The sequence below is a fragment of the Euprymna scolopes genome, chromosome 16 (genome assembly GCF_053919585.1).
Source record: "Euprymna scolopes isolate OS-2025 chromosome 16, ASM5391958v1, whole genome shotgun sequence".
NCBI lineage: Eukaryota > Metazoa > Mollusca > Cephalopoda > Sepiida > Sepiolidae > Euprymna > Euprymna scolopes.
The window spans coordinates 148,192,503-148,264,591 of record NC_136497.1 but is presented as its reverse complement, the minus strand read 5'-3'; the positions used below and the strand labels follow the sequence as shown (position 1 = coordinate 148,264,591).

The 72,089-nt window shown below is 35.0% G+C and overlaps 1 protein-coding gene across 3 annotated transcripts; it reads left to right on the top strand.

The window, feature by feature from the left end:
- Positions 1-26,839: 26,839 nt before the first annotated feature.
- LOC145296157 (uncharacterized) lies at positions 26,840-46,397 on the top strand. Of its 3 annotated transcripts, XM_080142362.1 has the most exons (4): positions 26,841-27,078; positions 28,809-28,883; positions 39,998-40,151; positions 44,343-46,397. In XM_080142362.1, exon 4 carries the CDS (start codon positions 44,370-44,372, stop codon positions 46,245-46,247), a length of 1,878 nt encoding a protein of 625 aa, XP_079998488.1. In that variant the 5' UTR covers positions 26,841-27,078; positions 28,809-28,883; positions 39,998-40,151; positions 44,343-44,369; the 3' UTR covers positions 46,248-46,397. The 3 variants fall into 3 exon arrangements, with proteins under 3 accessions (XP_079998490.1, XP_079998488.1, XP_079998489.1); XM_080142364.1 differs by lacking the exon at positions 39,998-40,151 and having other exon boundaries at positions 26,840-27,078; XM_080142363.1 differs by lacking the exon at positions 28,809-28,883.
- The last annotated feature ends 25,692 nt before the right edge of the window (positions 46,398-72,089 follow it).

Genomic DNA, 72,089 nt, shown 5'->3' with positions numbered 1-72,089 from the left:
TTTTGTATAATAAAATATAAAATTAAATATAAAAAGACGTTAAACGTTAAAATCGTGTAAACTACACAAGTGTCGAACTTTGAAAAGAAATTCGACGTGTTTATGAACTGTGCATACTAACACCGTTCATTTGAACACTTGTGCAGTTTACACAACTGAAATAAATGCGTCGTCTACTTTGAAATGAGAAGAAATACCTTATTTTGTTTGACATCAGAGAAGTAGACAGAGGAGCGGCATCTCGAACTCATCTCGCTGCCAGGGTCCAAACTGAATTTCCAGCCCGTTTTAGGGCTCCTTTTATATTTCACCATCGGCGTGAAAACCGTTAACTTTTTCCGGGAAAAATCGAACAGTTCACAGTAGACGTTACAACCTTTTTACCTTTTATGGAGTTTGTGTTACCTAGCTGCCTTTTCATTGGTTCATTTAAACTTATTTAGTTTGAAGAGTGAATGTGGCGTGATATGCGCGCACGCACGCACGCACACACAGAGTAATACTTTGTGTGTGTTGGTGTCTTTATGCGAGTGTGTGTGTGTGTATGTGTTTATGTGAGTGTGTGTGCTGAGTTAAATTTGTTTAGTTTGAAGAGTGAACGTGGGCGTGTGTGTGTGTGTGTGTTTATGCAAGTGTGTGTGTATGTGGGTGTGTGCGTCGTTGAGAGAGAGAGAGAGAGGGGGGGGAGAGAGAGAGGGGGAGAGAGAGAGAGGTTAGCACCCGGAAATTTAAAAAGTTATAAAAAGTTAAAAAAATAATATATATATGTATATATATACATATATATATATATATATATATATATATATATATATATATATATATCAAGAAATTTAGCGGGAATCTGCAGCCACGTGGAAAGAAATATTTCGACCCATACATTTTGGACAAAATCAAACTGTAGTATCTGTTTTTTCTTTAATTAAAACTTAAAATATCACTTAAATAAACCACTCTACAGATTGATGTGATATTTGGAATATGCTGTAACATTGATAAAGACGAACTAAGGAACAGTTACGTCATAGACACAAGGAAATATACGTATAATTATAATAGGAAAAAAACAAAAACGTTCAAAAGTATATGCATCCTATGCAGTTATGCTACCGTGCCGAAATAAAAACGGTATTATTTAGAAATCTATTCTTTGTATTCTAACATTGTAATCAAGTTGTCGTGAAACTTGAATTTCAAATGAAAAAACGAAAAAAAAACAAAACAAAAAAGGAAATGCAAACACAAAAACACGGTAACATAAATGCATAATTACTAATTATTTCTTTCTGGCTAAACGTAGTAACCGTTTCTTTTTTCTGTATTTGTATAAAAATTAGTACATTTTTTTTATTAGATAGTTGTTTTATCAAATTGAAATCCATGTTATTAGGTTGAAATGGGCGCTTCTACACTATTGGGACGAGATTTCAGAATTGTAGGAATGCGAGTTAATGCGACAGTTGATGTTGAATTCGAAAGTGATTTTGGAGCCTTTAAACTGTCATTAATAATAATAAAACAGATACTACACTTTGAATTATTTGCTAATAATTAAAAAATATATTTTCGTTAACAGATATTACACATTGATCATTTTTTTTATTTGATTTGATGTTTTTTTATTTTTATTTATCTTATTTTTATTTATTTTTATTTAACATTTGATGGTTTTTATTAAATAGTCAGATGCAAGTACGGAATAGTTACAAAACGCCATCCTCCCTCCATTTTAAGAACGACTTTCGGAATGCCCCTCCCCCAATCTCTCCATGTTAAGAACGGCTTTCTAGATTGGGAGGTGTTTTTTTTTTTCAGAAAGCCGTTCTTATCATGGAGAGATTGGAGGTGTTAATACTACGCTGGGGCAGCTTGTAAAATAAAAAAAATATCAAAGAAAACTTCTGCAAGATTTTTGAATAAAATTTCTTTTGCTCTGATAAGAGTTTCATAGAATAAAAAGTTCAGACACAACTTTGTCGAGCCATTTATTTAACTTCTGTTTGACCCCGGCACGTGCAGTGCAGAGAACACGACCCTTTCTCCCCTTCCCCCACTTTCTCTCTTCTTCAGCTTGGTGACAAGAAGCGATGCGTATGTGTGCGTGCGTGTGTGTGTGCATGCGTGTGTGTGTGTGTGTATGTGTGTACGTGCGTGCGTATGTGTGTTGTCGGTTTCAACAAAATTTAAAAAAATAAAAACTTTTTTCCCCGACCGGTCGGGATTAGGGTTGTGAGGTGTGGTTAGAGTTTATGAAAATAAATGTTAGCAATAAAAACTTTATAAAACCAAGTTAGAAAAAAGAAAACAATTTACTTCCCCACCAAATTATCGTATTATTGGAGCACCCGATTCTTCTTCTTTTTTAGGCGATGTAATAAACCATATATTTGAGTAGGGTTGCCTCCTCTCTTTATTTTGGTTTGTATATTTTTCATGTTGCAAAAATGCTCCCGGGAGATCTTTTAAGGATTCTATAGGTTTGATTTTTTTTACACTTTTTATTATCTTCGAAAAATGTAAAAAAATGTAAACAGGCAGTTTACGATTTGAAAGGCATCATTAAAATGATAGTTCTTTCAACTTTATATTTTTATTTCGTCGTCTTCAAGTCCAATGTAAATAAGTTCTTGATGAGCCGTTCCTCTTAAATAATCCAATTTACCAAATTTACACTTCTAACGATTACTATGATATTGTCCATTGACTACTGTACACACTCTAACCATTATCCTCGAGTGACCTCTGGGGCTTGATAAGTAGTGATTCCTATATAAAATAAAAAATATATTTCACTACTTTGATGGTGAATCTATAGTCAGTCTGTGCTGATTTTCCTTGCGATATTCGTTTTCAGCATACCTGACCACACTGAAGGTTGCCCCCATTCATATGCCGCCTGTTTAAACATGGTCGCCAGTGATTTACATTTCAAAATACACGCATTAATAAAACTATCTCGAAACTTATTCTCTGTGCTAATTTTCCTTGTGATATTCGTTTTCAGCATACCTGAACAAACTGAGGGTTGGCACCTTTCATATGCCGCCTGTTCAAACATGCTCGCCGGTGATTTACATTTCAAAATACACGCATTAATAAAACTAGCTCCAAAACTAGCAGTCTGTCTGTCTCTGCTAATTTTCTTTGCGATATTCGTTTTCAGCATACCTGAAAAACTGATGGTTGCCCCCGTTCATATGTCGCCTGTTCAAACATGGTCGCCAAGGATTTACATTTCGGAGTACACGCATTAATAAAACTAGCTCCAAAACTATTTGTCTCTGCTAATTTTCCTTGCGATATTCGTTTTCAGCATACCTGAACAAACTGAACGGTACGAGTTTTCTGGGTACGGTTTTTCCGGAGACGAGTTTTCCCGGGACAAGTTTTCCGGGCACTGGTATACGTGCTATGGGTTCATCAGAGCACATCCCATTAAAGTACTTGTAAACAGGGATGCAACACTGAGGCGATGGGACAGACTTTGGAGATTGACCTATAGCATAGCACGGGGCCTATTAGATTAGATACTCTTTTTGTTTTTGTTTTTGTGCTCAACGATAAAAACCGACTTCTTCATTTGTGTTTGCTTCTCATTTTCGCTTTTGCTCTGATAAGAGTTTCGCTAATGTGAAAAAGAAAACATGTTCGAACGTTTGCTGACATTTATTGGATGTGTTGCTACCAGTATTTTGCTTAATTTTCGAGATTGGAGCGATTATCGAGTCTCACAAGATGTCTGTAAAATGTCAGACACTTCTTTATTGTTCTAACTTAAAACTGTGCGCTACTTTTGTTTGTGTTAAATAAACGTTTTCAAATAAGTTAAAACAACAAAAATGTGATCTAGGTAGGCAGAAGGGTAACTTATCTTGCCTTTGGTAACATTCATTTTCTTATATATTTATTTATTCACTACTTTTTCGTTTTCCTTTTATTGAATGCTAAATATTCGCCGTGGAATTTCCACGGGTCACGATTATTTCGTTTTATTAATCTTAAGTTTCAAAGAATAAAAAGTTCAGACACAACTTTGTCGAGCCATTTATTTAACTTCTGTTTGACCCCGGCACGTGCAGTGCAGAGAACACGACCCTTTCTCCCCTTCCCCCACTTTCTCTCTTCTTCAGCTTGGTGACAAGAAGCGATGTTTATGTGTGCGTGCGTGTGTGTGTGCATGCGTGTGTGTGTGTGTGTGTGTGTGTGTGTGTGTGTGTGTGTGTGTGTGTGTGTGTGTGTGTGTGTGTGTGTGTGTGTACGTGCGTGCGTATGTGTGTTGTCGGTTTCAACAAAATTTAAAAAAATAAAAACTTTTTTCCCCGACCGGTCGGGATTAGGGTTGTGAGGTGTGGTTAGAGTTTATGAAAATAAATGTTAGCAATAAAAACTTTTTAAAACAAAGTTAGAAAAAAGAAAACAATTTACTTCCCCACCAAATTATCGTATTATTGGAGCCCCCGATTCTTCTTTTTTTTAGACGATGTAATAAACCATATATTTGAGTAGGGTTGCCTCCTCTCTTTATTTTGGTTTGTATATTTTTCATGTTGCAAAAATGCTCCCGGGAGATCTTTTTAGGATACTATGGGTTTGCTTTTTTTTCCACTTTTTATTATCTTCGAAAAATGTAAACAGGCAGTTTACGATTTGAAAGGCATCATTAAAATGATAGTTCTTTCAACTTTATATTTTTATTTCGTCGTCTTCAAGTCCAATGTAAATAAGTTCTTGATGAGCCGTTCCTCTTAAATAATCCAATTTACCAAATGTACACTTCTAACGATTACTATGATATTGTTCATTGACTACTGTACACACTTTACTCCTTATCCTCGAGTGGCCTCTGGGACTTGATAAGTAGTGATTCCTATGTAAAATAAAAAAAATATTTCACTACTTTGATGGTGAATCTATAGTCAGTCTGTGCTGATTTTCCTTGCGATATTCGTTTTCAGCATACCTGAACACACTGAGGGTTGCCCCCTTTCATATGCCGCCTGGTTAAACATGGTCGCCAGTGATTTACATTTCAAAATACACGCATTAATAAAACTATCTCGAAACTTATTCTCTGTGCTAATTTTCCTTGTGATATTCGTTTTCAGCATACCTGAACAAACTGAGGGTTGGCACCTTTCATATGCCGCCTGTTACAAACATGCTCGCCAGTGATTTACATTTCAAAATACACGCATTAATAAAACTAGCTCCAAAACTAGTAGTCTGTCTGTCTCTGCTAATTTTCTTTGCGATATTCGTTTTCAGCATACCTGAAAAACTGATGGTTGCCCCCGTTCATATGTCGCCTGTTCAAACATGGTCGCCAAGGATTTACATTTCAAAATACACGCATTAATAAAACTAGCTCCCAAAATAAACTCTGTCTGTCTGTGCTAATTTTCCTTGCGATATTCGTTTTCAGCATACCTGAACAAACTGAGGGTTTGCCCCTTTCATATGCCGCCTGTTCAAACATGGTCGCCAGTGATTTACATTTCGGAATACACGCATTAATAAAACTAGCTCCAAAACTATTTGTCTCTGCTAATTTTCCTTGCGATATTCGTTTTCAGCATACCTGAACAAACTGAACGGTACGAGTTTTCTGAGTACGGTTTTTCCGGAGACGAGTTTTCCCGGGACAAGTTTTCCGGGCACTGGTATACGTGCTATGGGTTCATCAGAGCACATCCCATTAAAGTACTTGTAAACAGGGATGCAACACTGAGGCGATGGGACAGACTTTGGAGATTGACCTATAGCACAGCACGGGGCCTATTAGATTAGATACTCTTTTTGTTTTTGTGCTCAACGATAAAAACCGACTTCTTCATTTGTGTTTGCTTCTCATTTTCGCTTTTGCTCTGATAAGAGTTTCGCTAATGTGAAAAAGAAAACATGTTCGAACGTTTGCTGACATTTATTGGATGTGTTGCTACCAGTATTTTGCTTAATTTTCTATGATATGAAAGAAAACTTCTGCGATATTTTTGGTAAAATTTCCAAGTTTAATTCAATTTTTATCCTATCTTTTGCTTATTAAATTATTGGATGAAAGTACAGAATAGTTAACATGCTCCTCTCTACATTAAGAATGGCTTTCTTAACTTTTAAGGTAACGATTTCTTAAAAAATTACAATTTACTAAAAAAAAAAATGGTTATTTTTACTACCTAAAAACAACCCCAACTCGAAAGAGGGAGGCAGTGGGGAAGGGGGGGGGCGAAGGGAAGGAGAAATTTGCACGTTGAAATGAAATCCATTTCGTTAACTTTCAAATTCGCTTGATACCTGAGTCCCACCCCTCCCCACCTCATGACAGTTTTTAACGTAAAGTTGATTTGACCCCGGCACGAGTGCAGACACGTGCAGAGAGAGAGAGAGAGAGAGAGAGAGAGAGAGAGAGAGAGAGAGTGTGTGTGTGTGTGTGTGTGTGTGTGTGTGCGCTTCTGTCTCCGTCTCTTCTCCCTTTCTCTCTCTCTCTTTCCCTCTCTCTCTCTCTCTCTTTATCTATCTATCTATCTATCTATCTATATATATATATATATATATATATATATATATATATATATATATATATATATATATATATATATATAAACTTAGTAGCAGGGGCACGGAGAAGCCAGAGAGAGAGAGAGAGAGAGAAAGAGAGAGGGGAAAGAGAGAGAGAGAGAGAGAGAGAGAGAGAGAGAGAGAGAGAGAGGGTAACAGCATACGGTATGTGGTCTTTGGTCAGAGTCTATTCCTGATATTAAACTTCGTCAGTAAATATAACTTTGGGCGAGTGTTTCAATTTCCCAAGTTTTTTTTATTTATTAAAGTGCGGCAGTGCGGCACAGTAAAAACAAAAAGGTTATTTTTACGACATACCCCAGCGTAGTATAAACACCCCAACCTCCCGATTTTAAGAACGATTTTCGGAATGAACCCCTTCCCCCCGATTTCTCCATGTTAAGAACGGCTTTCTAGGTTGTTTTTGTTTTTCAGAAAGCCGTTCTTATCATGGAGAGGTTAGAGGTGATAATACTACGCTGGGGCAACTTGTAAAAAATATCAAAGAAAACTTCTGCGATATTTTTGGGTAAAATTTTGAAGTTAAATTCAATTTTTATCCTATCTTTTGTCTATTAAATTATTGGATGAAAGTACAGAATAGTTAACATTCCCCTCTCTACATTAAGAATGGCTGTCTTAACTTTTAAGGTAATGATTTCTTTAAAAATTGCAATTAAAAAAAAAACGGTTACTTTTACGACCTACCCCAGCGTAGTATAAACACCCAGTCTCTCCTTAAAAAAATATATGCATCCTATGCAGTTATGCTACCGTGCCGAAATAAAAACATTATTACTTAGAAATCTATTCTTTGTACTGTCATCTAACAATGTAATCAAGATGTTGTGAAACTTGAATTGAACGAGGAATAAGTCCGAGTGAAACTCGAGTATCGCTTTTAGATAAACTCGACATCAGGTCAAATTTATTTAGTTTTGATTTAGCTTGGTCACATAATGCCAAACGAACATTTCGTCGATTTCAACAAAATTTTAAAAAAATAAAAACTTTTTCCCGACCGGTCGGGATTAGGGTTGTGAGGTGTGGTTAGAGTTTATGAAAATAAATGTTAGCAATAAAAACTTTTTAAAACCAAGTTAGAAAAAAGAAAACAATTTGCTTCCCCCACCAAATTATCATATTATTGGAGCGTCTAAATTAAGATTCTTCTTTTTTTTTTTAGGCGATGTAATAAACCATATTTTAGAGTAGGGTGCCTCCTGTCTTTACTTTGGTTTGTATATTTTTCATGTAGCAAAAATGCTTCCGGGAGATCTTTTTAGGATTCTAAAGGTTTGCCTTTTTTTACACTTTTTATTATCTTCGAAAAATGTACACAAATGTAAACAAGCAGTTTACGATTTGAAAGGAATCGTTAAAATGATATTTTTCGCGAGTTCTTTCAACTGTATAGTTTTTATTTCGTCGTCTTCAAGTCCAATGTAAACAAGTTCTTGATGAGCCGTTCATCTTAAGTAATCCAATTTACCAAATTTACACTTCTAACGATTACTATGATATTGTCCATTGACTACTGTACACTCTTTAACCCCTCGAGTGGTCTCTGGGCCTTGATAGGCAGTGATTCCTTTGTAAAATAAAATAAAAACATTTCAATACTTTGATGGTGAATCTATAGTCAGACTATGCTAATTTTCCTTGCGATATTCGTTTTCAACATACCTGAACAAACTGAGGGTTTGCCCCTTTCATATGCCGCCTGTTCAAACATGGTCGCCAGTGATTTACATTTCAAAATATACGCATTAGTATCTCGAAATATACGCATTAGTATCTCGAAAACTATTTGTCTGTGCCTTGCGATATTCGTTTTCAGCATACCCGAACGATTTTAAAATGGACAGTCCAAATGTTAACGAACCACACACACACAAAAATACACACACACACGTAAACTCAGTGAAAGTGTCTACTGTCGATAAGGTAGTTGTAAATTAGATTACTGGCTCTTATGAGTTTTAGTCTAACCATCCTTTACAACTGTGATACAGTAGAACAGTCCGTCTCTGGACAATTAGCAGTGTATCGCATAACTCAATGACAGTGTCGAATGTTGACTAGCTAGTTGTAAGTTAGGTTACTGGCTCTGATGAGTTACACTCTAACCACCCTTAATAACTGTGATACAGCGGAACAGTCCGTTTTTGGACAAGTGGCGGTGATCGCATAACTCATTGAAAGTGCCGAATGTCTATTAGCTAGTTGAAACTTAGATTACTGGCTTTAATGAGTTTCAGTCTAACCACACTTAATAACTTTGATACAGCGGAAGAGTCCGTCTGTTTCGCATAACTCATTGACAGTGTCGGGTGTCGATTAGCTAGTTGTAACTTCGTAGCCGAATGCCCCTTTAAGAAGAGACTTGAAGATAATAATTATTGTTATTTGTATTGTTATTCTTATCATCCAGCCATGGACGTGCAGAAATCCATTTCCAACTCAACTGTGTTAAAAAAACTTACTTCGAGACAAGAACGCCGACACTCGACTTCGCACCGATACGCGAATGACGATTCATAGAAATTAAAGCTGTTGATTCTATGTATTGAATGTTACAACTTTGCCCCCACTCCTACACACACCCAGACACAGCGACGAACGAACTCGGCGACGCTTTCGATTGTAAATGTAAGAGCGTTGTCGGCGGCGACAACCGGAAATGGCAAATCCTGTGTCAGTCAGATTTGTTTATTTCACGCCAATTTGAACTGCGAAATAATTCGTTTTAACTAATGAGACCTGTGGAAATTCTAAGGTTAATCCTTCGGAGTTAAGACAACAAAGCGTAAAAGTTAAAAAAAAAAAAATACAAAACAATATATAATATATAAATGTTACCAAAAGGCAAGATAAGTTACTCTTCTACCTACCTGAACAAGTGTTTTAAGTTCTGCTGCGATATTCGTTTTCAGCATACCTGAACAAACTGAGGGTTGGCCCCTTTCATACGCCGCCCGTTCAAACTGTTCAAACATGGTCGCCAGTGATTTACATTTCAAAATACACACATTAATAAAACTAGCTCCAAAACTATTTGTCTCTGCTAATTTTTATTGCGATATTCGTTTTCAGCATACCTGAACAAACTGAACGGTACGAGTTTTCCGGGTACGGTTTTTCCGGAGACGAGTTTTCCCGGGACAAGTTTTCCGGGCACTGGTATAAGTGCTATGGGTTCATCAGAGCACATCCCATTAAGGTACTTGTAAACAGGGATGCAACACTGAGGCGAGGGGACAGACTTTGGAGATTGACCTATAGCACAGCACGGGGCCTATTAGATAAGATACTCTTTCTGTTTTTGTTTTTGTGCTCAACGATAAAAACCGACTTCTTCATTTGTGTTTGCTTCTCATTTTGAATTTAGGAAAACTCGTCTCCGGAAAACTCGTCTCGGGAAAACTCGTCTCGGGAAAACTCGTCTCCGGAAAACTCGTCTCGGGAAAACTCATCCCCATTCGCTAGGTAGGAAAACTGGTCCCGTATTGAATAAATATCGATTGAAAACACATTTTATGATCGTTCTTGAAGGAGATATTGCTTTTTAAAATAGACTATAGCCCCCCCCCATAATATTTTTAAAAAATATTTTTATTTGTTTAATGTTTTTTTTTTTTTTTTTTTTCTACCTAACTGGCTAAGTTCTTAGTGGTTTCACTTATTTTAAAGCGTTTATTATGTTCATACAAAGTTAATTAAATAAATTTTTGGTTCTTATTTTAACGATGTTTTTTGGAGTCATAAAAACAATAATAAAAAAACAAAACAAAAAAATTAAAAACTGGGAGCGTTACTTTTTTGTTTTGGTTTTTTAATTATGATAGTTTTTTGTTGTTATGTTTTCGTTTTCTCTCATACCAAATGCAATGCACTCATGCGTTATTTAAAATTATAATTCTATCAATTATCAACATTTATTGTCGTCCTGTCAAATTCTGCAAAAATTAACTAATAAATCAAAAGCGAAATATTTTTTTGGCGCGAGAGATGCCATGTGCTAACAATCTCTCGTTAACTCATTTTTAATTTTTTTAATTTTTACTTCAAAATTCTAAAATCAATCATTCAGAGAAAAAGTAATCACTAAATAAATTTATTAATCAATTTTATTGAAAACTCCGCTATCGTTTATCAAGAATCTTTTTAATTTCATTTTTTGTTGGTTGTTTTTCCGAGGGAGATATAACCCCCCCCTCTCTAAATTATATTTAAAAAAATATTAAAATTTTGGTTTGTATTCTGTACACATAGATTCGAAAAATAATAAACTAGACAAAATGCTGTTAGAAATTCGCTCAATATATATTACCGTGACATAGGTTGACATATATTCGGTGTTTTTTTTAAATAGTATTTTGTCTAGTTTATTATTTATAACACCTATTCCCGAACTTACTGTGTTTAAGAGAGAGTCGGCCGCTATTTTGAATTGTCCAATACATCGGTAAACACTGTATGTTTTTCGAGCTGAATAAACATGTTACATGGAATAAAAACACGAAAAATATATCCAGTTTGGTAGGAAAGTAACTTATTTTGCCTTTGATAACATTTATTTGTTATATATTTGTTTTTTGACAATTTTTTCGAATCTATGTGTACAGTAATACAAACCCAAATCGATTTTACCCTTTTATAACAACAGTAAATAAGTAAATTCTTTTTATATTAATATAAAAAAATATGCGGTCTCGTTTATGAACATAATAAACGCTTTAAAATAAGTGAAACCACTAAGAACTTAGCCAGTTAGGTAGAAAACGGACACTTAGAAAATCGATTTTATTTAAAAAAAAAAAAAAAAAAAATTAAACAAGTAAAAATATTTTTTTGTTCAATATTATGCGGGGGGCTATAGTCTATTTTTAAAAAATAACAATTTCTCCTTCAAGAACGATCATAAAATGTGTTTTCAATCGATATTAATTCAATAAGGGACCAGTTTTCCTACCTAGCGAAAGGGGACGAGTTTTCCCGAGACGAGTTTTCCGGAGACGAGTTTTCCCGAGACGAGTTTTCCGGAGACGAGTTTTCCCGGGACGAGTTTTCCGGGCACCTCTCATTTTCGCTTTTGCTCTGATAAGAGTTTCGCTAATGTGAAAAAACAAAACATGTTCGAACGTTTGCTGACATTTATTGGATGTGTTGCTACCAGTATTTTGCTTAATTTTCGAGTTTGGAGCGATTATCGAGTCTCACAAGATGTCTGTAAAATGTCAGACACTTCTTTATTGTTTTAACTTAAAACTGTGCGCCATTTTTGTTTGTGTTAATTAAACGTTTTCAAATAAGTTAAAACAACAAAAATGTGATCTAGGTAGGCAGAAGCGTAACTTATCTTGCCTTTGGTTACATTCATTTTCTTATATATTTATTTGTTCACTACTTTTTCGTTTTCCTTTTATTGAATGCTAAATATTCGCCGTGGAATTTCCACGGGTCACGATTATTTCGTTTTATTAATCTTAAGTTTCATAGAATAAAACGTTCAGACACAACTTCGTCGAGCCATTTATTTAACTTCTGTTTGACCCCGGCACGTGCAGTGCAGAGAACCCGACCCTTTCTCCCCTTCCCCCACTTTCTCTCTTCTTCAGCTTGGTGACAAGAAGCGATGCTTATGTGTGCGTGCGTGCGTGTGTGTGTGTGTACGTGCGTGCGTGTGTGTGTGTGTGTGTATGTGTGTACGTGCGTGCGTATGTGTGTTGTCGGTTTCAACAAAATTTTAAAAAATAAAAACTTTTTTCCCCGACCGGTCGGGATTAGGGTTGTGAGGTGTGGTTAGAGTTTATGAAAATAAATGTTAGCAATAAAAACTTTTTAAAACCAAGTTAGAAAAAAGAAAACAATTTACTTCCCCACCAAATTATCGTATTATTGGAGCACCCGATTCTTCTTTTTTTTATGCGATGTAATAAACCATATTTTTGAGTAGGGTTGCCTCCTCTCTTTATTTTGGTTTGTATATTTTTCATGTTGCAAAAATGCTCCCGGGAGATCTTTTTAGGATTCTATAGGTTTGCTTTTTTTTCCACTTTTTATTATCTTCGAAAAATGTAAACAGGCAGTTTACGATTTGAAATGCATCATTAAAATGATAGTTCTTTCAACTTTATATTTTTATTTCGTCGTCTTCAAGTCCAATGTAAATAAGTTCTTGATGAGCCGTTCCTCTTAAATAATCCAATTTACCAAATTTACACTTCTAACGATTACTATGATATTGTCCATTGACTACTGTACACACTTTACTCCTTATCCTCGAGTGGCCTCTGGGGCTTGATAAGTAGTGATTCCTATATAAAATAAAAAAATATTTCACTACTTTGATGGTGAATCTATAGTCAGTCTGTGCTGATTTTCCTTGCGATATTCGTTTTCAGCATACCTGAACACACTGAGGGTTGCCCCCTTTCATATGCCGCCTGTTTAAACATGGTCGCCAGTGATTTACATTTCAAAATACACGCATTAATAAAACTAGCTCCAAAACTAGTAGTCTGTCTGTCTGTGCTAATTTTCCTTGTGATATTCGTTTTCAGCATACCTGAACAAACTGAGGGTTGGCCCCTTTCATACGCCGCCTGTTAAAACTGTCCAAACATGGTCGCCAGTGATTTACAATTCAAAATACACGCATTAATAAAACTTGCTCGAAAACTACTTGTCTCAGCTAATTTTCCTTGCGATATTCGTTTTCAGCATACCTGGACAAACTGAGGGTTGGCCCCTTTCATACGCCGCCTGTTAAAACTGTCCAAACATGGTCGCCAGTGATTTACATTTCAAAATACACGCATTAATAAAACTTGCTTTAAAGCTATTCGTCTCAGCTAATTTTCCTTGCGATATTCGTTTTCAGCATACCTGAACAAACTGAGGGTTGTCCCCTTTCATATGCTGCCTGTTCAAACATGGTCGCCAGTGATTTACATTTCAAAATACACGCATTAATAAAACTAGCTCCAAAACTATTTGTCTCTTGTCTCTGAACGTTCTGGACTAATTCGTTTGGCTATCCGTATAGAACATCACCAACATGACCTCCCACAACACAAAGGTCAGCCTAGTCGCCGCAATCTCCCAAGTATTAACTGAGCTTTCACCACCGCTTGTTTAAAAAGCATGCTCTCACTTTTGAGCCCGTATCGAGGCGGTGATTGAGGCTGAAGGTGGCTACATTGGATGCAAACTCTACGACATAGTCAAGTTACCTGAATTCATTTTTTTTTTCAGTAAACCTTTTAAAATAAGCTGTAGTGTTGTTTCTTTGTGGCGTGTATTTGGTTTCAAAGGGTTCAATTCAACACGTATCGTATTTAATTTATTTATATATATATATATATATATATATATATATATATATAATGACTGGGTCTTAAGGAAAACAAACGTTGAAACTTGTTTGTAATAATGAAAATGATGTTATCTTCCATCTTATTCAAGAGAAACAGAGAGAGACTACGCTATACTTCTTTCTTCTTCTGACTCACCCACAGGAAAAACAGAGGATGCCTTTAACGAAGTATAAAGAAAGACGGCAGTGGTGCAACTTCGTCGGATAAAGTATAAGTGGTGAACTGCGTTGTCCGCTGAAATATTTTCTCTGTAAAGAAGCAAAGGCTTTCTATAGCAACATCAAACAAGCATATAGAACAAGAATCTTCATCTATATTTCCTTTAAAATCTAAAGATGGCTCTGTTTTTGCCAAGGCTACAGATAAGGAAGAATATTGTTTTTGCTAATACATCCTTTATATATGTCCATAATGTGAAATGTCTGACCCACTCTTTATATATGTCCATAATGTGGAATGGCTGACCCACTCAAATAAGACAGATGATGAGGGAAGGTTCTGTTCTGATTTTGCGATTGCCTATGACCTCACTCAGATTGTTCACGCACCCACCCGTGTGCCTGATACTACTGGTCAGTATGCAAGCCTTCTAGACCTTTTTCTCACAACTTCCCCTGAGCTATGTTCATGTTCCGTTCTATCTCCCCTGGGATCCTTCGACCACTACGTTGTATCAGTTAAGATAAAAATGAAATGTAATAAATTTTTAAACGTACCGTACTATATATCGATACTCTATGGCTGACTTGGATAGCTTTCGTACATTCATATGTGATCTACCTCTGCATTCCATGTTTAAAAAGGAGATGTCCTTCATAATATCAGACCTGACGGAATGGTTAATTATAGGTATAGACCGATTCATACCATCTAAAAACTTCCAACAAAAACCTAATAGCCAGCTATGGTTCTCTCCAGAATGTGCTGCTGCCATTGCGCATAGAAATCACTTTTTCCATTGCTACCAACGTAATAGATGTACTAAAGCTGCCTTCAGGACTACCAGCAACCACTGTAAAAGAATAATAAAAAATGCAAAAGAAAGCTATATACTCAGTCCGTTAAATCCAAAGTAGCTGAGCAGCGGCTTGGTTCCCACCAGTTTTGGCAAATTGCAAACAGGATCCTGAACAGAAGCGTGCGTTCCATCCCAACCATCATCAATGGACCTGAGGTCATCTCGTCAGCATCAGACAAGGCCAAACTATTTGCCAAGAACTTTGCAGCTAATTCTAACCTATGTGACGAAGACCATCAACTCTCCGTATTTCCTCCTATAACACATCACACGCTATGCAACATACAAATATCTGTGCGTGGGGTTGCCAAGCTAATCAAGAACCTTGATTCCAGTAAAGCAACTGGCCCAGACGGCATTCTAATTATAGTGTTGAAAAAGCTTCAACCAGAACGTACCCCCCATACTTACAAAACTGTTTAAGCTTTACCTTAAGGAGAAATGCTTTCCAACACCTTGGAATACCTCGTCAGTATGCCCTGTATTTAAGAATTCAGGTGATAAGTCATCTCCCTCTCAGTACAGACCAATAAGTCTCCTGTGTGTCATGAGTAAGCTGCTGGAATCCATATTAAATAAAGAAGTGGTCAACCACCTCAGCAGAAATAACTTTCTTAGTGACATGCAATATGGTTCCCGTTCTGCTAGATCTACAGCAGATGTGCTAACGGTTATATCTCATAGGATTAGTGAATCTCTTGAAAAGGCTTCCTTTCTAGGGGCATTGCTCTTGACATATCAAAGGCCTTTGATAGAGTATGGCATAAGGGCGTACTTCACAATATTTCCAGCTACGGTATTACTGGAAAGGTTTTCTCAATCATTAAATCATTTCTCTCTGATAGGCTAATAAGAGTAGTGGTTGATGGGCAGAAATCAGAGGCCCACAGTATTAATGCTGGAGTCCCCCAGGGGTCCATCCTAGGCCAAACTCTCTTCCTGATCTACATCAATGATCTCCCAAAACACATACTTAAATCATTCGTAGTCATCTATGCTGATGGCACGACCATCTATGGCAACACATCAAAGGCCGTAAATGACAAAGTTCTCTCTGATTCTCTCTCTTCTGATCTTGAGCGCGTGGTACAATGGGGGAAGAGGTGGCTGGTCACTTTTAATGCATCCAAAACCGAGCTTCTATCTTTGCATCATCAACGCTCTGATCCTCATCTAGCATCAATTGAAATGGATGGCTCTCGTCTTGGGGAGGCTTCATGTTTTGACAAGCTTCTGGGGTTGACCTTTACTCCTGATCTGAAATGGAACACGTACATCAAATTTGTTGCCAGGGACGCTGGGAAAATGGTGGGATCCTTCTACCGCTCCAGAAGATATCTCACTACTGATGCAATTCTCTATCCGTATAAAAGCCAAGTACATCCAAAGATTGAGTACTGCTGCCACATTTGGGCAGGAGCTGCTAAAAACAGCATATCCTGCCTTGGCAGAGTACAAAATAGACTTCGTGGTTTAGTGGGGGATGCCTTTTCTCTTCCCTGCAACCTCTCTCCCACAGAAGAGACGTTGCGAGCCTGTCTTTGTTTTATCGTTATTTCCATGGCAGGTGCTCGTCTGAACTCCAATCCTTCGTCCCCCTCTCGCCAAGCTTTCACGAGAAATACCCGTCTGGCTGAAACTACTGTCAATAATTTCCCCCACTCTTTATCTGTGCCTAAATCCAAACGTAGATTCCATGAGCAAAGCTTCTTTCGTAGAACTGCACGCCAGTGGAACTCTCTGCCGCTTGCCTGTTTCCCACCTGACTACAACTTGGACGTCTTCAAGTCCAACATAAACGAACTCCTGACAAACCGCCCCCTTAAGTAAGATACTCTTTCAAATCCCCGAATACTAATGATTACTACAATACTATCTCACTGATTACTGTACGCGCAATAACCCGTATCCCTGAGTGGTCTTCAGGCCTTGATAAATGGTTACCCCCATGTAAAAAAAAAAAATTAAACAGTAATTTCAATATTATTGAAGAAATGGTGGTTATCTACATCCTTAATGAGAAGTTAATACTTGAAAAGCACCAGGTTTTAATGGGACACCAATAAAGCGGTTGCATTTTGTCAGTGAAAATATTTATAAAGCAATGCCTCGTCTAAATCTTGCCGATAGTAATTTAACTTAATGCTAAGACAAAGAGAAAGAATATAAGTTAAAATATGGTGATTGAAGGTAAGATGCTGACAAATATTCAGTTTTATCAACTGCGTGTGCCTATACTCTGTGTATCGCTTTATTGCAGATCAATATTTTTTTAATTTGGAAATGGCTATGACACGCAGAGAATTTAAATTTGCTTTAACACTGAAAGAGCATAACAAGGTGCCCTATTTCCCGTATTCTTGTTGAATTTGAACAAATACTTTGAAAGTTCTGCTAATTTTTTCTATTTTCTGGTAATTTTAACTGTGTATCACTTTATTTCAACTGTCTAAAAGTGTATATTTTCGTTAATAAAACAATATTTTAACTTTATATTTCTACTATATGAAATAAAGGAGATATTTAGTAACAATATAAACCAAAAACAAGAACGAATTTAAATCACTCTGAATGCCTCTTGTCAACTGATGATGTCAATCGGCGGATTTGAGATTATGTGATGCTGTAGGAAACTTCCAAAATCTTCCTACAAAGTTCACCCTTTCGGCGAAAACTAAACACTTCCTTCGTAAACTTTCATATTTATTCGTTACCAGAGCTGCTAAATCCGGTTTATATTTGGGGAACAAGGTGGCCATGTCATCAAATTTTCGCCACTAAGGCCTTTTTTTTTTTTTTTTACAAGGGTGTCACCACTTATCAAGGCCGAGAGGCCACTCGAGGATAAGGGTTAATAGGTATACATTAGTCATTGTGATTTTAGTATAGTAAACAGTGGGAATTTTGAAACTTGGATAACTTAGGGGGACGATTCAATTAGAACTTGTTCACATTGGACTTTTTCTTTTTTTTTCCATAGGTATAAACTCATTATCAAGGCCAAGAGGCCACTCAAGGATAAGGGTTAAAGAGTGTACAGTAGAAATTGGACAATATGATAATCATTAGTAATGAAAATTTGGTAAATTTGATAACTTATATGGAACGGCTCATCAAGAACTTATTTACGTTAGACTTGAAGACAACCATATTGTAGTCAGCCGGAAAGCAGGAAAACGGAAGACAATTCCACAGGCGTGCAGTTCTAATAAAAAAGCTTTGTTCATGGAATCTACGTTTAGGTTTAGGCACAGATAAAAAGGCCTAAGGAGTTATGGTAAGATGTTGTAACCTTGACTGAGTGCGATGGCGCATTGTCGTGTATAAAATGTAATTTCCGGTGACGCACCAATGGAAGGTCCTCAAGCCATGGTGATAAATGCTCATTAAAAAATAAAATATGAGACTTGATTGACACTCGAAATGGTCTAATTACTTCGTCGCAGATTATTCCAGCCCTGCAATATGGCTAAAATTCAGTCTGGGTTTACAAATAGTCTTAACATACTTTTCTCCGCTCTCCAATTAAAAATGTAAAGATGGCAAGGTATCGTTGTACCAATTTTTTATGGAACTGATGTTTTCGACGCCAGCTGTTGTGATAAATCCCGAGTATTCTTGGAAAATTTGGATGTCCTCTCCCTTTTGTGGAAACGTTGGGGAAGTTGCATATGAAGGCCCGATTAAACCACAACAACCTTGACACTTCAAAAGCATGTGGACCCGATCTCATCCCAGCTGTGCTATTAAAAAAAGTACTCAGCCGAAGTAGCTCCAGTTCTCTCTAAACTCAACAACAAATTCCTAAATGAATCTTGCTTTCCGGGCTGTTAGAAAACTGCTTCTGTGGTGCCAGTATTTAAGAATTCTGGCGAAAGAACTGACCCATCAAATTATCGCTCCATTAGCCTCCTCCCACTTTTCGCCAAAATATTTAAGACCATAATTAACCATGCTCTAGTCTATCACCTTACAGATGCTAAACTTCTGACTGACCAACAGTATGAATTTAGACAAGGCCGTTCCACAGCAGACATCCTCACTGTAATCTCTGAACGTATATACCATTCACTAGACTAAGCGGGGGAAGGCAGAGCGGAAACTCTTGATATATCTAAGGCTTTTGAGAGGGTATGGCATGAGGGTCTCTTCAGGAAAATTAGATCGTACGGTATCACTGGTAGAATACTTAACATAGTTCAATCCTTCTTAGATAAGAGAAAAATCCAGGTTGTCCTCGACGGTCGAACATCTAAACAGTGTAATATAAATGCGGGAGTGCCTCAGGGGTCTATCCTTGGACCTCTATTGTTCCTGATGTTTATAAATAACCTCCCCGACAAAATTGCCTCTGGGATGGGTATGTATGCTGATGACGCCACACTCTATAACAGGCATGACAGGAAAACAAATGAACACATATCTAACGAAATGGCAAAAACACTAGAGGATGACCTCCAATCTGTAGTGGAATGGGGACAAAAATGGATGGTCACATTCAATGCTGCCAAGACTGAACTAGTTTACTTCAATAATTACAAGAAACCTTCTCTGCCACCAATAGCAATGGCCAATGACTCTTTCTCTGAGAGTACATCTTTCAAACTCCTTGGCCTAACGTTCACTGGAAACATAAGTTGGAACAATTACATTGAAAGCATTGACAGGGCCGCTGCGAAGAAGGTAGGGTCTCTCTACCGTGCTAGAAAACTACTAACACTCGAAAGTATCCTGTACCTCTATAAGTCCAATATTCGCCCATGTATGGAGTATTACTATCACATTTGGGCTGGTGCATCTGCTACTAGTCTCTCGCTCCTAGACAAGGCTCAAAAGAGAGTCGCAAATCTGATAGGCCCTGAACTGGAATCTAGACTTCAGCCTCTGTCCTATCGACGAAATATTGCATCCCTCTGCTTATTCTATAAGTATTATAATGGTGAATGCTCTGACGAACTGCATACACTTGTGCCCCCACGACGTAGACACCCTCGACAAACACGACAGGAAGCTAAATCCCACCCCCACGCAGTAGAGATCCCTAGATGTAAAAGATATTTCTACTTCAGTAATTTCTTCCCCAGAACCGTTAGACTCTGGAATTCAATTCCAGATCCCTGCTTCCCCAACTGTACTGACATGCAGAAGTTCAAATGTAACGTGAACCGACATCTTGCCCAAATCTCTGCATAGTACCCCAGTAGTTGCTGCCTCTGATAGTAGCCCCCTACACCAAAGTGGCAATTTGCCTTGTTTGGGGTGAAAATATAATAAAAAAAACTTTGCTGATATATTGTTCGAACCAATATTAGTAGACAATGGAGTCAAGCAAGGTGGCATATCAGTAACCACGCTTTTTAAAAAAATTACTTTACTACAATTCTTTTTTATACTTTTAAAGACATTGATGTCGGGGTTTCCTTGCGTTTTCAAGGTTCTATCAGACTATTCAATCGTCGACGTTTGAGTGAAAATTAAAAAACTTTCCTATCATACGTGAGTTGCTGTCTGAAGAAGACGCAGATCTTGTGGCACACTCGTAGGGGAGGAGATGCAGCCTCGGGTTATATGGATAAATTTTCGAAAGCTCGTGTGCAATACGGGCGGAAGTTGAAGGTTTATGATACTTTTAAATATTTTGGTATTTTGCTGAGTAGATATCGAACGTTAGATTCTGAAATAACTCACAGATTAGTTCTGCTTTCGGAAGGTTTGAGAAACGTGTCCAGTCGATTGGGGATATTAAGAAAACCAAAGAAGCATGTGTCTTGCCTTGTCTACTGGATGCATCAGAAACATCGACTATATATCAAAAGCATTTTAAAGTTCTAGAAAAGAGTCATCCAAAGTGCATACGTAAATACCGAACATAAGTTAGAAGCCCTTTACACCTGAGACTGTCATCCTTAAGCATTCCAACAATTAAAATCAATCATTAAAGATCAAATTCGTTGAACTGGGCACTTAGTGAGCATGAGAGATGGAATAATATAAAAACAGCTGCATTATGGTGAGCTTTCCATCGAAAAGAGACATTGGTACACACTTTAAACAAGGTTTAAGAGTGCACAGAGTAATACCCTGACGTTGATGGGCATTTAATGTGAATAGCTGAAAAATTCAAACTTTTGATTGATACAAGTGGTGCTAAGTAACAATTGAAATATGCAGAAAGTTTGATAAGAAGCATGTTAAGAATGCGCTCTCACAAAGCAAGATGAATCTGCAGTTCCTGCTGACTTTCAACAAGAACTGAATGTGCAAATTTTGGCAGATTTAATCTGTTTAAAGCTGGCATTGTGGCGCACGTGAAGTCACACCAGCTAAGACTCGACCAATACTTTTATGAGAATATGCTGCCGCCCAGATCGCACAGGTATTGTGGTGCTATTTGATTGGTCTGTAAATGTGACGTATAGACAGTAAAAGGAACATATAGTCTCTCTATAAGCACTACCAAATACTGGCAAGTTCCCCAACCACATCTGGAAAAGATTATGCAAGAATATAATTGGACTGAAGAGTCATCTACGTGCACATGGGCACCCAACATCAACCTGAGGAGATGGCAAGCTTCTGTCAAGGATTGGTAATCATATATACAGGGTAGAACGATAAAGTTGTCGCCCTAAATACAACAATACAGCGTTATCGACAAAAAAATCAATTCAGGTAATTTGATTATGTAGTAGAGCTAACATCAATTCAATGTAACCGCCGTGTCGATACGGGTCCGGAACTGGAAGCAACCTTTTCCATATAGCGCCAGTGGAAGCTTGGCGAATACGCAGCGGATGGCGGCGATCAAGCTGGTTTTGGTGTTGCGGGAGGTTATGTTGGTGATGTTCTCCACATATGACCAAATGAAGTATTTCAGCGGGATCAGGTCTGGGAAAGAGGTGGGAGCAGGAACAAAAGGATACAAAGTTGTAGCACAAAGTCCTACTTCCACACACAGGGTTTGCCAGCGGCAACTTCATGGCACCGGGGGATCACCAGACTTTTAGCACATCCAGGTACACTTTGGTGTTGACTTTTAAGCCGACTTCAAAAATGTGAGGTGGCTTGATGTTGCCCTCATTTTAAATAACAGTAAAGTTTGTTTTCAACATCCTGTGTACGTCCCTTTTATTAGTGGCAATCCAGCGATGCATTTTGAGGGTGCTCGCAATTGTCATGTTTTATCGTGCCACCCTGTATATATGCGTGTATGTATATACCAAATGATTTTGAAGAGTTCGGATTAATATTTATTTATTCGTTGTATCTAGCGGTTGTATTTTGAAATGTTTGAACTGTGCGTAGGCAACGCGAGAATAACGTCAAGGATGAGAGTTCATATAGAAACGTTGTTTTAATTTGACGTTATTATCGCGTTGCCTACGCACAGTTCAAACATTTCAAAATACAACTACTAGAAACAAGGCGCGGCTCTTTATAAACAGACATCTTTCTCCAAATTTATAACATGGCAAGGAAGAAGAAAAAAACAACAGAAACAAAACAACATACTGAAGATGGAGTATACCTCTGAAATATATTTGTGATAAAATTCAAACTAATAAAATATTTGTTTATTTCCCTAATATTACGTTGTGATTTTGGCTTTCAAGCGCACTTGAGGTCCTGGATATGACCTTAAACTATATCCAGTGGTGAGGCCCCAGCTTGTGGGCTTTGGGGAGTGTGGAGCCACCCTTTAATTGTCATTGTACCCAGGTTCACTCTGACCCGGAGTGGTAGTACCTGTTAGGGTCCCAACTATGGGTTAAATAGAAACCGACGTGAAAACAACAAATATATTCTATTAAAAAAAATTTCTTCATAATCTTTGGATTCGGCATTAAATAACCTGAAAAGGGTTGAGATGCCGTAAAACAAAAACAACCAACCAACCAAGCGCACTTGATGCGTATTTTATTTTATTCAAATTAAAACAACGTCTCTATATGAACTCTCATCCTTGATATATATATGTGTGTGTGTGTGTGTGTGTGTGTGTGCGTGTGTATATATATTAATATATATATATATATATATATATATATATATATATATATAAATTTAAAGGAGATTAGAATAATACTCTAAAGAGCTAAGTGTATTTTAATGTAATAGTGCAATTACTAGTTTAATTAAAATACAGGAAATGCTCGTTGTAATTTATATATATAATAAGCTCGATAGTTAAATGTCCTAGAGCTAATTCAATATTAAGTAATATGATTTATAATTTTAAAATTAAAAAAAATTTTTTTTAATTTAAAAATCAAATTTTAATTAAATTAAAAATCAGTTTCATAAGAAGGAACAACAACAAAGTCAATTATCCGTACGATCGTTTCGGAAATCCGTGCTTTTTATTTGTGGTATACATGAAGTCACGTAGCACAATTATACATAGTTTTTTTGGTAAGCACAGTCTCCTCATCAGCAAATTTAGGAGGATTTCTATTGAATTTAAAAGACACCAAAAATAAACCAATTCAAATTTATTTTTGGTGTCTTTTAAATTCAATAGAAATCCTCCTGACTTCATGTATACCACAAATAAAAAGCACGGATTTCCGAAACGATCGTACAGATAATTGACTTTGTTGTTGTTCCTTCTTATGAAACTGATTTTTAATTTAATTAAAATTTGATTTTTAAATTCAAAAATTTTTTTCAAATTTTTAAATTATAAATCACATTACTTAATATATATATATATATATATATATATATATATATATATATATATATATATATATATATGTATATATATATATATATACATATATGAAGCACTTGTCTGTTTTACTGTTACCATTGTGAGACAAAATTGAATCATGACTCAGATATGGCGCACTTTACACAAATGTATGTGTATGTTTCAATAACAGAATTATTTGGATGCTCCCTCAGCCTACGAAGGGAGTTCGCGCCTAAATGCGTCGAATTTGTATACGCAATGACGCGATCAATTATGATTGGACATGTCAACGCTTCCTCGCACGCATCACGACTTAAGCATTCCGCTACACATATTTTCGTATACTTGTGAACAATGTGTGCTGTTGTTTTCTTTTTTATGTTTCTGTTTTGTTTCCATGAATAGAAGCTTTGGCGTTCAACGTGGGCACAGGAAATCGGTAGAAGGTCACGTGGAAGATGAAAATCGGAGTAAGAGGCAAGAAACAAATGACATGTGCGCAAAGATGCATTTATGCGATAATATTGATCGATTGTGGAAAGTGTAATTTGTTTACACCATTGTCGTGATATCTTTCTCTCTCACGTTACACTTCCCTCACTCTCTCTCTCTTTCTCTCTCTCTCTCTCTCTCTCTCTCTCTCTATCTCTCTATCTCTATCTCTCTATCTCTCTCTCTCTTTCTCAATATATATCAGTAAAACTCCTTTAATTTGAACTTCCTCTAAAGTTGGACTTCCTCTCATTTGGACTTCCTCTCATTTGAACTTCTTCTAAACCCGGACTTTCTCTAATCACAAAGAAGCTACACAACCAAGAAATTATAGATTTTCGTGATCGCTCCCATTCTCTTGACCTTAATTTAAATAATTAAGAATACTCTGATGAAGCAGTATCATGGGATGATGCAGAAAAGTCTATGGAGACGGTTATAAAATTTCTAGAAAAAAGTCCTTATTTAAGTGACAACTATGTTTTGCAAGCAATGACACTCCGAAGAGATATAATCATAAAGAAGCTACAGAACCAAGAAATTGTAGATTTTCGCGATCGCTTACGTAATACAATGGCAGCGCCGGAGAGCTCAATCGATGAAAATAGAAACTGCAATGAGACTCATTCAATTAATAAATTAAAAAAAAACTGTATTTTACATAAATATATGATTTCTGTAGATGATAACTTAGGTAATAAATACCTAACAAGTAAGAGTAGATTTAATTTATTTTCAATGTTTTTTTTTTCCTGGTAATAATATTTAACAATTCCTACTTGCAATATATCATAAACTCAACTTAATATATACTTAAAGTATCATATAGCAATGAATTTGATTCACTATTTCTTAATTCTTAGAAAATTAAAGTAAACTGTAGCACATTTTTTATCACGAAACTTGAACAGCATCCTCTAATTTAAATGAAGCAGATGTTCAAATTATAGGAGTTATGATGTATGTTTAAGTAGCAGTTTTAGTCAGTTAAAGTTGTTTTAAAGCTTCACCGTTCACTCATTTTTCGACCAAATTTCAAAAATTAATAAGAGTGTATAGATCACCTTCTCAGCTATATTGTGAAAAAAGAATTTTCGATTTTCGTTCAGTAAAACAAAAGTTATGATGAATTTACTGGTGTTCAAAATCGTAAAAAACCGTAAGGACGTGTGCGAGGTTTTTATGACTAGTTTCCATAGCAACCACGTCGCTAAAGCGAATACTGTTGCTACTAATTCACCACTCTGGCAACAAGAGAAGTAGCAAGTGAAACAGAGAGAATGAAAAATCAAAGGGAGATGATTGGGGGGATTTTATTGAAAGCAGACGAGTGCCGTATATTTTTATTGCATATGTGCATGTTATGTTTATGGGGGCAAAAAAATAAGGCTGCAATTAAACAAAGAACAAGTGCATTTACTGGAAGCCTGAATGATCATGGATTAAAAGTCAAATATGAACAATTAAAATTATAGAAGAATAAAAGGCCAATCAAATGAGGTATAGTTTATTTAAACAGTTACATTAAATTTAGCTAAAATTTGCAGTGCAGATTTCTTTTCCGCCTGTATATATATATATATATATATATATATATATATATATATATATATATATATATATATATATATATATATATATATATCTGTGAATCCATTAGCATGAAACGTACCATTCGGCAAAAGCAAACCGTGGCAAGAATATAGTTAAAATTAACATTAATTTTTAGTATTTTTTTTAATTAATATAAGAAATATCTATTTTTCACTAGTGTATTTTATTGTAAAATCGATCTTGACTTTATAGCAGGTGCTTATACACTTTTTTTAATTGATTCTGTATTTAGGTGTTCCAAACGATATAACCAATAGAAATATTGAGGTTTTTTATTTATTTATTAATTTATTTATTTATTTATTTATTTTGCAGCGGTTTAAACTGATACGAAATTGCAAATTAACAAATAAAACAACATAGTTTTGTGATGAGTTTTAATAAGTGATTTAATTGCGGGATTTTATTTCAAAACATACTCAATTCAGTTTAATAATGGGAACCCTTTAAATAACTCGCCTATTGCGATTAATGCTCAAATCCGTATTAAAAAGAAAAACATTACATCAACAAAAGTCAAGTACGTGTATTTTTTATACAATTAGCTCTTTCTCACTTTTTATTAAATTCGTTCATACAATTTTCCCTTTCCTTCTTGTTTCAATGTTTAATTAATGGTATTTTTACAGAATCAATTCGCACTTTAATTCGGACCATTTCTTTGTTTTTATTCTTCGGCCATCTTCAAAGATGCTCCCTTTTTCACTGCCTCCCTTCGACTAAAAGCGCGTTTTTATCTACATTGTGGGGTACGCGTTCAAACTGTCAAACTATAAAAATCATTATGATTTATTTTTTCGATTTTCTTATAAAAATAACATAAAGACAACAATAAGATATGAGTTTTAATCGTATAAATATGAGTAGATAAAAATATATAAACATTTAAAAAATTATTTTAGTCCTTTTTAATTAATAGAATTTTAAAAAAACATATCTTTTGCTTATTATGATCTAGGAAGTTAAAAAGATTTCACAGAAAAACTCAGTTTCATTATCTATTTATAAATCATCCAATCAAATTGCTTCGAAATTATGTGACGTCACACGTGTTTACCTGACCTGTTTTTACTTGTATTTTTTTTTTCAGCAATTCAACCTGTCAAACTTGTACCTATTTGCATTGCCTCCCCACGGGACAGAGTTAGACACCAGGGTCGTTTTTTAATGTGGAGAAAAGGAACAAAAAATAAAATTTGTCTCAGTCGTGAAAGATTTCTCTTCCACTAACAGAGAACAAGAAATTGAATTTTAGCATCTGAAGAACAGATACTACACTTTGATCTTGAACCAAAGGCATAATCCATTTAAGACGACAACCCGTAAGTAAAACCTTATTTCAAAACATCACATGCATTTTTAGGATTGTATTTTTTTATTAATAAATTAATATCGATTTTTTTTTTTCACGAGTGTATTTTTTTTTTATTTGTAAAAGTGATCCGGACTTTATAGCCGGTGCATATTAAAAATTTAAAAAAAAATGTTTGTTTCTGTATTTGAAACGATATCACCGATACTAATCCGGAGTTTTTATTTTTATTTTTTTGTTTGTTTGTTTTGTTTTGTTTTTTTTTTAGCTGCTGTTTATCCTCAAATTGATGGGAACTTCTGCCAATTATTAAAAAACAGTTTGACTGTTTTATGATTTTGGAGAAGTGATTTAAATTCGGCATTTTATTTCGAAATAAAACATTTAATTGTTTATTTACCAGTATAGTTTATGAAATGAATTCCCTCTTTAATTCGGTATTTACATTTTTTTTTTTTTTGTTTTTCCTCCGATCTCTTTCAGACAAAACGGTGCAGTTTCATCTACGTCGTAAGGTTTGTGTTCGAACCTGACAATAAAAGAAAAATACGTAAAAGAAAATCGTTGCGACGCGTTGCTTAAATAACTCTACCTTCCCATGAGGTATCGCTAATTACCCCCTTTTTTTTTGCTCAGCATACACCTCCAAACACCCGGGCAACGCCGGGCACCCATGCTAGTATATATATATATATATATATATATATATATATATATATATATATATATATATATATATATATATAACTACTTCATTTACTCACACAAATTTAATATACGAAAGTATAGATTTATGCGTAAACTTTAAGTATTTACTTCAAAAGTGCTCAATACGTAGGTAGAGCTAGTTAGTAATTTATAAAATATATATGGCGATTAAGCTACACTGAATATTCTGCGTTTCATCCACTGTAGGATTCGTGAGGCTTATGCGAATATTCAGTTTAGCTTAATCGTCATATATATTTTATATATATATATATATATATATATATATATATATATATATATGGGATGGGGCGTCTGCTACTAATTTCTCCCTCCTGGATAGGATTCAAAAGAGAATCGCCAACCTGATAGCTCCTGAACTGTCATCTAAGCTTAAGCTATTGTTGTCATATTTGTGTGGTGTATCTGCTACTAGTCTCTCACTCCTACATAAGGTTCAAAAGAGAGTCGCCAACCTAATAGGCCCTGAACTGTCATCTAAGCATCAGCCTCTGTCCCATCTACGAAATGTTTCATCCCTCTGCTTGTTCTACAAGTATTTTAATGGCGAATGCTCTGAGTAACTACAAGCACTGGTACTCCCTCGACGTAAATACCTCCGTCAAACCCGACAAGCAGTTAAATCACACCCCTACACAGTAGAGATCCCTAGGTGTAAGAAAACCTTCTCCTCCAATAGTTTCTTCCCCGGAATTGCTTTCCCAATGTACTGACATTCAGAAGTTCAAATGTAGTTTGTGAACATGCAGGTCATCTCCCTTCATAATGTCCCTACAATTTATAGTAGCCCCCTACATCAAAGTGGCACTGTGACTTGTTTGGGGTGAAAGTTAAAAAAACAAAAACAAAACTTGATTTAAATGAACGAAAACATGTATTTTCCACTTATTGGTTTCAAATAAGTTAAAGATTTCACGGAAAGCCCCAGTACTATTTATAAATCAACCAATCAAATTGCTTCAAAATTGTCTGACGTCACACCTTTTTTCACTAACTTTGTTTCACTTTTAGCAACTTTTCCAGCAATTCAACAACTCAAACGTTTTTCTTCTTGAAGTTAAAAAAAACATTTACAAAAGATAAATTGTAAGTAAAATCTTATTTCCAAATATTACATTATTTTTTAAATTATATTTTTTTCACAATAGAAACAATATTGATTCATCTTTTTGTATCTTTTGTTTTAATATGGAAAGAAAAAAATACGGTTCAAAATTGAGGTCATTTCGTTTTTTGTCGATATATTTACTTTTTTTTTTAGTTTTTGGTTTGTTTGTTTTTTTTTACATTTTCTTTCATTTTATTTTTCCAAAAGGAAAGGAGGACGATTATAATAAAAGAAATTAACCCCCTTTTTTACGATAATATTTTATTGTAAAATGGTTCCAGACTTAAATATATATATATATATATATATATATATATATATATATATATATATATATATATATATTATACACCATTGTTTAAATGCTATTTGTTTTTACTTTCTTTCCAACTCAATAGTCACCGTTTAAAATGACGACTTAAAAAGTTTTGGGGAATGCTGAAAACGAATATCACATTTAAATTTTGAGGCAGATCAGCAGTTTTTTAGATATTAAGATTATATACAATGTAATCCATTGTGTTTTCACTGGTGGCCATGTGTCTTCCCAACTGAACTAGTACTAATGTGTGCATGCGTGTTATGAAACACCTCCCCCTCCCTATGTTAAGAATGGCGAATGTCACTTACATTTATTAAGTCCTACATCGGATAAAATGTCAATATATCTAGAAAACTGCCCCGAATTTGAATGTGATATTCGTTTTCAGCATACTTGAAAATCCATAAAAGTCGCCAATTAAAGGTGAGTGTTAAGTTGGAAAGAAAGTAAAAAATAACCTTTGGAATTCACTTTACTTGAATCTTTTGTTTTTTTTTTCATCTGGATAAAATATAAGATGAAATTCCTAAGTTTGTTTAGGTCCTTATATGCACTTATGTTACCGTACTAATTTTCAGGTTAAATTTAAGTTTATGATATGTTTCTATTTTATTAAATTGCTAGGTGAAAGTACAGAATAATTACAAAACGCCCTCCGTGTTAAGAATGTTTTTTTAAATAATAACTTGGGGGGGGGATCGTCAGGGGTGGGGTAGTTACAAATCGGTTTCAATTCCAAACTTCTGCTAAAGAATAAAAATAAGGACGTCGTGGTTTAAATTATTTTTTAGAAGTCATTTAATTTCGGAATTTGTTTCTCTCTCTCTCTCTCTCTCTCTCTCTCTCTCACTCTCTCTCTCTCTCTCCCTCCGTATATATATATATATATATATATATATATATATATATATATATATAAGACGAAATAAAGACGAAACGTTGATGAACACATAATACGATTTGTTCCTTTTTATTTCTCTATTTTGTGGGAATACTATTATTTTCATCATATATATATATAGTCACCGCGTATATATACTTTCACTTAAATTGTTGTATATGGACCATTTCGATTAATACCCAATATATATATATATATATATATATATATATATATATATATATATATATATATATATAAATTAAAATACTTCAGCAAAGGTCAAGTACGTGTCGCTATTTCAAGCAATTCGTTCATACACAGATATTTTCTTCCTTCCTTTTTTTTTATCTTTAGCGTTTAATAGGAATATTTTTATAGTATACTCCTGTCTCTTGTTTGGATCGTTTACGTTTTTTTTTTGTTTTCCATTCACCTTTTTCTGATATTTTCTTTGTCATTCCCCCCCCCCTCCCCCGTAAAAGTAATCTGGTTTTCATGTACATCGTAAGGTCTGAGTTCGAGTCGGACAACCAGTAAAAAAAATTGCTGCGATTTATTTTTTTGTTTTCCTTTTTTTAGTTTGATAAAATTTACATGATTAAACCAATACAGAAGCTACCTTAAAAACTTGTTTTCAAGGAGTTTTCAAGTGTGCTGAAAACGAATATCGCATTTAAAATTAGGGCTGGCAACTAATTTTCAGGATATTGCAAAAATACTAGTAGTGATATAATGTAGCGACCATATTTGTTTATGATATCGCCACTTGGACGTAAGGGGCTACTATTTGGGGCTTTGTCTAGGAAAGATTTAACAAGATATTTGTTTATGTTACATTTAAACTTCTGCATATCAGTACATCCACGGAAGCAGGAAGCAAGGAGGGAATTCCAAAGTCTAGCTGTTCGAGGGAAGAAACTATTAGAATAGAAAGCTTTCTGGCATTTAAGGACATAACATAAAGAAGCTGACATGTGAACGAGTCGCGCATGCGCAGTCGTGAAACAGTGAAAAACAGATAAATGTCTGATGATACGCAAGTACCAATTTTTCAATCTGGACCTTTCGTAGCCCTTTTTCCCGTCCCCCCGATGAAAACGGATTAGAAAGCTTTCCACATATCTGAACACCCTATATACCAAATTTAAAGTATGTAGATAAAAATTCGTGGAGTATATAGGTTGAGAGGTGTCCTCATATATACACACACGCATTCTCATATTTATAGATTATAAAACTGTATTTTCCGTGAAATCTTTTCAATTTACAAGAAGATAATAAGCGAAAGTGTTTTTTTTCTAAGAGAAATAAGTATTTTTATGTTTAACTTATCTTACAATTAAAACAAAGGTTATATTGTTATTTTCGATGAGTCTTTGTCGTATACATGTAATCGATACGAGGTCATTATATATATATATATATATATATATATATATATTTACTATAATAATTAAATACCTACAGACACTAGTGTTTCATCCTTTCGGGAATCTTCAGTGCAGGGTGTCACGATTGACACCAGTCTACAGATTCGAACTCGGCAACACGAGCCATCCCTGGCTCGATTAGCAAAGACCGTATCCGTTCGGCTACCGTTAACCGTGTGAAATAACGTTGAATTTAAACATTTTAATTTTAAATGTTCTTTACGTCAGGCAGACAGTGATCAAATCGTTATACGATGATCCATGCATAAGAGCTAAATTCACCGATTTAATTCAACTGAAGTGTTCAACGATAAGAAACGAGTTTCTTAAAGGGGCTGTTATGATTATTTTTTTACTATAAAAATAATAATAATAATAATAATATATATATATATATTATACATATATATATATATATATATTACTATAATATATATATATATTTTTACTATAATATGCATATATATTACTATAATAATAATATAATATATATTATAATAATAATATGTATATATATTTTTATTATTATAATATGTACATATATATATATATATATATATATATATATATTACTCATGTTCACGAGTTCTGGATATGACCTTAAACTATATCCGATGGTGAGGTCCCAGCTTGTGGGCTTTGGGGAGTGTGTAGCCACCTCTTAATTGCCATTGCTCCCAGGTCCACTCTGATCCGGAGTGGTAGTATCTATTAGGGTCCCAACTATGGATTAAATAGAAACTGATTTGAAAAAAGAAAACAAATATATTCTATTAAAAAATTTTTCTTCCAGATCACTGGATTCATCATTAAATAACCTGAAAAGGGTTGATATGCCGTAAAACAAAAACAACCAACCACAACAACAATCACCCCTTAAAAAACATATCGCCACTTGGACATAAGCGGCTACTATTTGGGGCCATGTTTAGGAAAGATTAACAAAATATTTGTTTACGTTACATTTAAACTTCTGCATAGCAGTACAGCCACGGAAGCAGGCAGCAGGAAGGGAATTCCAAAATCTAGCTGTTCGAGGGAAGAAATTATCAGAATACAAAGCTTTCTGAAATTTAGGGACATCAACAGTGAAGGGGTGAGATTTTGTTGCTAGTTATGTGTCTTAGCTTTCAGTCAACAATTTTCCTGGAGATGTCATCTGTTTTCATCAGTGCCATCTTTTGTATCATGTCAATATCCTATTTGATTAGAATTGCTTATAGTCTTTTCTATTGTTTTAGAAATTGTTTCGAATACTTGTTGACATGATTATAGTTTGCTATATGTTCCATATATTCTTAAGCTTTCTGTAATTGCTGTGTGTGTTTTTTCATGTCACACAGGGATGACACAGTCTACTATTTTGTAAGCTTTTGAGTTGTTGACTATAAAACCAAATGAGAAAATATTTAGCTGCTATGTAATTTCTTAATTAAATTGATATGTGGTAATGCTTAATTGAATAACTTTTACTATTTCTAGGAATTATTAAAAAGGGGAACAACTCTGTCTAAGCTGTTTATACTTGAATAATTTTGCGACATGATTAATACAATTTGACTGCTGTATAATGGAGTAATTAAACGACAAATAAATCTAATTAATCTATTATGGGATTTCTATCCGTCTTGTTTTCCTTGGGTTCGTGTGATGTTCTTTCTGTTTTATTCTTTTTCAACTTACCTGTGATTGGTCAGCATCACCTGGTTATGTGAGTTAGACTCAACGATTATCCTGAAGAATTCAGTTGTTTTCATTAGTGTATGGTGTCAGTCTTTCCTTTGATCAGAATTTCTTCTAGTTTTGGGGGGGGTTTCATAGTTTTTGAAACTCACAGTATTAATGCGGGTGTCCCTCAGGGGTCCATCCTGGGCCCAACTCTTTTCCTGATCTACATTAATGATCTTCCAAATCACATCCTTACATCATTTGTAGACATTTATGCTGACGACACTACCATTTATGGTAGCACATCTAAGATAGTAAACGACCAAGTTCTCTCCAATTCGCTCTCCTCTGATCTTGAGCACGTAGTACAATGGGGAAAGGAGTAGCTGGTTACTTTTAATGCATCTAAAACCAAGCTTCTCTTTTTACATCATCAACATTCTGATCCACATCTGGCATCAATTAAAATGAATGGCTCTCGTCTTCAGGAGGCCTCAAGTTTTCTGGGCTTGACCATTACTCCTGATCTTAAATGGAACACGTACATCAAATCTGTTGCCAAGGCCGCTGGAAAAATGGTGGGATCTTTCTATCGATCCGGTAGATATCTCACTGCTGATGCTATTCTCTATCTATATAAGAGCCAGATACGTCCAAGGATGGAATACTGTTGCCACATCTGGGCAGGAGCTGCTAGAAAGGACTTGTCCTGCCTTGATATAGTTCAAAATAGACTTCGTAGCCTCGTAGGAGATGTCCTTTTCTCCTCCTTGCAACCTCTATCTCACAGAAGAGATGTTGCGAGTTTGTCTCTGATGTATCGTTATTTTCATAGAAAGTGTTCGACTGAGCTTCAATCTATGGTCCCCCCTCGCCAAACTTTCACAAGAAACACTCGTCTAGCTGTAAACACTATCAATAATTCCCCCCACTCTTTATCTGTGCCTAAACCTAAACGTAGATTCCATGAACAAAGCTTCTTTCTTAGAACTGCACGCCTGTGGAATTGTCTTCCGTTTTCCTGCTTTCCGGCTGACTACAATATGATTGTGTTCAAGTCTAACGTAAATAAGTTCTTGATGAGCCGTTCCATATGTTATCAAATTTACCAAATTTTCATTACTAATGATTACTATATTGTCCAATTTCTACTGTACACTCTTTAACCCTTATCCTTGAGTGGCCTCTTGGCCTTGATAATGTGGTGATGCCTATGTAAAAAAAACTGTTGAAAATGCTATTCATATTATTGGCATGACTATAGTTTGTTTTCTGTTCCATATACCATTAAGCTCTTTGAATTTGCTTCGTTTTCTGCTGCTTTTATATTCACGTTGGGACAGTGTAATCTACTATATGGCAGGTCTTTTTCTTGTTGAGTTTTAAGCAAATCAAATAAGTGGAATAAATCTTTTTTATTAATTTTTTTTTTTTACTCATATTCACCCCTAATAAGGCATATCGCCACTTGAACATAACAGCAATTTAGGACCATGCTTAGAAAAGATTAACAAGATGTTTATTTACATTACATTTGCATATAAATAAAGTGAGGAAAGCAGGTAAGCAGGAAGGAGATTCTAAATCTAGCTGTTCAAAGGAAGAAACTATTAGAGTAGAAAGCTTTTTGGTATTTAGGGACCTCAACAGTGAAGGGGTGTGATTTTGTTGCTAAGTGGGTTTGTCGAAAATATGTACATCAAGGGGCACAAGTGCAACAAGTTCATCAGATTCCATTAAAATACTTGTAAAAAGGCACATTACAGCGATGGGATAGGAGTTGAAGATTCGTTGACAAAGACTCTTTGGGGGGGGGGCCTATCGAAGAGGGAGAAACGTGGTAGATGCACCAGTTCAGATGTGGCAACAATACTCTATGCATGGGCGAATATCGCCACTTGGACATAACAGCCTACTATTTAGGACCATGCCTAGAAAAGATTAACAATATGTTTATTTACATTACATTTATTTATTTATTTATTCATTTTTACTCACATGCTCTCTGGCACTGAAGGACATCAACAGTGAAGGAGTGAGATTTTGTTGCTAAGCGGGTTTGTCAGAGATATATACGTATATGGGGATACAAGTGAAACGGGTTCATCAGAACACATTCCATTAAAATATTTGTAAAACAGGCACAGTGATGCAACATTGCGGTGATGAGACAGGGGCTGGAGCTTAGTTGATAAAGTGGGACGGATTTGATTGACAACTCTTTTTTGGACTTTATCTAATAGGGAGAGACAAGTGGTAGATGCACCAGCCCAGATGTGGCAACAATACTTTATGCATGGGCGAATGGTGGCTTTGTAGAGGTACAGGTGTAGCAGAAACAAATGGAACTTTTTTCTTTCGCAAGTCAATGCCTCTCCCCTGTGTATTTGGCCACATACTGACCAATCAGGGGTGCAGTGCATTGATCCTTTCTCTCCCCTTAGAAAATCAGACAGCTTCCAGTTTGAAGGAAAAAAACTCTTTCTTATCGAGAGATACGCCAAGCGGATCGGACACTTTTCTTCGCTCTCTCTCCACCTCTGTGTTATTTCATCCAATATCGATAATTCCCACTGGGAATAACTACCGCGATAGCACCAGGTAGCCATATGACGCTTCAGGTCTCCACTCGATTTACAGACCAGAGAGTAAACAGAACATCTGTGCCCTGCAAAGTTTCCCCCATCAAAGAAAGATTGATCTCCATGTGAACGCTTGTGGCTAGCTAGGCCAGCCCTGGATAAAATCATTTTACCACATAAATCACAGGTGTGGTTCTGCATGAAATCCTCCGACAGACCTGATATATCTGACAGATTTTTTTCCTGATATCATGCTTCATTTTTGCATGCTCATATTTTTTCTTCTCAAAACTATCACACAGCCATGATAGACTAAGGAGCGCCACTTTTTACGATCATTGGAAGCACTTTCCCAACTGAACACGTCACTACCAAGAGCTTTAAGATTATCTTTGATATTATCCTTAAAGCGTTTCCTCGGTTTATGTTGTGGACGCTTTCCTTGTGTAATTTCACCATAGAACAGGCGCTTTGGCATTTTATCGTCGTCCATCCTTGTCAGATGTCCAGCCCACCTCATCTGGTTGCGTATAATCAACTTCTCGATACAAGGTATATCAGCCCGCATAAGAACATCCACATCAGATATAAAAGTGGTCCACTTGATGCCCAGAATGTGTCTCAGTAATTTCTGGTGCACTCTCTCCATGACTTTCATGTGTCTACCATAAGTTGTCCAGGCCTCAGAAATGTAAAGCAGGGATGGTAAAATACAAGATTGATAGACACTGATCTTTGTATGAATAGTTATACCCCTGTCAGACCATACTCGCTTCTCTAAGCCACCAAAAGCCTTAGTGGCACGCTGTATCCTATAGTTGACCTCAGCATCCAGGGTTCCATCTCTGGCGAGAGTACTACACAAATACACAAATGTGTCAATCACGGTAAGTCTCTGGTTGTTGACAAAAATATTTTGGTTCCACCGGGTGGAGGTGTGAATATGACTTTAGTCTTCTTAAGACTAATACTAGGCCCAAAAGATGCACAGGCCCCCGAAAACAGATCCCTGCATATCCCTCTCACCATGAGCCACAAGATCAGCGTCATCCGCATAAAGCAATTCACGAACCAGGTGCTGAAAGGTCCTTGTAGAAGCATGAAAACGACGAAGATCAAAGACTCTACCTGTGGTCCTGAAACACAAACAAACACCTAGAGAATATTCCCTAAAGGCATACGATAACAAAGTTGCAAAATAAATTGAAAAAAGTGTAGGTGCTAGGATATCACCCTGTTTCACACCATTGTCAACCAATGTGGGTTCCGACAGGCATCCGTTGAAGTTCAGTCGAGCCTTCATATTAGTGTGGAGCTCCCTGAGTAATCGTAGAAATTGAGGTGGGCATCCCAACTTCCCCAGAATTATCCATAGAGCACTTCTGTTCACCATATCAAAATACGTTGCCAACTGCTTCCAACAAACGTATCCCACGATAACTTCCACAGTCGGTCCTGGGCCCCTTTCCCTTGTACAGTGATATAAGAATTGCATCAACCCAATCCTGATGGACGGGAACACCCCTCTAGACATCAGTGATAAGATGAAGAATTTCATCAACAATTTTATCACCCCCATGTAAGAGGACTTCCACAGGAATACCATCAAGCCCTGGAGCCCTCCCAATGTTAACTTCCTTGATTGCATCTCTAATTTCATTCTCAGATGGGAACACAGACATTTCATGGATAAGCTTCTGTTGTGATAAAAATTAATTGATGACGTCCTCATCAATATTAGAGGGGTTGTCAAAGAGATCAGAATAATGCTCGGTCCAACAAAGGAGAATCTTGTTAGGATCCTTTATAAGGGCAATTCCATCACTTGAGAGTAGGGGAGATGTAGATAGTATTTGAGGACCAAAATCTTTTTTTAAGCAAATGGTACATGCGTTTCAGGTCTTTACAATCAAAAGCCATTTGGATTTGGTTGGCGAGTTTAGCCCACCACTGATTCTTCATTTGAAGGAGTCGCTTTTGGAGAATACCCTTGTTTGCTTTAAGTGACTGTCGGAGGGACTCTCGGCCTCCATGAGAGGCAGACAACATCTTATGGTGCAACTCATTTTTAGCACTTAAGAGTTGAGTAATTTCAGAATCATTATCATCAAACCAATCCTGATGTTTAGATTTGCGGAAGCCAAGAACATCTACACTTATTTCATAGATTCTATTTTTAAAATACGCCCACGACCCATTAAAATCAGCAGAATTGACTACGGATCAAAGCTTTTCACGAGGATGGGTCCAGGTAAACCTATGGACGTCTTTGTGGCTGAAGAAAGTGTTACAGATAGCAAGGTCAAACTGAGTGCATAGATGGAGAAGATGCAGACCATTACTGTTGACCCTACCTACACCAAACCGGCCTAGTGAGTCCCAGGTGTGATGATCCTTGCCAACACTTGCATTTAGACCACCCATGAGTAAGATCTTCTCAGATAAAGGAATAGAGGAAATGGTACGACTGAGATCTCGGTGAAACGCTGTGATGGTGTCTTCATCATGACCCATGGTAGGGGCATACACAGATAAAATTGTCATATACCTACTGTGTGCAAGAGGGAAGCACATCATCATAATTCTGTCACTTACACAGATTGGCTGTTCAATCTTCTTCACTAAATCAGAACGACCTGCAAAGCCAATTTCACCCTCTCGTCTCAGCCTCGATGGCTTTCCTTTCCAAAGGTGTATCCCGAGCCCACTTCCACCAATTGATCCTCACCATTCAATCGTGTTTCAGACAATGCTGCAATATCTATGCTGTACCTAGCAAACTTTTTTGCAACAATAGCTGTCTTACGCTCAGGTCCTTCACTATCCAGGACATCTAGCAAAGTTCTCACATTCCACATAGAAACAGTCAGGTTATTCCTCTCCTGATAAAATTTTGATTTTCCTTGTTTATTATTTTTCTCCAACTTTATCTTGTTTCTCCTGCAAATATAGAGCAGCCGCCAACTGCAGGAAGCCGACCAGCTAATAAAAGGGTAGGTCACTTTTTCTAGACCCTTCCCAAATTCAAGGGTGAGCAGTGTATCCCTAGAAAAGGCTGTTCAGCCGCCAGATCATCCGCCGAAGTTGCTTCCACCCTGTAAGCGATTTAGTCGACAATGTTAGATAATTTACTGGCCGCCTATGTGCAGATTTGCAGCTATGCACTTCCAGCCCGCTAAGCCTGTGCATGTCGCCACTCACCTATCGCCATAGGACTTTTACTTTCTTTTTTTTTTTTCTCGGCGAAAGATATCTGCACATTAAGATCGCGACACAACATGCTTGTGCTACACATATTGTACCCTCTCGCACCCTACCACTGGTTGCACAGTGACAAACTGAAATAGTGAGATGACTGAGCAGTGGCATAGTGGGCATGTTTTATTATCACAGAGTTTTAACCTCTCCGGCAGCTGGACATATACACACACATACACATAAGCAAGCAAACATGCATATGTATTTATATATCCCTAGTTCTCACAATATAGTAACCCTCCAGAACTTGAGAGGGAGGCTAACAGGTACTACACCTTGCCCAAGGGTGACCTGAAATAATGCAAGGCAGAGGCGTTCATCTCCCTGAGGTAGCAGATTACCCACATACCCAAACACATACATACATACATACATACATGCATTTATATATTGGTAACTAAACATTTTCAACATAAACCGCCCTATCTCTGAATACCCTTTATGTCAAATTTCAAATGTTTAGACCAGAGTAATTTGCTAGACACCGCAGAGCTCACACTTTGACCCCTATTATGACCACTTAACATTTATTATTTTGGGCTCAAATCAAGTTATTAAGTTAGACCCATGTCCAAGGTCCAGAGTCATTGCAGTGAAAAATGTACAGACTCCAAAACTCCAAAACTCGAGTTTCACCCTCATTTGCTCTCTCTCTCTCTCTCTCTCTCTCTCTCTCTCTCTCTATATATATATATATATATATATATATATATATATATATATATATATATATATATATATATATATATATAAAAATGTAAATATTGGTTCGTTCGGAATTAATTGTCTAAAAAACCACTGGACGGATGGCTTCCACGTTTTGGTATAATATGTTTACTATATCAATGTGTGTTTTTATATATTTCTTTTTAATTATAACATTCTACTTAATTTTTCTATGATAAATAGGTGGATTTCTTTTTACCGAGAGGTCATTTTTTTTATTTAGGTACAATTATTTATTACCACTTCCTGTCACGTGACCAGTGTTACAATTTAGCGGTTTTCCTGCTATATCTGGAGATTTCGGTTACAATCTAGCGGGAAATTCTAGAAAATCTGGAGGTATTTGGCACCCACAAAAGCGCTTGAAAATATTCAATGTAAGTAAAAAAAAGTAGCATTTATTTCCTTTGGTAACAATTATTTATTGATTATTTGTTTTGTTTTTCACCTTTTTTTCGACTAACCATTCTTAAATCTCGCTATAAAATCGATTTTTCCATGTACATTTTAGGTGGGGGGGGGGATTCCAACCTCCGAAGTTTGGGTTTGTATTACTGTACACATAGATTCGAAAAAGTTGTCAAAAAACAAATATATAACAAATAAATGTTATCAAAGGCAAGATAAGTTACTTTTCTGCCAAACTGGATATTTAAATTAACCACACGTGGTCTCAAAATGAATGACGACGCTCAAAGTGTATACACATTTTGACTCCTCCCTTTACTTAAAAATTCACCAAAAATCAGGAAATTAACGAATTTTAATGAAAATTGCAGTATTTTTCAAATAATGATCGCAGAATATAATGAACTAATTATTTTTACTTAACTCTTAGTAAAAATGTTTTATTTTGTTTAAACAAAAAATACCTTTACTAAAGTTATGGTTTTCAGTAGTAAATAAAAAACGCAAGAATTTATTTTTGCTTTTTTTAAAGCATCGTAATTTGTAACAATAAAAAATAATTTTTACAGTAACATTACGAAAAACGCCCTAAAGTCCGTATTAATGTATTCGATATAACTCGAAGAAAAATTAATTATCGGATACTATTCAGGAAATTAAAGATTCAATTAGATTCCTATTTCAGTCACCTAAATTATTTAAGGTGAAATGAGTTTAGGAATTTATAGCCAAACCTAAATATATATTATTTTTTGGTAAATATCCAGATACGCTTCTACAGAACACCGGCCACTCTAATTTGTTTTTTTTTGGGGGGGGAACAAATATATAACAAATAAATGTTATCAAAGGCAAGATAAGTTACTTTTCTGCCAAACTGGATATATTTTTTGTGTTTTTATTCAATGTAACATATTTATACAGCTCGAAAAACATACAGTGTGTACCGATGTATTCGAAAATTCAAGATGGCGTCTCACACTCTCTTTAACACCGTAAGTTTGGAAAAAGGTGTTATAAATAAAAAACTATACAAAATACTATTAAAAATCTGCCGAATATATGTCAACCTATGTCACAGTAACATGTATTGAGCGAGTTTTTAACAGTATTTTATCCGGTTTATTATTTATAACATCTTTTCCCAAACTTACCGTGTTAAAGAAAGAATCAAACTCCATCTTGAATGTTCCAATACATCGGTAAACACTGTATGGTTTTCGAGCTGAATAAAAATGTTACATTGAATAAAAACACGAAAAATATATCCAGTTAGGTAGAAAAGTAACTTATCTTGCCTTTGATAACATTTATTTGTTATATATTTGTTTTTTGACAACTTCTTCGAATCTATGTGTACAGTAATACAAACCCAACATTCAGCTCGAAAAACATACAGTGTTTACCGATGACTTGGAAAATTCAAGATGGCGTCTGATTCTCTCTTTAACACGGTAAGTTTGGGAAAAGGTGTTATAAATAAAAAAACTATACAAAATACTATTAAAAACCCGCCGAATATATGTCAACCTATGTCACGGTAACATATATTGAGCGAGTTTTTAACAGTATTTTATCTGTGTTTTTATTTATAACACCTTTTCCCAAACTTACCGTGTAAAAGAGAGAATCAGACGCCATCTTGAATTTTCCAATACATCGGTAAACACTGTTTTTCGGGCTGAATAAACATGTTACATTGAATAAAAACACGAAAAATATATCCAGTTTGGTAGAAAAGTAACTTATCTTGCTTTTGATAACATTTATTTGTTATATATTTGTTTTTTGACAACGTTTTCGAATCTATGTGTACAGTAATACAAACCCAATATGTTACATTGAATAAAAACACGAAAAATATATCCAGTTTGGTAGAAAAGTAACTTATCTTGCCTTTGATAACATTTATTTGTTATATATTTGTTTTTTGACAACTTTTTCGAATCTATGTGTACAGTAATACAAACCCCACCGACCACTCTAATTTGTTTGGGGGGGGGGGAATCTGATGTTGGGGCGCGCGCGCCCCATAATTACACCCCCCCCCCAATGTACAAAGTAAAATCTTCGGAAAATGTTAAATGGTGTTCTAATTGGTAAATGTCGGTGCATTACTTACGGAAAATTTGAAAATTCGATGTTCCAGGTAAAAAAAAAAAAAGATAAATTTCCAACTTGGTGTGCTTTCCTTTTCTTATTTTATTTCTTTTTCAGCTAATTTTAAATTTTCCACCCAAAAAGCACTATAATGTATTTTTGAAAATTAGAAAATTCTATGTCCTGGAAAAAAAAATCCCCTCCCCCCAACGTAGTTTGCTTGGTGAAGCCGTCGTTTATGCTACAGCGTGCATGCGCGTAGCATAAACGGAAGCTGCAAAATGGTGGAAAGAAGTTCGTGGGTTCAGGGGTAAATACCATGCAAACGGTAAATTTGCCCCAAGTTTGACTATCAGATTCGTTGTCAGCGACCTCAATTACCTATAAAAAAACAAATTACAGTGGTCGAAGTTCTGTAGTAGCGTATCTGGATATTTACCTTTTTTTTTCTTGCTTAAAAAAAATAGCATTAATACATTAAGTTAGGTAAACTGACTTTTTCGTTTAAAAATGGAATTATTTCCCTTTCCCTATTAACTTTTTTTTTTTTAATTTTTTTTTAATAAATATTTTGTGTTTTATATACATAAAGTACAATTGTTGAATGTTACTGTTTTGATTATATTCGTTTGGGGGGCACAATTAAAAAATTAAGAAAGATTAAAATGAAGCGAAATTTAAGTTTCCGTTCCATTTTTACAACAACCGTAAAACAGTGCATACTCAGCAAGTTTTATCGTAATTTATAAGCATATTGAAACACTAAATCAACATTTTATTTATTTTTTTGCATAATTAATGATGGAAGTATTTTTCTGTTTATTTTCTTAGCATCTGTTAAAAAAAATAATTTGTACATTCTCTTAAAAAAAAGAATCAAACTTTTCTCTACTTTCACATGTGTTCCATTTTAACAAACTGAGCCACAGCAACGCGTGGCCGGGTACAGCTAGTATATATATGTATATATATATATATAATATTTCCATGATATATGATTTTATATATATTGCATCCTATCATGTTTTATAATGTTATGAATAATATAGCGTATATATTACATTATATATACTAGCTGTACCGCACACGCCTTGCTGTGGCTCAGTCTGGTTAAACAGAAACGTACACACACACGCACACACACACACACACAGATTGTGATAATAGTCGGAAATGTACAGTTTATAGGTTCCAAAATTACACGTAAAGAGGATTAGGAAGTATTTAAACTCTCAATTTCTGGTTAGGATTAAAGGTTAGAGTCAAACATTATAGTTCACTTTGAAATGTTTCGGTAATTTCCGGGAGGCGGTTATAGTATTTGTGTTATTAATTTTTTTTTGTTTATGATCCAGTTACGAAGGACGTAACCCCACATCTCTAAAAGATGTGTATTTCCTCCCGGTGTTGACTGGTGTCGGTAGAAGGACTTGATATTTAGAGGAAAAAAAAGGAACTACTTCTTCTAAAGATGGTGCAATAGAAATGATGTTGTTTCTAGGATGAAATGTAGCATTTTATAAGAACGACTGTGTATTAAAATACTGTCCTAAATTTACATAAGATAATGATTAATATTCTAGACATAATACATTTGCTGCAAACCTACGCTACTTTGGTGCAGAGTGGAATTTCTGCAATCTAAATGTAATATATGGAGATAATTAATATTATATTAACGTATGTGTACATCGTATTATATTGATATTATACATATTATATTTTACGTATTATATTTTTATGTATTATATACAAATTATTATGCATATTCTATAAATATTTTAGATATTATGTATATTATATACAAGTAATCACATATATTATAATAGTTATATAATATACAGTATTATATATTCTATATTATGTATGTAGTCTCTTTTCATGATTTCTGTATATGTTGTCCCATTATATACGTATATATATGCATATATATGCATATATATACATATATATATATATATATATGTTTATATATATATATATGTTTATATATATTGTAACCTAGACAATGAATTTGTATATATGTTAAATTATAATTTTTTGAGTATTTTTTTTTTCAGTTTGATTTGCATTTTTATTCTTCATCGATGGCGTCTGTAGAGTATGGAACACTTTTCCAGTGTGTTGTATGTGAATCGCAATTAAACGAAACTTCCAAGACTTTACCATGTCTTCATAGTTTGTGTGAATCATGTTTCCGCAACACATTAGAAGATGGAGGGACAGAAGGCAAATGTCCGCAATGTGGTGACAGATTTCAAAATGACGAAAGTTTGACCCTTTCACCTATTTTGGCCAATGAATTTAAACGACGATTATTGCTGTCCAAATTGAAATGTAACTCCTGTCTAGAAGAAGGCAAATCATCTATGGCAAACTTTTGGTGCATCCAATGTGAGAAATCGTTTTGCATTAATTGTAAGCGACTCCATAATCGATTTATAGAAGAACACATTTTAAAAAATTTGGACGAAATGAGAAGAGTGGATGCCATTGAAATGATCATGGGAAATGAATGTCCGTTGCATGGAAAAGCTGTAGAATTGTATTGTAACAAATGTAACATGTGTTTTTGCAACGCATGTTACGAGTCTCACTCGACTGACCCCGGCAGCAGCAAATGTATGAACGTGCCTCCATTATTACTGAAAGATGAGGCTTTAAAAAGGAAAACTCAAGTCCCGAATCTGGTGAAAGAAATGGATGAATTTAATGAATTTTTGCAGTTTTCAAATGAAAATAGTTTCAAATATATGGATAAATTAAATCGTGAATGCGAATCTAAATGCGCGAATGTTTGGATAAAATATGAACAGATCATAGAAAATGCCAAGTCTGATGCTTTGGATCTGTGCGAAAAGATAAGACAAGAAACGGCAAAAGAAATTAAAATATGGAGCAACATTACTGACAAAAATACAAGAATTCTCAAAGAAATCGAAATCTGGTTGCAGAATGTACAGCACGTGTTTCGTGAAGATCACCAAGACCGGGAGATCTTTTATGGATTAAAACTATTGACATCAAGACTTCCATCACGATACCATAAATGGATGCGACCGATTGAGAAACGTGAATTCTGTTTCACATTGCCTGACTGGTGGCATCAAGCAATGGAACCATTGGTCAACCGACAAATCCCATCAGTGTCTTGTGTTCGGAAAACAATTTCTGTAAAAAAACTTGTAAAAGAAAATCAATGGATTCTACCTGGACCAGAATCACGAGATATCAGAACTATTTTAATCAATGAAAAAGATGCTCACATTTTTTTGTGTGATAATGAAAATAAATCAATAATTGAAATGAGTGAAATCGGACAATTTGTGAGTGAATTTCTTTTGTCTGATAAAGAAAATCAAAATTTTAAACCTGTTGACATGTGTTCAATTTCATGTGAAGAATTTGTTGTTTGTGGAAGTGGAGAAAATAAACTAATTTTTTTGAAAAGAATTGAAAATGATCCATTTTTACAAATACAAAAAATCGTTCCAACAACAAGCGAATTTTATTCCGTGTGTGTAAAAAAAGAAACAATTTTTACTTGTGATCTTGATTTCGCAATTCATCACTTTACTAAAGAAGGCATAGAAATTAAAGCCACCACAAATGAAGGAATGGGTGAGTCAAAATATTGTCCACGAATCCGTGTTGATTTCTCGAGTGGGGAATTTTGGGGTTCAAGTTGGGATCGTTCTGAAATGATATGCTTTAATTTGGAAGGCGAAAAAATTCATTCATTTAAAAAAGAAAATATTTTTTTTGATTTTAGTTTGACTGAGTTTGGACAATTTTATTGTACTTACGACGGTGTGTTTTCTTGTTGTCCACAAGAATGTCTGCTCCCTGTCAATATAAATCAATCAAAAAAACCTCCACTTTTGTTTGTTTTCCAAAATAAAGTATTTTTTTGTTTTGAAAAAGATGGAGAAAGGATAATTGAAATTCTGAAAATATTTTATTGAAAATGAATTTTAAAACTTTATATTTGAATGCTTCGATATATTTGTTGTAATTAAATGATAAAATTTCAATTGTTTATTAATATTTTCAGTTGTTTTTATCGACACGTTTTTTTCAATGATTATTTAACAAATAAAAGAATAAAAACACAATTGTCCTGACTTTATTTTATTTCTTAAAATAGGGATAGCCGCTTGATGATCTCCTACAGGGAGACGGGGCTGCTCAGGTATATTTTCCGAAATTGACAAGGAACATTATATGACACAGATTGAGTAGACGTTATTTGTACAGGTCAGGGATACGTCTTTGACATCCAGACCGTACATTTGTGTAAAATTAAAAAAAAAACAACGTCTTAAATGTTTTGAAGTCAATAAAGATCGTCCTTGCACACATGAAGACTAAAATGCCTTTTATACAGCGTGTCCGAAAAGTTGAAGGGTTGAAAAGTCTTGTAATTTTACCATTAAAGATTATTTTTTTTACTATTTCAGATATTTTACAGATAATATCTAAGGAAATATACTATGGATAAACATAGCATTGAAAGTATACGTATATTGTGAAATTGTTTTACGAAATTCAGTGACTTTTTGGACACCCTATATATACAAGCTGAGATGGCGGTAGCGTGTATATATATCTATCTATATATCTATAAAAGTGAACGTGTCTGTCTGTCTGTCTGTGTACATTTCCCTACGCAATAACTCTGTCAATTTTTAGTCTATAGACTCGAAATTTGAAATACCGGGTACTGAGATTTGGGAAAATCGATGGGACGGGTGTCAGCCAGAAATTTGGCTGTTAAGGGGTCAAATTTCAACGATTTGACCTTTAAGAACTCTACCAAACTCCTCCGACAATTTTGGGTTTAGACACTTGAAATTTTAGATATAGGTTCCTTGAACCTGGATCTAACTTAATAAAGTGATTTGAGCCAGAAACTATAAATTTTAAGGGGTCATAATAGGGGTCAAAGTTTTAAAAAATTAACCATTTTTTTTTTGTTTTTTTGCTTTTTTTTGCACAGCATACACCTCCAAACACCCGAGCAACGCCGGGCACCCCTTCTAGTATATATATATATATATATATATATATATATATATATATATATATATATATATATTTAAAGGGAGTTAGAACAGTAGTCTAAAGAGCAGAGTGTATTTTAATGTGATAGTAAAATTACTAATTTAATTAAAAATACAAGAAAAGAACAGTGCTCGTTGTAATTCAAATATATAATAAGCTCGATAGGCAAATATCTTAGAGCTACTTTAATGTTTAGTAATGTGATTGATAATTTAAAATTCAAATTAATACATATACATATATATATATGCATAGATTTTAACATATATATATATATATATATATATGAAATTTTAATTGTAATTCAGATATATAATAAGCTCGATAGGCAAATATCCTAGAGCTACTGTAATATTTAGTAATGTGATTGATAATTTAAAATTCAAATTAGAATTAAAAATTAAAAATCTGTTTCATAGGAAGGAACAACAACAGAGTCAATAATTTGTACAATCGTTGCGGAAACGATGTTTTTATTGCGATAGACATTAAGCCATGGATAATTATTTATATATATAAATTTTTTTAAACAAAGTCTCCTCATCAGCAAAAATACTGGGTGTTTTTTTTTTATATATATATAAAAGACAAGGTTTCTAGATTATAAATTATTCGATAGAAATATCCTATTTATATAAAGGAAGGATAGTATGTGATAATGCACTATGAACAGTAAATTAGTTTATAGATATAGTATACAGACGCTAATTTTATGGGTGTAGTATGCTTTCTTCATCTATCCCCCTCTTTAATAAATAGACTCTCCCGATCACCGAAGACGCAATGTAAAAAAATAAATAAAATAAAAATGATGTCGCTTTTGGGCAGTACGTGAAACTAAAATATATATTCTTAGTCTTCTGGCTAGGATCTAAGTTTAGTATCTGTTCTGTCTAAAGATGGTATAATGATATTCTGTGGTTTCCGTTCCCGCCGGGCATCTCTACAAAGGAAATATGTCACAGACTCCTGTGAGGATATTGAAGATAAACCATAATAATCGGATATATTCTGACACTACATTTATTACATGAAAAGGCTGTCCCTTATCATGTAAGTAAGAAAACATACTAGATAAGTGAAAATAATGTTAGGATAAGGTTAGAATCGAACCCTGTAGGCTAGTGTTAAAGATAATGGTTGGGGAATGTTAGAAATTAAGTCTATTATTAATTCTATTAGAAATAGTTAAATATTGTTAATTCTATTAGAAATAGTTAAATATTGTTTATGGCGGAAAGAGTCGATTGTCCATTCCTGTAGAAATCGGAATATTAAATATGTCAGTTAAAAGAATAGACAATGCAAATTAAAAATATATTGTTTAAAAAATAGTTTAGAATTAGAATTGAGGATTCTTTTGTTTGCCAAAAGTGTGTTTGGACAAACATATGTAAAGCCATGTGAAAATTAGTCACGTTTGAAAAACACACTTCTAACATCATAAGTAAGGGAGATTTCTCGATATAGGAATCTAAGGGTTCGAAGTTAGAAGAGTTGGAAGACAGAGTTGGTTAGTCAAGAGTTGATGAGGATGAGATAATCAGAGCAGATCACACACGGTGATTGTCAGTTGGAGAGTGAGAGTCCCTTAGAGGCGAAGGGTAGAAAAGTAAACCATGTAGTCAAAAAGGCTGGAATTCCTGACATCACCAATCGCGATTGAAGAATAAAGAAACCAACTATGTTTTGTAAGTTTGTCTTGTGTCGGCATTATTCACAAACAGAAAAGGTAAATGTAGCGAACTCCTGTATAATCCTTCCAAGATTATGTGTCCTCCCCGCTAATGAGTTTAAGAACTGCTGTATCATACATCTCCCAGCCCGTATTAATATGAAACCTCCAAGAATTATCGCAGTCATCGTTCGTGATGTAAACAGTATATAAACGTCATTATCATCATCTGAGTCCCTGTATTACATGTACCCGTAACAAGTCCCCAATATGAGTCCCCTGCAACACAACATCTTAATTAGGTTACTTAGGTAAATACTTTTATTGTATAATATGGTTAGGGTTAGGGTTTCCAGACTATAAATTATTCGATCGAGATATCTTAATTATCAAAAAAAAGAGGATAGTAGTATAAAGATACGCTAATTTAATGTTCGTAATATGTTATCACCTTCTGTCCTCCTCTTTAATAAATAGAATCTCCCGATCACCGAAAAGGCAATGTAAAAAATAAATAAAACAAGTATGCCTTTTTATTTTTCTGAGAAGAATCCAAGGTTAGTGTCTGTTCTGTCTAAAGATGGTATAGATATCGAGCGGTTTCCGTCCGTGCCGGCGTCCATACAATGAAAATACGTCACAGACTCCTGTAAGGATATTGAAGATTAACTTTAATAAGCAGATATATTCTGAAACTACATTAACCAAATTAATTGAATACTTTTACAGTATAGCATTGTGGGGTCTCCATTCATGCCGAATGTCCACGGAATGCCCAGCCGCAATACATGATAGATACTGTGGTGGAATTTCAAAAGGTCCCGCCAGTATATATTAATTCAATATTTAAAAATGTCCAATTATTTCGGTTGCTCACTTAAACCAATGCAGCAAATGTGAAAATAATATATATATATGTATATATATATAATAGTGAAAATGTGTGTATGTATGTATGTATGTTCGCTTTTTGTGTATGTCTACAAAAGGCTTTTTTCGCCGTGATTTTCGGTTGGCTCGTTCCTTCTTAAAACTTTTTATTCTGGAATCATTCATCTGTTATTTTTAATGTTTCCTATCTAATCGAAAGCTTTTCATGATATTCTTTGATATTTTTGGCTGATTTTCTTTGATTTAGACATAAAATAAATACAAAATTAATACCTTGAAAAATTGGAAAATTTTCATGTCCTCAAAGGTGAAAGAATGTGGTGATTCTGGAATAATTCTGGAATCATTCATCCGTTATTTTTAATGTTTCCTATCTAATCGAAAGCTTTTAATGCTATTCTTTGGTATTTTTTTATGATTTTCTTTGATTTAGACATAAAATAAATACAAAATTAATACCTTGAAAAATTGGAAAATTTTCATGTCCTCAAAGGTGAAAGAATGTGGTGATTCTGGAATCATTCATCCGTTATTTTTAATGTTTCCTATCTAATCGAAAGCTTTTAATGCTATTCTTTGATACTTTTTGATGATTTTCTTTGATTTAGACATAAAATAAATACAAAATTAATACCTTGAAAAATTGGAAAATTTTCATGTCCTCAAAGGTGAAAGAATGTGGTGATTCTGGAATCAGTCTGGAATCATTCATCTGTTATTTTTAATGTTTTCTATCTAATCGAAAGCTTTTAATGCTATTCTTTGGTATTTTTTGATGATTTTCTTTGATTCAGACATAAAATAAATACAAAATTAATATCTTTAAAAATTGGAAAATTTTCATGTCCTCAAAGGTGAAAGAATGTGGTGATTCTGGAATCATTCATCTGTTATTTCTCATTTTTCCTATCTAATCGAAAGCTTTTAATGCTATTCTTTGATCTTGTTTGATGATTTTCTCTGATTTAGACAAAAAATTAAGACAAAATTAATACCGTGAAAAATTGAAAAGGTGAAAGAATGTGGTGATTCTGGATTTCCAATTAAAAACAAGAGGGGATGTAGGTATAGGGAGATGACAATCCTATAGACAAATCCATCTCAGATTGTATTCAATTGAAAAACAAGAATGGATGTAGGTATAGATAGATTAGTATCCTATAGACCAAGCCTTTTCAGCGTGTATTCAAGTGAATAATTTCTAAGTCCAAACAAGAGGCGATGTAGGTATAGATATATGAGAATCCTATAGACCAAGCCTTCTCAGATTGTATTCAATTGAAAAATTTCCAAGTCCAAACCAGAATGGATGTAGGTATAGATAGATGACAATCCTATAGACCAAGCCTTCTCAAATTGTGTTCAATTGAAAAATTTCTAAGTCCAAACAAGAGGGGATGTAGGTATAGATAAATGAGAATCCTATAGACAAAGCCTTTTCACCGTGTATTCAATTGAAAAATTTCTAAGTCCAAACAAGAGGGGATGTAGGTATAGATATATGACAATCCTATAGACCAAGGCATCTCAGATTGTATTCAATTGAAAAACAAGAATGGATGTAGGTATAGATAGATTAGTATCCTATAGACCAAGCCTTTTCAGCGTGTATTTAATTGAAAACTTTCTAAGTCCAAACAAGAGGCGATGTAGGTATAGATAGATGAGAATCCTATAGACCAAGCCTTCTCAGATTGTATTCAATTGAAAAATTTCCAAGTCCAAACCAGAATGGATGTAGGTATAGATAGATGACAATTCTATAGACCAAGGCATCTCAGATTGTATTCAATTGAAAAATTTCTAAGTCCAAACAAGACTGGATGTAGGTATAGATAAATGAGAATCCTATAGACCAAGCCTTTTCAGCGTGTATTCAATTGAAAAATTTCTAAGTCCAAACAAGAGGGGATGTAGGTATAGATATATGACAATCCTATAGACCAAGGCATCTCAGATTGTATTCAATTGAAAAATTTCTAAGCCCAAACAAGAGGGGATGTAGGTATAGATAGATGGCAATCCTATAGACCAAGCCTTCTCAGATTGTAGTCACTTGAAAAATTTCTAAGTCCAAACAAGAGGGGATGTAGGTATAGATAGATGACAATCCTATAGACTTAGTCTTTTCAGCGTGTATTGAAGTGAAAAATTTCTAAGTCCAAACAAGAATGGATGTAGGTATAGATAAATGAGAATCCTATAGACCAAGCCTTTTCAGCGTGTATTCAATTGAAAAATTTCTAAGTCCAAACAAGAGGGGATGTAGCTATAGATAGATGACAATTCTATAGACCAAGGCATCTCAGATTGTATTCAATTGAAAAATTTCTAAGTCCAAACAAGAGGGGATGTAGCTATAGATAGATGACAATCCTATAGACCAAGGCATCTCAGATTGTATTCAATTGAAAAATTTCTAAGTCCAAACAAGAGGGGATGTAGGTATAGATAGATGGCAATCCTATAGACCAAGCCTTGTCAGATTGTATTTAATTGAAAAATTTCTAAGTCCAAACAAGAGGGGATGTAGGTATAGATAGATGGCTATCCTGTAGACCAAGCCTTCTCAGATTGTATTCAACTGAAAAATTTCTAAGTCCAAACAAGAGGGGATGTAGCTATAGATAGATGACAATTCTATAGACCAAGGCATCTCAGATTGTATTCAATTGAAAAATTCCTAAGTCCAAACAAGAGAGGATGTAGCTATAGATAGATGACAAGTCTATAGACCAAGCCTTTTCAGCGTGTATTCAATTGAAAAATTTCTAAGTCCAAACAAGAGGGGATGTAGCTATAGATAGATGACAATCCTATAGACCAAGCCTTTTCAGCGTGTATTCAAGTGAAAAATGTCTAAGTCCAAACAAGACAGGATGTAGCTATAGATAGATGACAATTCTATAGACCAAGCCTTTTCAGCGTGTATTCAAGTGAAAAATTTCTAAGTCCAAACAAGAGGGAATGTAGCTATAGATAGATGACAATTCTATAGACCAAGGCATCTCAGATTGTATTCAATTGAAAAATTTCTAAGTCCAAACAAGAGGGGATGTAGCTATAGATAGATGACAATTCTATAGACCAAGGCATCTCAGATTGTATTCAATTGAAAAATTCCTAAGTCCAAACAAGAGGGGATGTAGCTATAGATAGATGACAATTCTATAGACCAAGCCTTTTCAGCGTGTATTCAAGTGAAAAATGTCTAAGTCCAAACAAGACAGGATGTAGCTATAGATAGATGACAATTCTATAGACCAAGCCTTTTCAGCGTGTATTCAAGTGAATAATTTCTAAGTCCAAACAAGAGGGAATGTAGCTATAGATAGATGACAATTCTATAGACCAAGGCATCTCAGATTGTATTCAATTGAAAAATTTCTAAGTCCAAACAAGAGGGGATGTAGCTATAGATAGATGACAATTCTATAGACCAAGGCATCTCAGATTGTATTCAATTGATAAATTTCTAAGTCCAAACAAGAGGGGATGTAGCTATAGATAGATGACAATTCTATAGACCAAGCCTTGTCAGCGTGTATTCAAGTGAAAAATTTCTAAGTCCAAACAAGAGGGGATGTAGCTATAGATAGATGACAATCCTATAGACCAAGGCATCTCAGATTGTATTCAATTGAAAAATTTCTAAGTCCAAACAAGAGGGGATGTAGCTATAGATAGATGGCTATCCTATAGACCAAGCCTTCTCAGATTGTATTCAATTGAAAAATTTCTAAGTCCAAACAAGAGGGGATGTAGCTATAGATAGATGACAATTCTATAGACCAAGCCTTCTCAGATTGTATTCAATTGAAAAATTTCTAAGACCAAACAAGAATGGATGTAGGTATAGATAGATGGCAATCCTATAGACCAAGCCTTCTCAGATTGTATTCAATTGAAAAATGTCTAAGTCCAAACAAGAGGGGATGTAGGTATAGATAGATGACAATCCTATAGACCAAGGCATCTCAGATTGTATTCAATTGAACAATTTCTAAGTCCAAACAAGAGTGGATGTAGGTATAGATAGATGGCAATCCTATAGACCAAGCCTTCTCAGATTGTATTCAATTGAAAAATGTCTAAGTCCAAACAAGAGGGGATGTAGGTATAGATAGATGGCAATCTTATAGACCAAGGCTTCTCAGCGTGTAATCAAGTGAAAAATGTCTAAGTCCAAACAAGAGGGGATGTAGGTATAGATAGATGACAATCCTATAGACCAAGCCTTCTCAGATTGTATTCAATTGAAAAATTTCTAAGTCCAAACAAGAGGGGATGTAGCTATAGATAGATGACAATTCTATAGACCAAGCCTTTTCAGCGTGTATTCAATTGAAAAATTTCTAAGTCCAAACAAGAGGGTATGTAGCTATAGATAGATGACAATTCTATAGACCAAGGCATCTCAGATTGTATTCAATTGATAAATTTCTAAGTCCAAACAAGAGGGGATGTAGCTATAGATAGATGACAATTCTATAGACCAAGCCTTTTCAGCGTGTATTCAAGTGAAAAATTTCTAAGTCCAAACAAGAGGGGATGTAGCTATAGATAGATGACAATTCTATAGACCAAGGCATCTCAGATTGTATTCAATTGATAAATTTCTAAGTCCAAACAAGAGGGGATGTAGCTATAGATAGATGACAATTCTATAGACCAAGCCTTTTCAGCGTGTATTCAAGTGAAAAATTTCTAAGTCCAAACAAGAGGGGATGTAGGTATAGATAGATGACAATTCTATAGACCAAGCCTTTTCAAAGTGTATTCAAGTGAAAAATTTCTAAGTCCAAACAAGAGGGGATGTAGCTATAGATAGATGAACATTCTATAGACCAAGCCTTTTCAGCGTGTCTTCAAGTGAAAAATTTCTAAGTCCAAACAAGAGGGGATGTAGCTATAGATAGATGACAATTCTATAGACCAAGCCTTTTCAGCGTGTATTCAATTGAAAAATTTCTAAGTCCAAACAAGAGGGGATGTAGCTATAGATAGAGGACAATTCTATAGACCAAGGCATCTCAGATTGTATTCAATTGAAAAATTTCTAAGTCCAAACAAGAGGGGATGTAGCTATAGATAGATGAACATTCTATAGACCAAGCCTTTTCAGCGTGTATTCAAGTGAAAAATTTCTAAGTCCAAACAAGAGGGGATGTAGCTATAGATAGATGACAATTCTATAGACCAAGGCATCTCAGATTGTATTCAATTGAAAAATTTCTAAGTCCAAACAAGAGGGGATGTAGCTATAGATAGATGACAATTCTATAGACCAAGGCATCTCAGATTGTATTCAATTGATAAATTTCTAAGTCCAAACAAGAGGGGATGTAGGTATAGATAGATGACAGTTCTATAGACCAAGCCTTTTCAGCGTGTATTCAAGTGAAAAATTTCTAAGTCCAAACAAGAGGGGATGTAGCTATAGATAGATGACAATTCTATAGACCAAGCCTTTTCAGCGTGTATTCAAGTGAAAAATTTCTAAGTCCAAACAAGAGGGGATGTAGCTATAGATAGATGACAATTCTATAGACCAAGCCTTTTCAGCGTGTATTCAAGTGAAAAATTTCTAAGTCCAAACAAGAGGGGATGTAGCTATAGATGGATGACAATTCTATAGACCAAGGCATCTCAGATTGTATTCAATTGAAAAATTTCTAAGTCCAAACAAGAGGGGATGTAGCTATAGATAGATGAACATTCTATAGACCAAGCCTTTTCAGCGTGTATTCAAGTGAAAAATTTCTAAGTCCAAACAAGAGGGGATGTAGCTATAGATAGATGACAATTCTATAGACCAAGCCTTTTCAGCGTGTATTCAATTGAAAAATTTCTAAGTCCAAACAAGAGGGGATGTAGCTATAGATAGAGGACAATTCTATAGACCAAGGCATCTCAGATTGTATTCAATTGAAAAATTTCTAAGTCCAAACAAGAGGGGATGTAGCTATAGATAGATGACAATTCTATAGACCAAGGCATCTCAGATCGTATTCAATTGAAAAATTTCTAAGTGCAAACAAGAATGGATGTAGGTATAGATAGATGACAATCTGATAGACCAAGCCTTTCAGCGTGTGTTCAATTTGAAAATTTCTAAGTCCAAACAAGAATCGATGTAGGTATAGATAGCTGGCAATCCTATAGACCAAGCCTTCTCAGATTGTATTCAATTGAAAAATGTCTAAGTCCAAACAAGAGGGGATGTAGGTATAGATAGATGACAATCCTATAGACCAAGGCATCTCAGATTGTATTCAATTGAACAATTTCTAAGTCCAAACAAGAGTGGATGTAGGTATAGATAGATGGCAATCCTATAGACCAAGCCTTCTCAGATTGTATTCAAGTGAAAAATTTCTAAGTCCAAACAAGAGGGGATGTAGCTATAGATAGATTACAATTCTATAGACCAAGCCTTTTCAGCGTGTATTCAAGTGAAAAATTTCTAAGTCCAAACAAGAGGGGATGTAGCTATAGATAGATGACAATTCTATAGACCAAGCCTTTTCAGCGTGTATTCAAGTGAAAAATTTCTAAGTCCAAACAAGAGGAGATGTAGCTATAGATAGATGAACATTCTATAGACCAAGCCTTTTCAGCGTGTATTCAAGTGAAAAATTTCTAAGTCCAAACAAGAGGGGATGTAGCTATAGATAGATGACAATTCTATAGACCAAGCCTTTTCAGCGTGTATTCAAGTGAAAAATTTCTAAGTCCAAACAAGAGGGGATGTAGCTATAGATAGATGACAATTCTATAGACCAAGGCATCTCAGATTGTATTCAATTGAAAAATTTCTAAGTCCAAACAAGAGGGGATGTAGCTATAGATAGATGACAATTCTATAGACCAAGCCTTTTCAGCGTGTATTCAAGTGAAAAATTTCTAAGTCCAAACAAGAGGGGATGTAGCTATAGATAGATGACAATTCTATAGACCAAGGCATCTCAGATTGTATTCAATTGAAAAATTTCTAAGTCCAAACAAGAGGGGATGTAGCTATAGATAGATGACAATTCTATAGACCAAGGCATCTCAGATCGTATTCAATTGAAAAATTCGTAAGTGCAAACAAGAATGGATGTAGGTATAGATAGATGACAATCTGATAGACCAAGCCTTTCAGCGTGTGTTCAATTTGAAAATTTCTAAGTCCAAACAAGAATGGATGTAGGTATAGATAGATGGCAATCCTATAGACCAAGCCTTCTCAGATTGTATTCAATTGAAAAATGTCTAAGTCCAAACAAGAGGGGATGTAGGTATAGATAGATGACAATCCTATAGACCAAGGCATCTCAGATTGTATTCAATTGAACAATTTCTAAGTCCAAACAAGAGTGGATGTAGGTATAGATAGATGGCAATCCTATAGACCAAGCCTTCTCAGATTGTATTCAAGTGACAAATTTCTAAGTCCAAACAAGAGGGGATGTAGCTATAGATAGATGACAATTCTATAGACCAAGCCTTTTCAAAGTGTATTCAAGTGAAAAATTTCTAAGTCCAAACAAGAGGGGATGTAGCTATAGATAGATGAGAATTCTATAGACCAAGGCATCTCAGATTGTATTCAAGTGAAAAATTTCTAAGTCCAAACAAGAGGGGATATAGGTATAGATAGATGACAATTCTATAGACCAAGCCTTTTCAAAGTGTATTCAAGTGAAAAATTTCTAAGTCCAAACAAGAGGGGATGTAGCTATAGATAGATGAAAATTCTATAGACCAAGCCTTTTCAAAGTGTATTCAAGTTAAAAATTTCTAAGTCCAAACAAGAGGGGATGTAGCTATAGATAGATGACAATTCTATAGACCAAGCCTTTTCAGCGTGTATTCAATTGAAAAATTTCTAAGTCCAAACAAGAGGGGATGTAGCAATAGATAGATGACAATTCTATAGACCAAGGCATCTCAGATAGTATTCAATTGATAAATTTCTAAGTCCAAACAAGAGGGGATGTAGCTATAGATAGATGACAATTCTATAGACCAAGCCTTTTCAGCGTGTATTCAAGTGAAAAATTTCTAAGTCCAAACAAGAGGGGATGTAGCTATAGATAGATGACAATTCTATAGACCAAGCCTTTTCAGCGTGTATTCAAGTGAAAAATTTCTAAGTCCAAACAAGAGGGGATGTAGCTATAGATAGATGACAATTCTATAGACCAAGGCATCTCAGATTGTATTCAATTGATAAATTTCTAAGTCCAAACAAGAGGGGATGTAGCTATAGATAGATGACAATTCTATAGACCAAGGCATCTCAGATTGTATTCAATTGATAAATTTCTAAGTCCAAACAAGAGGGGATGTAGGTATAGATAGATGACAGTTCTATAGACCAAGCCTTTTCAGCGTGTATTCAAGTGAAAAATTTCTAAGTCCAAACAAGAGGGGATGTAGCTATAGATAGATGACAATTCTATAGACCAAGCCTTTTCAGCGTGTATTCAAGTGAAAAATTTCTAAGTCCAAACAAGAGGGGATGTAGCTATAGATAGATGACAATTCTATAGACCAAGCCTTTTCAGCGTGTATTCAAGTGAAAAATTTCTAAGTCCAAACAAGAGGGGATGTAGCTATAGATGGATGACAATTCTATAGACCAAGGCATCTCAGATTGTATTCAATTGAAAAATTTCTAAGTCCAAACAAGAGGGGATGTAGCTATAGATAGATGAACATTCTATAGACCAAGCCTTTTCAGCGTGTATTCAAGTGAAAAATTTCTAAGTCCAAACAAGAGGGGATGTAGCTATAGATAGATGACAATTCTATAGACCAAGCCTTTTCAGCGTGTATTCAATTGAAAAATTTCTAAGTCCAAACAAGAGGGGATGTAGCTATAGATAGATGACAATTCTATAGACCAAGGCATCTCAGATTGTATTCAATTGAAAAATTTCTAAGTCCAAACAAGAGGGGATGTAGCTATAGATAGATGACAATTCTATAGACCAAGGTCTCTCAGATCGTATTCAATTGAAAAATTCGTAAGTGCAAACAAGAATGGATGTAGGTATAGATAGATGACAATCTGATAGACCAAGCCTTTCAGCGTGTGTTCAATTTGAAAATTTCTAAGTCCAAACAAGAATGGATGTAGGTATAGATAGATGGCAATCCTATAGACCAAGCCTTCTCAGATTGTATTCAATTGAAAAATGTCTAAGTCCAAACAAGAGGGGATGTAGGTATAGATAGATGACAATCCTATAGACCAAGGCATCTCAGATTGTATTCAATTGAACAATTTCTAAGTCCAAACAAGAGTGGATGTAGGTATAGATAGATGGCAATCCTATAGACCAAGCCTTCTCAGATTGTATTCAAGTGACAAATTTCTAAGTCCAAACAAGAGGGGATGTAGCTATAGATAGATGACAATTCTATAGACCAAGCCTTTTCAAAGTGTATTCAAGTGAAAAATTTCTAAGTCCAAACAAGAGGGGATGTAGCTATAGATAGATGAGAATTCTATAGACCAAGGCATCTCAGATTGTATTCAAGTGAAAAATTTCTAAGTCCAAACAAGAGGGGATATAGGTATAGATAGATGACAATTCTATAGACCAAGCCTTTTCAAAGTGTATTCAAGTGAAAAATTTCTAAGTCCAAACAAGAGGGGATGTAGCTATAGATAGATGAAAATTCTATAGACCAAGCCTTTTCAAAGTGTATTCAAGTGAAAAATTTCTAAGTCCAAACAAGAGGGGATGTAGCTATAGATAGATGACAATTCTATAGACCAAGCCTTTTCAGCGTGTATTCAATTGAAAAATTTCTAAGTCCAAACAAGAGGGGATGTAGCAATAGATAGATGACAATTCTATAGACCAAGGCATCTCAGATAGTATTCAATTGATAAATTTCTAAGTCCAAACAAGAGGGGATGTAGCTATAGATAGATGACAATTCTATAGACCAAGCCTTTTCAGCGTGTATTCAAGTGAAAAATTTCTAAGTCCAAACAAGAGGGGATGTAGCTATAGATAGATGACAATTCTATAGACCAAGCCTTTTCAGCGTGTATTCAAGTGAAAAATTTCTAAGTCCAAACAAGAGGGGATGTAGCTATAGATAGATGACAATTCTATAGACCAAGGCATCTCAGATTGTATTCAATTGATAAATTTCTAAGTCCAAACAAGAGGGGATGTAGCTATAGATAGATGACAATTCTATAGACCAAGGCATCTCAGATTGTATTCAATTGATAAATTTCTAAGTCCAAACAAGAGGGGATGTAGGTATAGATAGATGACAGTTCTATAGACCAAGCCTTTTCAGCGTGTATTCAAGTGAAAAATTTCTAATCCAAACAAGAGGGGATGTAGCTATAGATAGATGACAATTCTATAGACCAAGCCTTTTCAGCGTGTATTCAAGTGAAAAATTTCTAAGTCCAAACAAGAGGGGATGTAGCTATAGATAGATGACAATTCTATAGACCAAGCCTTTTCAGCGTGTATTCAAGTGAAAAATTTCTAAGTCCAAACAAGAGGGGATGTAGCTATAGATGGATGACAATTCTATAGACCAAGGCATCTCAGATTGTATTCAATTGAAAAATTTCTAAGTCCAAACAAGAGGGGATGTAGCTATAGATAGATGAACATTCTATAGACCAAGCCTTTTCAGCGTGTATTCAAGTGAAAAATTTCTAAGTCCAAACAAGAGGGGATGTAGCTATAGATAGATGACAATTCTATAGACCAAGCCTTTTCAGCGTGTATTCAATTGAAAAATTTCTAAGTCCAAACAAGAGGGGATGTAGCTATAGATAGATGACAATTCTATAGACCAAGGCATCTCAGATTGTATTCAATTGAAAAATTTCTAAGTCCAAACAAGAGGGGATGTAGCTATAGATAGATGACAATTCTATAGACCAAGGTCTCTCAGATCGTATTCAATTGAAAAATTCGTAAGTGCAAACAAGAATGGATGTAGGTATAGATAGATGACAATCTGATAGACCAAGCCTTTCAGCGTGTGTTCAATTTGAAAATTTCTAAGTCCAAACAAGAATGGATGTAGGTATAGATAGATGGCAATCCTATAGACCAAGCCTTCTCAGATTGTATTCAATTGAAAAATGTCTAAGTCCAAACAAGAGGGGATGTAGGTATAGATAGATGACAATCCTATAGACCAAGGCATCTCAGATTGTATTCAATTGAACAATTTCTAAGTCCAAACAAGAGTGGATGTAGGTATAGATAGATGGCAATCCTATAGACCAAGCCTTCTCAGATTGTATTCAAGTGACAAATTTCTAAGTCCAAACAAGAGGGGATGTAGCTATAGATAGATGACAATTCTATAGACCAAGCCTTTTCAAAGTGTATTCAAGTGAAAAATTTCTAAGTCCAAACAAGAGGGGATGTAGCTATAGATAGATGAGAATTCTATAGACCAAGGCATCTCAGATTGTATTCAAGTGAAAAATTTCTAAGTCAAAACACGAGGGGATGTAGGTATAGATAGATGACAATTCTATAGACCAAGCCTTTTCAAAGTGTATTCAAGTGAAAAATTTCTAAGTCCAAACAAGAGGGGATGTAGCTATAGATAGATGAAAATTCTATAGACCAAGCCTTTTCAAAGTGTATTCAAGTGAAAAATTTCTAAGTCCAAACAAGAGGGGATGTAGCTATAGATAGATGACAATTCTATAGACCAAGCCTTTTCAGCGTGTATTCAAGTGAAAAATTTCTAAGTCCAAACAAGAGGGGATGTAGCTATAGATAGATGACAATTCTATAGACCAAGGCATCTCAGATTGTATTCAATTGAAAAATTTCTAAGTCCAAACAAGAGGGGATGTAGCTATAGATAGATGACAATTCTATAGACCAAGGCATCTCAGATTGTATTCAATTGATAAATTTCTAAGTCCAAACAAGAGGGGATGTAGCTATAGATAGATGACAATTCTATAGACCAAGCCTTTTCAGCGTGTATTCAATTGAAAAATTTCTAAGTCCAAACAAGAGGGGATGTAGCTATAGATAGAGGACAATTCTATAGACCAAGGCATCTCAGATTGTATTCAATTGAAAAATTTCTAAGTCCAAACAAGAGGGGATGTAGCTATAGATAGATGAACATTCTATAGACCAAGCCTTTTCAGCGTGTATTCAAGTGAAAAATTTCTAAGTCCAAACAAGAGGGGATGTAGCTATAGATAGATGACAATTCTATAGACCAAGGCATCTCAGATTGTATTCAATTGAAAAATTTCTAAGTCCAAACAAGAGGGGATGTAGCTATAGATAGATGACAATTCTATAGACCAAGGCATCTCAGATTGTATTCAATTGATAAATTTCTAAGTCCAAACAAGAGGGGATGTAGGTATAGATAGATGACAGTTCTATAGACCAAGCCTTTTCAGCGTGTATTCAAGTGAAAAATTTCTAAGTCCAAACAAGAGGGGATGTAGCTATAGATAGATGACAATTCTATAGACCAAGCCTTTTCAGCGTGTATTCAAGTGAAAAATTTCTAAGTCCAAACAAGAGGGGATGTAGCTATAGATAGATGACAATTCTATAGACCAAGCCTTTTCAGCGTGTATTCAAGTGAAAAATTTCTAAGTCCAAACAAGAGGGGATGTAGCTATAGATGGATGACAATTCTATAGACCAAGGCATCTCAGATTGTATTCAATTGAAAAATTTCTAAGTCCAAACAAGAGGGGATGTAGCTATAGATAGATGAACATTCTATAGACCAAGCCTTTTCAGCGTGTATTCAAGTGAAAAATTTCTAAGTCCAAACAAGAGGGGATGTAGCTATAGATAGATGACAATTCTATAGACCAAGCCTTTTCAGCGTGTATTCAATTGAAAAATTTCTAAGTCCAAACAAGAGGGGATGTAGCTATAGATAGATGACAATTCTATAGACCAAGGCATCTCAGATTGTATTCAATTGAAAAATTTCTAAGTCCAAACAAGAGGGGATGTAGCTATAGATAGATGACAATTCTATAGACCAAGGCATCTCAGATCGTATTCAATTGAAAAATTCGTAAGTGCAAACAAGAATGGATGTAGGTATAGATAGATGACAATCTGATAGACCAATCCTTTCAGCGTGTGTTCAATTTGAAAATTTCTAAGTCCAAACAAGAATGGATGTAGGTATAGATGGATGGCAATCCTATAGAACAAGCCTTCTCAGATTGTATTCAATTGAAAAATGTCTAAGTCCAAACAAGAGGGGATGTAGGTATAGATAGATGACAATCCTATAGACCAAGGCATCTCAGATTGTATTCAATTGAACAATTTCTAAGTCCAAACAAGAGTGGATGTAGGTATAGATAGATGGCAATCCTATAGACCAAGCCTTCTCAGATTGTATTCAAGTGACAAATTTCTAAGTCCAAACAAGGGGGGATGTAGCTATAGATAGATGACAATTCTATAGACCAAGCCTTTTCAAAGTGTATTCAAGTGAAAAATTTCTAAGTCCAAACAAGAGGGGATGTAGCTATAGATAGATGAGAATTCTATAGACCAAGGCATCTCAGATTGTATTCAAGTGAAAAATTTCTAAGTCCAAACAAGAGGGGATGTAGGTATAGATAGATGACAATTCTATAGACCAAGCCTTTTCAAAGTGTATTCAAGTGAAAAATTTCTAAGTCCAAACAAGAGGGGATGTAGCTATAGATAGATGAAAATTCTATAGACCAAGCCTTTTCAAAGTGTATTCAAGTGAAAAATTTCTAAGTCCAAACAAGAGGGGATGTAGCTATAGATAGATGACAATTCTATAGACCAAGCCTTTTCAGCGTGTATTCAATTGAAAAATTTCTAAGTCCAAACAAGAGGGGATGTAGCAATAGATAGATGACAATTCTATAGACCAAGGCATCTCAGATAGTATTCAATTGAAAAATTTCTAAGTCCAAACAAGAGGGGATGTAGCTATAGATAGATGACAATTCTATAGACCAAGGCATCTCAGATTGTATTCAATTGATAAATTTCTAAGTCCAAACAAGAGGGGATGTAGCTATAGATAGATGACAATTCTATAGACCAAGCCTTTTCAGCGTGTATTCAATTGAAAAATTTCTAAGTCCAAACAAGAGGGGATGTAGCTATAGATAGATGACAATTCTATAGACCAAGCCTTTTCAGCGTGTATTCAAGTGAAAAATTTCTAAGTCCAAACAAGAGGGGATGTAGCTATAGATAGATGAAAATTCTATAGACCAAGCTTTTTCAGCGTGTATTCAAGTGAAAAATTTCTAAGTCCAAACAAGAGGGGATGTAGCTATAGATAGATGACAATTCTATAGACCAAGGCATCTCAGATTGTATTCAATTGAAAAATTTCTAAGTCCAAACAAGAGGGGATGTAGCTATAGATAGATGAACATTCTATAGACCAAGCCTTTTCAGCGTGTATTCAAGTGAAAAATTTCTAAGTCCAAACAAGAGGGGATGTAGCTATAGATAGATGACAATTCTATAGACCAAGCCTTTTCAGCGTGTATTCAATTGAAAAATTTCTAAGTCCAAACAAGAGGGGATGTAGCTATAGATAGATGACAATTCTATAGACCAAGGCATCTCAGATTGTATTCAATTGAAAAATTTCTAAGTCCAAACAAGAGGGGATGTAGCTATAGATAGATGAGAATTCTATAGACCAAGGCATCTCAGATTGTATTCAAGTGAAAAATTTCTAAGTCAAAACACGAGGGGATGTAGGTATAGATAGATGACAATTCTATAGACCAAGCCTTTTCAAAGTGTATTCAAGTGAAAAATTTCTAAGTCCAAACAAGAGGGGATGTAGCTATAGATAGATGAAAATTCTATAGACCAAGCCTTTTCAAAGTGTATTCAAGTGAAAAATTTCTAAGTCCAAACAAGAGGGGATGTAGCTATAGATAGATGACAATTCTATAGACCAAGCCTTTTCAGCGTGTATTCAAGTGAAAAATTTCTAAGTCCAAACAAGAGGGGATGTAGCTATAGATAGATGACAATTCTATAGACCAAGGCATCTCAGATTGTATTCAATTGAAAAATTTCTAAGTCCAAACAAGAGGGGATGTAGCTATAGATAGATGACAATTCTATAGACCAAGGCATCTCAGATTGTATTCAATTGATAAATTTCTAAGTCCAAACAAGAGGGGATGTAGCTATAGATAGATGACAATTCTATAGACCAAGCCTTTTCAGCGTGTATTCAATTGAAAAATTTCTAAGTCCAAACAAGAGGGGATGTAGCTATAGATAGAGGACAATTCTATAGACCAAGGCATCTCAGATTGTATTCAATTGAAAAATTTCTAAGTCCAAACAAGAGGGGATGTAGCTATAGATAGATGAACATTCTATAGACCAAGCCTTTTCAAAGTGTATTCAAGTGAAAAATTTCTAAGTCCAAACAAGAGGGGATGTAGCTATAGATAGATGACAATTCTATAGACCAAGGCATCTCAGATTGTATTCAATTGAAAAATTTCTAAGTCCAAACAAGAGGGGATGTAGCTATAGATAGATGACAATTCTATAGACCAAGGCATCTCAGATTGTATTCAATTGATAAATTTCTAAGTCCAAACAAGAGGGGATGTAGGTATAGATAGATGACAGTTCTATAGACCAAGCCTTTTCAGCGTGTATTCAAGTGAAAAATTTCTAAGTCCAAACAAGAGGGGATGTAGCTATAGATAGATGACAATTCTATAGACCAAGCCTTTTCAGCGTGTATTCAAGTGAAAAATTTCTAAGTCCAAACAAGAGGGGATGTAGCTATAGATAGATGACAATTCTATAGACCAAGCCTTTTCAGCGTGTATTCAAGTGAAAAATTTCTAAGTCCAAACAAGAGGGGATGTAGCTATAGATGGATGACAATTCTATAGACCAAGGCATCTCAGATTGTATTCAATTGAAAAATTTCTAAGTCCAAACAAGAGGGGATGTAGCTATAGATAGATGAACATTCTATAGACCAAGCCTTTTCAGCGTGTATTCAAGTGAAAAATTTCTAAGTCCAAACAAGAGGGGATGTAGCTATAGATAGATGACAATTCTATAGACCAAGCCTTTTCAGCGTGTATTCAATTGAAAAATTTCTAAGTCCAAACAAGAGGGGATGTAGCTATAGATAGATGACAATTCTATAGACCAAGGCATCTCAGATTGTATTCAATTGAAAAATTTCTAAGTCCAAACAAGAGGGGATGTAGCTATAGATAGATGACAATTCTATAGACCAAGGCATCTCAGATCGTATTCAATTGAAAAATTCGTAAGTGCAAACAAGAATGGATGTAGGTATAGATAGATGACAATCTGATAGACCAAGCCTTTCAGCGTGTGTTCAATTTGAAAATTTCTAACTCCAAACAAGAATGGATGTAGGTATAGATAGATGGCAATCCTATAGACCAAGCCTTCTCAGATTGTATTCAATTGAAAAATGTCTAAGTCCAAACAAGAGGGGATGTAGGTATAGATAGATGACAATCCTATAGACCAAGGCATCTCAGATTGTATTCAATTGAACAATTTCTAAGTCCAAACAAGAGTGGATGTAGGTATAGATAGATGGCAATCCTATAGACCAAGCCTTCTCAGATTGTATTCAAGTGACAAATTTCTAAGTCCAAACAAGAGGGGATGTAGCTATAGATAGATGACAATTCTATAGACCAAGCCTTTTCAAAGTGTATTCAAGTGAAAAATTTCTAAGTCCAAACAAGGGGGGATGTAGCTATAGATAGATGAGAATTCTATAGACCAAGGCATCTCAGATTGTATTCAAGTGAAAAATTTCTAAGTCCAAACAAGAGGGGATGTAGGTATAGATAGATGACAATTCTATAGACCAAGCCTTTTCAAAGTGTATTCAAGTGAAAAATTTCTAAGTCCAAACAAGAGGGGATGTAGCTATAGATAGATGAAAATTCTATAGACCAAGCCTTTTCAAAGTGTATTCAAGTGAAAAATTTCTAAGTCCAAACAAGAGGGGATGTAGCTATAGATAGATGACAATTCTATAGACCAAGCCTTTTCAGCGTGTATTCAATTGAAAAATTTCTAAGTCCAAACAAGAGGGGATGTAGCAATAGATAGATGACAATTCTATAGACCAAGGCATCTCAGATAGTATTCAATTGAAAAATTTCTAAGTCCAAACAAGAGGGGATGTAGCTATAGATAGATGACAATTCTATAGACCAAGGCATCTCAGATTGTATTCAATTGATAAATTTCTAAGTCCAAACAAGAGGGGATGTAGCTATAGATAGATGACAATTCTATAGACCAAGCCTTTTCAGCGTGTATTCAATTGAAAAATTTCTAAGTCCAAACAAGAGGGGATGTAGCTATAGATAGATGACAATTCTATAGACCAAGCCTTTTCAGCGTGTATTCAAGTGAAAAATTTCTAAGTCCAAACAAGAGGGGATGTAGCTATAGATAGATGAAAATTCTATAGACCAAGCTTTTTCAGCGTGTATTCAAGTGAAAAATTTCTAAGTCCAAACAAGAGGGGATGTAGCTATAGATAGATGACAATTCTATAGACCAAGGCATCTCAGATTGTATTCAATTGAAAAATTTCTAAGTCCAAACAAGAGGGGATGTAGCTATAGATAGATGAACATTCTATAGACCAAGCCTTTTCAGCGTGTATTCAAGTGAAAAATTTCTAAGTCCAAACAAGAGGGGATGTAGCTATAGATAGATGACAATTCTATAGACCAAGCCTTTTCAGCGTGTATTCAATTGAAAAATTTCTAAGTCCAAACAAGAGGGGATGTAGCTATAGATAGATGACAATTCTATAGACCAAGGCATCTCAGATTGTATTCAATTGAAAAATTTCTAAGTCCAAACAAGAGGGGATGTAGCTATAGATAGATGACAATTCTATAGACCAAGGCATCTCAGATCGTATTCAATTGAAAAATTCGTAAGTGCAAACAAGAATGGATGTAGGTATAGATAGATGACAATCTGATAGACCAAGCCTTCTCAGCGTGTATTCAATTGAAAAATGTCTAAGTCCAAACAAGAGGGGATGTAGGTATACATAGATGACAATCCTATAGACCAAGGCATCTCAGATTGTATTCAATTGAACAATTTCTAAGTCCAAACAAGAGTGGATGTAGGTATAGATAGATGGCAATCTTATAGACCAAGCCTTCTCAGATTGTATTCAAGTGACAAATTTCTAAGTCCAAACAAGAGGGGATGTAGCTATAGATAGATGATAATTCTATAGACCAAGCCTTTTCAGCGTGTATTCAAGTGAAAAATTTCTAAGTCCAAACAAGAGGGGATGTAGCTATAGATAGATGACAATTCTATAGACCAAGGCATCTCAGATTGTATTCAATTGAAAAATTTCTAAGTCCAAACAAGAGGGGATGTAGCTATAGATAGATGACAATTCTATAGACCAAGGCATCTCAGATCGTATTCAATTGAAAAATTTCTAAGTGCAAACAAGAATGGATGTAGGTATAGATAGATGACAATCTGATAGACCAAGCCTTTCAGCGTGTGTTCAATTTGAAAATTTCTAAGTCCAAACAAGAATGGATGTAGGTATAGATAGATGGCAATCCTATAGACCAAGCCTTCTCAGCGTGTATTCAATTGAAAAATGTCTAAGTCCAAACAAGAGGGGATGTAGGTATACATAGATGACAATCCTATAGACCAAGGCATCTCAGATTGTATTCAATTGAACAATTTCTAAGTCCAAACAAGAGGGGATGTAGCTATAGATAGATGACAATTCTATAGACCAAGCCTTTTCAGCGTGTATTCAATTGAAAAATTTCTAAGTCCAAACAAGAGGGGATGTAGCTATAGATAGATGACAATTCTATAGACCAAGCCTTTTCAGCGTGTATTCAAGTGAAAAATTTCTAAGTCCAAACAAGAGGGGATGTAGCTATAGATAGATGAAAATTCTATAGACCAAGCTTTTTCAGCGTGTATTCAAGTGAAAAATTTCTAAGTCCAAACAAGAGGGGATGTAGCTATAGATAGATGACAATTCTATAGACCAAGGCATCTCAGATTGTATTCAATTGAAAAATTTCTAAGTCCAAACAAGAGGGGATGTAGCTATAGATAGATGAACATTCTATAGACCAAGCCTTTTCAGCGTGTATTCAAGTGAAAAATTTCTAAGTCCAAACAAGAGGGGATGTAGCTATAGATAGATGACAATTCTATAGACCAAGCCTTTTCAGCGTGTATTCAATTGAAAAATTTCTAAGTCCAAACAAGAGGGGATGTAGCTATAGATAGATGACAATTCTATAGACCAAGGCATCTCAGATTGTATTCAATTGAAAAATTTCTAAGTCCAAACAAGAGGGGATGTAGCTATAGATAGATGACAATTCTATAGACCAAGGCATCTCAGATCGTATTCAATTGAAAAATTCGTAAGTGCAAACAAGAATGGATGTAGGTATAGATAGATGACAATCTGATAGACCAAGCCTTTCAGCGTGTGTTCAATTTGAAAATTTCTAAGTCCAAACAAGAATGGATGTAGGTATAGATAGATGGCAATCCTATAGACCAAGCCTTCTCAGATTGTATTCAATTGAAAAATGTCTAAGTCCAAACAAGAGGGGATGTAGGTATAGATAGATGACAATCCTATAGACCAAGGCATCTCAGATTGTATTCAATTGAACAATTTCTAAGTCCAAACAAGAGTGGATGTAGGTATAGATAGATGGCAATCCTATAGACCAAGCCTTCTCAGATTGTATTCAAGTGACAAATTTCTAAGTCCAAACAAGAGGGGATGTAGCTATAGATAGATGACAATTCTATAGACCAAGCCTTTTCAAAGTGTATTCAAGTGAAAAATTTCTAAGTCCAAACAAGAGGGGATGTAGCTATAGATAGATGAAAATTCTATAGACCAAGGCATCTCAGATTGTATTCAAGTGAAAAATTTCTAAGTCCAAACAAGAGGGGATGTAGGTATAGATAGATGACAATTCTATAGACCAAGCCTTTTCAAAGTGTATTCAAGTGAAAAATTTCTACGTCCAAACAAGAGGGGATGTAGCTATAGATAGATGAAAATTCTATAGACCAAGCCTTTTCAAAGTGTATTCAAGTGAAAAATTTCTAAGTCCAAACAAGAGGGGATGTAGCTATAGATAGATGACAATTCTATAGACCAAGCCTTTTCAGCGTGTATTCAATTGAAAAATTTCTAAGTCCAAACAAGAGGGGATGTAGCAATAGATAGATGACAATTCTATAGACCAAGGCATCTCAGATAGTATTCAATTGAAAAATTTCTAAGTCCAAACAAGAGGGGATGTAGCTATAGATAGATGACAATTCTATAGACCAAGGCATCTCAGATTGTATTCAATTGATAAATTTCTAAGTCCAAACAAGAGGGGATGTAGCTATAGATAGATGACAATTCTATAGACCAAGCCTTTTCAGCGTGTATTCAATTGAAAAATTTCTAAGTCCAAACAAGAGGGGATGTAGCTATAGATAGATGACAATTCTATAGACCAAGCCTTTTCAGCGTGTATTCAAGTGAAAAATTTCTAAGTCCAAACAAGAGGGGATGTAGCTATAGATAGATGACAATTCTATAGACCAAGGCATCTCAGATTGTATTCAATTGAAAAATTTCTAAGTCCAAACAAGAGGGGATGTAGCTATAGATAGATGACAATTCTATAGACCAAGGCATCTCAGATCGTATTCAATTGAAAAATTTCTAAGTGCAAACAAGAATGGATGTAGGTATAGATAGATGACAATCTGATAGACCAAGCCTTTCAGCGTGTGTTCAATTTGAAAATTTCTAAGTCCAAACAAGAATGGATGTAGGTATAGATAGATGGCAATCCTATAGACCAAGCCTTCTCAGCGTGTATTCAATTGAAAAATGTCTAAGTCCAAACAAGAGGGGATGTAGGTATACATAGATGACAATCCTATAGACCAAGGCATCTCAGATTGTATTCAATTGAACAATTTCTAAGTCCAAACAAGAGTGGATGTAGGTATAGATAGATGGCAATCCTATAGACCAAGCCTTCTCAGATTGTATTCAAGTGAAAAATTTCTAAGTCCAAACAAGAGGGGATGTAGCTATAGATAGATGACAATTCTATAGACCAAGCCTTTTCAGCGTGTATTCAATTGAAAAATTTCTAAGTCCAAACAAGAGGGGATGTAGCTATAGATAGATGACAATTCTATAGACCAAGCCTTTTAAAAGTGTATTCAAGTGAAAAATTTCTAAGTCCAAACAAGAGGGGATGTAGCTATAGATAGATGACAATTCTATAGACCAAGGCATCTCAGATTGTATTCAATTGAAAAATTTCTAAGTCCAAACAAGAGCGGATGTAGCTATAGATAGATGACAATTCTATAGACCAAGGCATCTCAGATTGTATTCAATTGATAAATTTCTAAGTCCAAACAAGAGGGGATGTAGCTATAGATAGATGACAATTCTATAGACCAAGCCTTTTCAGCGTGTATTCAATTGAAAAATTTCTAAGTCCAAACAAGAGGGGATGTAGCTATAGATAGATGACAATTCTATAGACCAAGCCTTTTCAGCGTGTATTCAAGTGAAAAATTTCTAAGTCCAAACAAGAGGGGATGTAGCTATAGATAGATGACAATTCTATAGACCAAGCCTTCTCAGATTGTATTCAATTGAACAATTTCTAAGTCCAAACAAGAGGGGATGTAGCTATAGATAGATGACAATTCTATAGACCAAGCCTTTTCAGCGTGTATTCAATTGAAAAATTTCTAAGTCCAAACAAGAGGGGATGTAGCTATAGATAGATGACAATTCTATAGACCAAGCCTTCTCAGATTGTATTCAATTGAACAATTTCTAAGTCCAAACAAGAGGGGATGTAGCTATAGATAGATGACAATTCTATAGACCAAGCCTTTTCAGCGTGTATTCAATTGAAAAATTTCTAAGCCCAAACAAGAGGGGATGTAGCTATAGATAGATGACAATTCTATAGACCAAGGCATCTCAGATTGTATTCAATTGAAAAATTTCTAAGTGCAAACAAGAATGGATGTAGGTATAGATAGATGACAATCTGATAGACCAA

Excerpts from the sequence above, each read along its gene's own strand:
- LOC145296157 (XM_080142364.1), top strand. The coding sequence starts at position 44,370 with ATGGCGTCTGTAGAGTATGGAACACTTTTCCAGTGTGTTGTATGTGAA.